General features: G+C 32.9%; 1 protein-coding gene across 1 annotated transcript; it reads left to right on the plus strand.

The window, feature by feature from the left end:
• The first annotated feature begins 23489 nt into the window (after positions 1-23489).
• On the plus strand, positions 23490-36507 carry LOC142240070 (homeobox protein E60-like). Its single transcript, XM_075311789.1, has 3 exons — positions 23490-23526; positions 30933-31117; positions 35747-36507. Exons 1-3 carry the CDS (start codon positions 23490-23492, stop codon positions 36035-36037), a joined length of 513 nt encoding a protein of 170 aa, XP_075167904.1. The 3' UTR covers positions 36038-36507.
• Positions 36508-72089: the final 35582 nt, after the last annotated feature.

Raw genomic sequence — 72089 nt, forward strand, 5'->3', positions numbered from 1 at the left:
TCATGTTAAGATACCCATTTTTAAGTCATATCACTTAATTATAAGGACAATACGACTTCATTGAAAAGTTTATCGACTTTTGGAGAAGGAAAATATCTTTATTTTAGAGAAATGCGTCTTCTATGCTAAGCAAAATTTGTATTCGTATTTTAAAGACATGAAATCTTTGACCCCACGACAATATTTTTTTCTGTGTATTTGATGTGTTTTTTTTTTTGTCTAATATATACCACGTACGGACTAACTCACAATTTAGAGGACGATGTTAAGAAGTTTTAAGATGGCGAGGTCATCGGCAAGTATTACCTCAACCCAAGTAATTCGATTGTGGATGACAGTCTTTAGTAGAACTTTCTACACAATCCATAGTGAAGGGTACATAAGATTCGGCCTTGCCGAACTTACGGCCATATATACTTGTTTTTACTAAAATTGTGTTCCACCCCAAGGCATTAGCCGACTTAAATTTGATGTCTATAGATTTTGTAGAATTCTAACAAATTTTGTCCACATCGGTTCTGATTAAAATATATGTACAGTAAAATTCGGTTATAGCGACCGCCAAGGGACCGAAATTATACGTCGTTATAACCGAACGTCGTTGTATCCAAATAAGTGTACACAATATTTTTAATTTTTTTTTTTTATCGTGTATATTCATATTTATTGAGATTGGAAATAGTTTAGAATTGTGGTTTGTTTTCTACTTACAAGAATTTCTTTTAATAATTTACTTTCAATAATTTCAACGGAACTATATAAACTCTCTGATATATCAGAACCCCCAAATCGTAATTACTGTTTTAATGTGTGCACCGCACTCAAGGGTCTGTCCTAGTTGGAATTTTGATTGGCTCATCTTCGTCATCTGGTTCATTATCGCTGTGAGTTTCATCATTTTCTTTTGTGTTCTCCAATATTTCTCTCAATGAAGGCTCTTCTGATGTCACGACGTTTTCATCGACATTTACGAACTCATCCCAGTCCTGGTTTGAATATTTCTTCTTTGTCATTTGTACCTCTGTTTGGGATAGTCGAAAACAAATTCTGTGATTCCCTGCAGTATATGTTTCTTTATTTATTATTGGCTGACGACAAAAAATGGAATGAAAAAAATAAAAATTAGTACACAGAACTTACATCGTCGTTATAACCGAATATCCATTCCAAAGCAGACGTGCAAATTGGTCGTTAGAAGCAGATGGTCGCTAAAACCGGAGTCGTTCTAAGCGAATGCTTGCGCATGTACAAACTATTAAGAACCAAACTTGCTTTGAAAATCCGTCGTTATAAACGGATGGTCGTTATAACCGAGGTCGCTATAAATGAATTCTACTGTATATGGGAACATAAACCTTTATATATAAGCCCAACACATTTGACGGATTATATAGTCGGGTATAATATGGTCGGTCCCGCTCGACTTTAGACTTTCTTTACTTGTGTTTTTTTAATTTGTTTTGAAAATTGCCTCAAAAGAAATTCTTGTGAAGTTAAAATTATGCCCATATCTAGAAGAACATTTTTTGATGTTTATTAAATGTAACGGCTTATGAATAACTGCAATCGATGGTGGGCTTACTGTTTTTTCGGTGTGTATTAAAAATACATTTAATTCGATTTTAATTATAATAAATTAAATTGAATTGAATGATACAAAAAATTATATTATACAAAATAAATGTCAATTTTTCCCTGTGTATTCCAATTCAATTAAACAACACTCAAATTGTATTCACATGCAATTTATTTCTTAATTTCCACGCCCGAATGACATCGTTTCAATTGATATCGATTACTGGCAATCCCTCACTCATTACCTTATGAGAAGTACTAACCAAGAATAATAATAATAATCATAATATAAGCACAACGTTATTGTTAATAAAATGCATAGCAATAACAACAACAGTCTGTTCACTGGTCACCATGCACCACCTCTCGTATATTCCCTTGGTCGTAAAATACCACAATCCCTACAAAAAAGCGTTTCAGACACAGATTGATGATATATTGGCTTAGATTCTATTACAAACAAGCTACTTAATAAACATGTTTGCATGTTTCTTTGGTTTTTTTTCGTAACCATCTTCAAGAGATTCAATTAAGGTGTGAAAATTTTTGAACGAAGGTAAACCAAAGCCAATATGAAAGATAATCCTCGCATCATTATCATCACCATCATTAGTAGTCGCTATGTATTGCAAATGCATTACTATGATTAAGAAGGCTTAACGTTTTTTGCAAAACTTATGGAGCTCCTCCATGGAAATAAAAAACTATGTGGTTTTTCTAAACCACACAGTAGCAAATAAGGTAAAATCTTCACAAACAGGGCTTCTTAATTAAACTAAAGAGGGAGATTGATGTGACGCAGTTGTTTGTTTAGAAGCAAATCATAAGCAATGCAATAACAAGCATTGCAATGTGATGCGGTATGAGTTACAAGATGCTTGTGTTATATGCCATTTATGATCACACCATGGATCATATTCATCCAATACTCCAATATCTTTGGTAATTAGGAGAGACAATAATAATTATAAACAAGTATATACGGCCGTAAGTTCGGCCAGGCCGAAGCTTATGTACCCTCCATCATGGATTGCGTAGAAACTTCTTCTAAACACTGCCATCCAGAATCGAATTACTTAAGTTGCGGTAACGCTTGCCGATGGCAAGGTATCTTAAAACCTCATAACACCATCTTCTAAATTGTATGTAGTCCATACGTGGTATATATTAAATCAAAAAAGATCGATCCAATACGTATATAATTCAGTTTGACAAAGTAGACATAAAATTTTGACAAAATTTTCTACAGAAATAAAATTTTAACAAAATTTTCTACAGAAATAAAATTATAACAAAATTTTCTATAGAAATAAAATTTTCACAAAATTTTCTATAGAAATAAAAATTTTGACAAAATTTTCTATAGAAAGAAAATTTTGACAAAAATTTATACAGAAATAAAATTTTTACAAAATTTTCTATAGAAATAAACTTTTGACAAAATTTTCTATAGAAATAAAATCTTGGTAGATTATTTTTGGCTCGAGTGGCAACCATGATTATGAACCGAATAAAATTTGAACAAAATTTTCTATAGAAATAAAATTTTTACAAAATTTTCTATAGAAATAAAATGTTGACAATGATGAAAATTTTATTATGAACCGAATAAAATTTTAACAAAATTTTCTCTAGAAATAAAATTTTGACAAAATTTTCTATAGAAATAAAATTTTGGGAGATTAGTTTTGGCTCTAGTGGCAACCATGATTATGAACCGATATGGACCAATTTTTGTGTGATTGGACCAATTTTGGTATGGTTGTTAGCGACCATATACTAACACCACGTTCCTACTTTGAACCGGATTGGATGAATTTTGCTCCTCCAAGAGGCTACGGAGGTCAAATCTGGAGAACGTTTTATATGGGGGCTTCTCTTGGAGACTTCGCAAGCCAAATCTGGGGATCGGTTTATATGGGGGCTATATATAATTATGAACCGATGTGGACCAATTTTTGCATGGTTGTTAGAGACCATATACCAATATCATGTACCAAATTTCAGGCGGATCGGATAAAATTTGCTTCTCTTTGAGGCTCCTCAACCCAAATCTGGGGATCGGTTTATATGGACGCTATATATAATTATGGACCGATGTGGACCAGTTTTTGAACGGTTGTTAGAGACTATATACCAACACCATGTACAAAATTTCAGCCGGATCGGATGAAATTTGCTTCTCTTTTAGGCTCCGCAAGCCAAATCTGGGGATCGGTTTATATGGGGGCTATATATAATTATGGACCGATGTGGACCAATTTTTGCATGATTGTTAGAGACCATATACCAACACCATGTAACAAATTTCAGCCGGATCGGATGAAATACGCTTCTCTTAGAGACTCCACAAGCCAAACCTGGGGATCGGTTTATATGGGGGCTATATATAATTAAGGACCGATATGGACCAATTTTTGCATAGTTGTTAGAGACCATATACCAATATCATGTACCAAATTTCAGCTGGATCGGATGAAATTTTCTTCTCTTTGAGGCTCCGCAAGCCAAATCTGGGGATCCGTTTATATGGGGGCTATATATAATTATGGACCGATGTGAACCAATTTTTGCACGGTTGTTAGAGACCATATACCAACACCATGTACTAAATTTCAGCCGGATCGGATGAAATTTGCTTCTCTTTTAGGCTCTGCAAGCCAAATCTGGGGATCGGTTTATATGGGGGCTATATATAATTATGGACCGATGTGGACCAATTTTTGCATGGTTGTTAGAGACCATATACCAACACCATATACCAAATTTCAGCCGATTCGGATGAAATATGCTTCTGTTAGAGGCTCCACAAGCCAAATCTGAGGGTCCCTTTATATGGGGGCTATACGTAAAAGTGGACCGATATGGCCCATTTTCAATACCATCCGACCTACATCGATAGCAACTACTTGTGCCAAGTTTCAAGTCGATAGCTTGTTTTGTTCGGAAGTTAGCGTGATTTCAACAGACGGACGGACGGACGGACGGACATGCTTAGATCGACTCAGAATTTCACCACGACCTAGAATATATATACTTTATGGGGTCTTGGAGCAATATTTCGATGTGTTACAAACGGAATGACAAAGTTAATATACCCCCATCCTATGATGGAGGGTATAAAAAACAAAAACCAAAAGGGTGATGTGGAAGAAGACGGACATATCCTAAGAAATAACTTAAAGGTGTTTGTTGAATGTCACACGCATTTATTTTTTTCCTTGTTCAAATACAGTGAAACCTTTCAGAAGTGGACACTCGGGGTTCCCTTTATTTTGTCCACTTGCGAAAAGAAACTTTTCAAGTGAAAATATAACAAACGTCTCAAGAAAATTGTCCACTTCGGAGGCTTTGTCCGGCTTTCAGAGTGTAAGTTTGAGAGGTTTCACTGTTCTTGATATCATGGTGATGGCGGTAGGAAATGGGAGGAAAAAATATGTCATAAAACTGTAACCATAGAATGTAACCGCATTCTAGAAAAAATGCCAACTTATTTACAAGCAATTGTCTATAAATTTATTAAAATCACTACCATAAATTTCCCATAGATCATCATTGGCAATGTTTCATAGCCATTATTGTGACAATTATCATCTTTTGGTCTTCGAACATGATGACATCTTCTTTAGACCTTGAAAGCTGGCTTGATGGATGGCAAATGATTGTCACTTTATTTTACAACACTTTCCTTTGACTATTTGTGGTCTTATTGCGGTCTTATATGTCTTTCCAGAATACCATATATTTATGATGATTAAGTTGAAATTAATTCTAGTCTAGAAGACTAGAATTAGTTTCAGTTCATACTGAGTATGTATGAGATACAGGCGGAATGGAAATTTACTGTAATCACTGAATGGGTTTTATAATTGATCCTGGCACAAAACGTCCATTTTAGTATTGGTTGAAATTCATCAGAACTTATGCTTGACATTTTTTAAGGTTATACGCCCTCAGAACGTTTTGGGGGATCGGTTTATATGGGGGCTATATATAATTATGGACCGATGTGGACCAATTTTTGCATGATTGTTAGAGACCCTATATAAACACCATGTACCAAATTTCAGCCGGATCGGATGAAATTTGCTTCTCTTAGAGGCCTCGTAAGCCAAATAGGGGGATCGGTTTATATGGGGGCTATATATAATTATGGACCGATGTGGACCAATTTTTACATGGTTGTTAGAGACCATATACTAACACCATGTATCAAACTTCAGCCGGATCGGATGAAATTTGCTTCTCTTAGAGGCCTCGCAAGCCTAATCGGGGGATCGGTTTATATGGGGGCTATATATAATTATGGACCGATGTGGACCAATTTTTGCATGGTTGTTAGAGACCATATACTAACACTATGTACCAAATTTCAGCCGGATCGAATGAAATTTGCTTCTCTTAGAGTCCTCGTAAGCCAAATAGGGGGATCGGTTTATATGGGGGCTATATATAATTATGGACCGATGTGGACCAATTTTTGCATGGTTATTAGAGAACATATACTAACACCATGTACCAAATTTCAGGCAGACCGGATGAAATTTGCTTCTCTTAGAGGCCTCGTAAGCCAAATGGGGGAATGGTTTATATGGTATCATTCCAAAGTTATTGTATATTCATAATATTGTGAGTGATTCAGGATGTAAAATCTATGACATTGTCCTTTATATTTTACAAACAATTCATAGAATGTTGCATTTTTTTCCTAATTGAAATCGCCATAAGATATTTTGCAAAATAAATAATTTTTATAATTTTTTATAATCGACAAAATTTTAATAACAAGCAAACAAAACAAGTTAAAATTGCCCATTAAAAATGTGAAAAAGGCGAGTTATAAAAAATTTAATTAACAGAACGTCTTGTGTATTTTAAATAAAGAACATCTTTGGGAGGACATTTTAGGAAGTACTTTTAAAGATGTGCCTTTTGAAGAATTTCCAAATTTTTTTTTGCTGGGGTATTATACGCTTGCAACACCCAGATGGAGACGAGATGGACATATAGTGTATTTGCAATATTTCTCTGGATCGGTCCCTGAGTCGATATAGCCATGTCCGGCTGTCTGTGAACAGGCTGTCTGTCCAAGTCGCAGGTTTTGTCCAATCAACTTCAAATTTGGCACATGTCTCTGTTTTACATCAGTTTCTCCCTGATTAACTTTTCCTTGCAAATTCGCCATTGCTAATGTAAAAATTATTCAAAATCAAGTTTTCCTCCAATACATATCTATCATTCCGATTAAAATTTGGTACGTGGTGTTAGTATATTGTCTCTAACAAACATGCAAAAATTGGTCCATATCGGTCCGTAATTATATATAGACCCCCATATAATCGATCTCCAAATTTGACCTCCGGAGCCTCTTGGAGGAGCAAAATTCATTCGATTACAAAAATGTGTTCACGGACAGACGGACATGGCTATATCGACTCAGGAGCCCACCCTGAGCATTTTTGCCAAAGACACCATCTGTCTATCTCGTCTCCTTCTGGGTGTTGCAAACATATGCACTAACTTATAATACCCTGTTCCACAGTGTGGCGCAGGGTCTATATGGTATATGGTCTCTAACTACCGTGCATATCGGCCCATAATTATATATAGCCCCCCATATAATCCCTTCCCCAGATTTGACCTCTGGAGCCCCTTGGAGGAGCAAAATTCATTCGATCCGGTTGAAATTTGGAACCTGGTGTTAGTATATCGTCTTTAACAAGCATGCAAAAATTGGTCCATATCGATCCATAATTATATATAGTCCCTCATATAATCGATCCCCAGATTAGACCTCCGGAGCCCCTTGGAGGAGCAAAATTCATTGCCACTTGAGCCAAAAATAATTACCAACATTTTATCACTATAGAAAATTATGTCAACATTTTATTTCTATAAAAAATTTGGTCAAAATTTTATTTCTATAAAAATTTTGTCAAAATTTTATTTCTATAAAAAATTTATCAAAATTTTATTTTTATAAAAAATTTTGTCAAAATTTTATTTCTATAGAAAATTTTGTCAAAACTTTATTTCTATGGAAAATTTTGTCAAAATTTTATTTCTATAGAAAATTTTGTCAAAATTTTATTTCTATAGAAAATTTTGTCAAAATTTTATTTCTATAGAAAATTTTGTCAAAATTTTATTTCTATAGAAAATTTTGTCAAAAGTTTATTTCTATAGTAAATTTTGGCAAAATTTTATTTCTATAGAAAATTTTGTAAAAATTTTATTTCTATAGAAAATTTTGTCAAAATTTTATTTCTATAGAAAATTTTGTCAAAATTTTATTTCTACACCGAAAAAAAGTGAATTGTTTTATAGGAAGAATGAACTACCTCGCACGAAAATTGAACTAAATTTTACTCCACATTTTGAGATTTCCACAAAGCGTTGTTAAAACCAGGAAATTTTAATGACCTGTTGCACTTTTCAACTGCAGTTCACGAAATTACATCATCTCATAGAAGAAAAAATTAACTAAAAGTAAAGAAGAAAATCATTGGCGCCAAATCATGACCATTTTAACCATACAGTAGTTCATTCTTACTATTTTTGGGAATCGTACGAAAATCTTCTTTTGCTTTAGTTCATATTGAACTTATGTGTACGGTCATTGAACTTTATACTCACGTTTAGTTCATGACCCATGTTCCGAAATTCGGAATCGCAAATCGCAAAATTTTTGTTTGGCAATAATTTCTTAACCCTGAAACTTAGAAACTTTAACATTGGTAATAAAGTTCCCTTCAGTGAGAAGTTCAAATTAAAACTGTATTGGAGTCCGAGGATATTCCTATTTTTTCGTTACAAGAAAAGTAAATTCTTGCGAATTGCTATTCCGATGATCGGAACATGGGGGCATAAAATTTTTGAGACATACTTCAAAAAAGTAAGATTTCATTAAGCTGTGGAAAATTTCGATAAAAATAATAAAATTTAACTACAAGCAAATTAATTTTTTCCAATAAAAATAAGTTAAATTTAGCATTAGTTTAACTACGGAATTTTTTTTTTCTGTGTATAGAAAATTTTGTCAAAATTGTATTTCTATAGAAAATTTGATCAAAATTTTATTTCTTTGGAATATGTTGTGAAAATTTTATTTCTATAGAAAATTTTGTTAAAATTATATTTCTATAGATAATTTTGTCAAAATTTTATTTCTATAGAAAATTTTGTCAAACTGAATTATATACGTATTTAATCGGCCTTTTTTAGTTTAATATATACTACGTATGGACTAATTTACAATTTAGAAGACGATGTTAGGAGGTTTTAAGATACCTTACCATCGGCAAGCGTTACCGCAACCCAAGTAATTCGATTGTGGATGACAGTCTTTAGAAAAGGCTTCTACGCAATCCATGGTGGAGGGTACATAAGCTTCGGCCTGGCCCCACTTACGGCCGTAGTGCATTAGCCGGTTTAAATTTTAAGCCTAGAGATTTTGTAGAAGTCTGAAAATTTTTGAGAGTATATACCTTTATATATAGAACCCAACAAACTGGAAGGATTTGATATTGTATGGAAAAATGTGGATCCACAAAGTGGTGCAGAGTATAAAATAGTCGGGCTCGTCCGACTGTAGACTTTCCTTAATTATTTTCAATGTTAAAAGTTTCTATATAAAAAACTTATTTCGCTGACATAAGAGTTTAGCTTAAGATTTGTCTTGTTGCGAAAAGCAATTTTTCGCATTGGACATATATTGCGGATACACATAATCTTCGTAAAACATGCTGATATTTGTATTTAGAACTGAACTGTATCGGTATCTCATTACTTGATTGCTTGAACTGCAGGCCGACATCTCCGTTGGTTAACTGAGAAACTAAATCTCTAATTTTGAGAGGTAGACTGCAATCACAGTATGTTATATGAACTGTCGAGCGAAATCTTTCTACATCTCAGGACATAATGAAGTCTCAGAGTTTGAACTTCAGATCAAAATCCCAGTAAACACAAAAAGAAAATCCAATTTTGAATTCTTGGTTGAGGGATGCTGCAAGATTATACCAATGCACTGTGGAAAACAATAGTATAAAAAACGCAAGTATAAGGTCTGTCACTTTTGAACGGAAAAAATAACATATTGAAAATTTGGCTAGCTACAAATCACTATACAAAACTAGCCTCTACCGAAGTTACATTTGGACCCCCAGGGCAATAAAAATAATCTCTTTAGAACCTCATATATAACAACATAATATTTTAAGGGCTAACTTGTCACTAGTTGTTCACATTTTCATCACCACAGGCGATTTATTGTTGGAGGGCAAATTAAAAGTTTGGAATTTTTTGATCAATCGGCGAAGTGAGGTTATGACATGAATATAGTTTCTGTATTATCTGATGCGTATATCCCGAGCTATGTCACCTGTTGTCAATCTCGTTTTACTAATTTGTGCACCCAATAATAAGGGAACTTTTGGAGCACATATATGTAATAGTTTGAACTCTTTCATTTGGTATTATCTACTTACCCGCACTAAACTTTGCATCAACACGTACCAGGATTGGATACATTTCTGAAGTAATCTAACATTTTGAAAAATATTACGACATCCTTGGAAGTTCATAAGCCCTTCTATTATCTTTAATACAATTCAACTTTAAATCATAATGCCCTTACTCTCACCATACTTAAATTGCTCCCCTTTAAACAATTTAATATCATTTTCCAATTCCCCCATAAATCTTGGCCCAGTGGTCACGTGGCAACCCTTCATCGATGCTATTACAGGCTCTAAACACTTTACTTGTAACATTTCACACCCCAACACCGACAAACATTTCTCCCTTTTCCAAAAAGGGAAACATACGTTTTGGTATGTCATTTTATTGCTGGCGAGTAAGTTTATCCGCAGATAACATTATTTGATGTTTACATTGATATTGTACTGGTGTTCATGGTCGAGTTTTCCTTCTGATTCTCTTCGAATGAAAAAAATCACTGATGAGGAGAAACTTTAACTGGACTTGAAAATATGCGTTGAAATAAATTTAAAGTTCCAGCAAATCAAGCATATCCAGTCTGCAGTATGTGACACCCAGGACAATAATGGTAAATCCAAAACATTTGGATTACAAAGCAGGTCGAAGGACCAACTGTTATGGTGGCTGCTTTTATTCTGCTGCTGGTGTTTTGAACAATGACAGGTTCAAGGTTTACATCTTTAACACTTGAATGCACATTCAATGCCATGAATGATATCCGTATCCAAGGATAGTGAGTGGGGGGTGTTATAAAGCGATATCAGTTTATATTACAAATTGCCTTTAATGTATTGGTGTGTGTGTTAATACACGAGTGTGAAATTGAATTCCCTGATAACATTTTGATATTTACTGGCTGCCAACTTAATTTTATTTGAGGCCAAGGATTTTCTTTGCATAGAGGGGTGGATTTTTGTTTTTATTTTCATGCCCAGGATGGATCATTGCTCTCTCTACAGTTGGAGGACACGTGTTCATTGCTATAAAATGATTGCTTTCACAGTTTTTTTTTTTTGAACTCTTATCAATTTGTGTTTCCTAGCTACATGGGTATATCACAATGGACTGAATAGTCTAAGTGAGCCTGAATCTTAATCGGGCTGCCACTTTAACCATGGGTATAGTGCAGGATTTGTCTTATTATGGAAACAAAATACATCTTAATGTATCTTAATTTTATTTAATTTTTTTTGCGCATTAGGGTAGGAAAATGCTTTATGCACCTGCGTCCGGACTCCATCACAATCGACGATATTGGCTAAAAACCCATCTCTCTTCTCTCGAGGTATGATTACCACGGTTCACGTGGTCCGTGGCCGTCTCCTTTTAGACCGCATCCAAACAAAAGAAATGAACGTTTCTGGAAAAATAAATTTTGACCAAATTTTTTATAGAAATAAAATTAAAAAACAAAATTATAGAAAAAATTTTCTATATATAGACAAAATTTTCTATAGAAATAAAATAATGACAAAATTTTCCATAGCAATAAAATTTTGACAAAATTTTCAATAGAATTAAAATTTAGTTAAAATTTTCTATAGAATTAAAATTTTGAGAAAATTGTCTACGGAAATTAAATTTTGACAAAATTTTCTATAGAAAAAAATGTTATCAAAATTTTCTATAGAATTGAAATTTTGACAATATTTTCTATAGAAATAAAATTTTGAAAAAATTTTCTATGGTACTAAAATTTTGACAAAATTTTCTATAGACATAAAATTTTGAAAAAATTTTCTATAGAAATAAAATGTTGACAAATTTTCTGTAGAAATAAAATTTTGTCAAAATTTTCTATAGAATTGAAATTTTGACAAAATTTTCTATAGAAATAAAATTTTGACAAAATTTTCTATAGAAATAAAATTTTGACAAAATTTTCTATAGAAATAAAATTGTGACAAAATTTTCTATAGCAATAACATTTTGAAAAAAAATTCTATAGCAATAACATTTTGACAAAATTTTCTTAGCAATAATTCTTAGCAAAATATACTTTTGGACAAAGATTTTAGAAATAAAATTTTGACAAAATTTTCTATAGAAATAAAATAATGACAAAATTTTCCATAGCAATAAAATTTTGACAAAATTTTCAATAGAATTAAAATTTAGTTAAAATTTTCTATAGAATTAAAATTTTTCAGAAAATTTTCTACGGAAATTAAATTTTGACAAAATTTTCTATAGAAAAAAATGTTATCAAAATTTTCTATAGAATTGAAATTTTGACAATATTTTCTATAGAAATAAAATTTTGAAAAAATTTTCTATGGTACTAAAATTTTGACAAAATTTTGAAAAAAATTTCTATAGAAATAAAATGTTGACAAATTTTCTGTAGAAATAAAATTTTGTCAAAATTTTCTATAGAAACAAAATTTTCTGTAGAAATAAATTTTTGACAACATTTTCTATAGAAATAACATATTAACAAAATTTTCTATAGCAGTAAAATGTTGACAACATTTTCTATAAAAATAAAACTTTGACAAAATTTTGTATAGAAATAACATTTTGACAAAATTTTCTACTGAAATAAAATTTTGACAAAATTTTCTATAGAAATAAAATTTTGACAAAAATTTTTTTAGAAATAAAATGTTGAAAAAATTTGCTTTAGAAATAAAATTTTGAAATTTTATATAGAAATAAAACTTTGGCAAAATTTTGTATAGAAGTAAAATTTTGACAAAATTTTCTACTGAATTGAAATTTTGACAAAAATTTCTGTAGGATTAAAATTTCGACAAAATTCTCTATAGAATTAAAATTTTGACAAAATTTTCTATAGAAATCAAATAAAGAATTAAAATTTTGTCAAAATTTTCTATAGAATTGAAATTTTGTCAAAATTTTCTACATAATTGAAATTTTGTCAAAATTGTCTATAAAATTAAAATTTTGTCAAAATTTCTATAGAAATAAAACTTTGACAAAATTTTCTGTAGAAATAAAATTTTGTCAAATTGTTTTACAGAATTAAAATTTTGACAACATTTTCTGTAGAATTAAAATTTTACCAAAATTTTCTATAGAAATAAAATTTTGACAAAATTTTCTATAGAAATAAAATTTTGACAAAATTTTCTATAGAAATAAAATTTTGACAAAATTTTCTATAGAAATAAAATGTTGACAAAATTTTCTGTAGAAATAAAATGTTGACAAAATTTTCTATAGAAATAAAATTTTGACAAAATTTTGTATAGAAATAATATTTTGACAAAATTTTCTATAGAAATAAAATTTTGACAAAATTTTCTATACACGCAAAGAAAAAAAAACGTTTGGAAAACGTGTACCGAAAACGTTTTTCTTTTGTTAGAGTTTTTTGAATTGCTTCGAAAATTTTAAACTTTTATCACAAAAAAAATCGTTTGTTACAAAATTTTTATTTTTTCAATAAAAAAAGTTATTTTTGAAACAACAACACAGTCCATTTCGTTTATATCAAACACTGTTCTTTTCTGACTTTAGGTCTTTAATAAGACACAGTTTACAGTTCAAAATTTAATATACTACAATGTAATGTTGAACATTTTGTCGGAATATTCCGAACATATCTGGAATATATGTAAAAAAAACTTTGGTCGGAGCAGGGATCGAACCCACGACCCTTGGCATGCAAGTCGGACGTAGCAACCACTGCTCCACGGTGCCAAACTATATGTTTTTTTCTGTTAAATAAACTTTGTTTATTTGTTTCGTGGGCGCCGCAAGCTATGCTATATAAATATAACTTATATGGATATTTATCTATTGATGACCATAACAGGTACATAGCTCAGTGGTTAGTGTGTTGGCTTACAAAGTGCATGGTCCGCGGTTCGATTCTCCGTCCAGGCGAAATGTAAAAAAAAATTTAAAAATTTATACAATCGTATAATTTCTTCTACATTGTTGGTATTACGGGAAAAGGTGTTAAGAACTAAAAAACCTCGTGGATGTGAGAAAGATGTAAGGGAAAATGCAATTAGCAAGAAAACAATTTTTTTTTGAGTTTGTCTTTATGAAATCCTGGAAAAGAATGAACGTTTATCACAAAAAGTATATATTTTTCTTCCAAATACACTTCCTTACAGCGAAAAGCAAATGAGAAACGAACTTTGTTTGTCTAAAATTTCGTTTGGGAGGAAATAATTATTTTTTTGCGTGTAGAAATAAAATTTTGACAACATTTTCTATAGAAATAAAATTTTGACAACATTTTCTATAGGAATAAAATTTTGACAAAATTTTCTATGTAAATAAATTTTTGACAAAATTTTCTATAGAAATAAGATGTTGAAAAAATTTTCTATAGAAATAAAATTTTGACAAAATTTTCTATAGCAATAAAATTTTGAAAAAAATTTCTATAGAAATAAAATGTTGACAAAATTTTCTATAGAAATAAAATGTTGACAAAATTTTCTGTAGAAATAAAATGTTGACAAAATTTTCTGTAGAATTAAAATTTTGAGAAAATTTTCTGTAGAAATAAAATGTTGACAAAATTTTCTGTAGAATTAAAATTTTGAGAAAATTTTCTATAGAAATAAAATGTTGACAAAATTTTATGTAGAAATAAAATGTTGACAAAATTTTCTGTAGAAATAAAATTTTGTCAAAATTTGCTACAGAATTGAAATTGTGACAAAATTTTCTATAGAATTAAAATTTTACCAAAATTTTCTATAGAATTAAAATTTTGACAAAATTTTCTATAGAAATAAAATTTTGTCAAACTTTTCTGTATCATAATCTTGTTAAAACTTTCTTAGAAATAAAATTTTGTCAACATTTTCTATAGAATTGAAATTTTCTATAGAATTAATATTTTGTCAAAATTTTCTATAAAATTAAAATTTTGTTAAAATTTCTATAGAAATAAAGCTTTGACAAAATTTTCTGTAGAAATAAAATTTTGTCAAATTGTTTTACAGAATTACAATTTTGACAAAATTTTCTGTAGAATTAAAATTTTGAGAAAATTTTCTGTAGAAATAAAATGTTGACAAAATATTCTGTAGAATTAAAATTTTGAGAAAATTTTCTATAGAAATAAAATGTTGAAAAAATTTTCTGTAGAAATAAAATGTTGACAAATTTTTTTGTAGAAATAAAATTTTGTCAAAATTTGCTACAGAATTGAAATTGTGACAAAATTTTCTATAGAATTAAAATTTTACCAAAATTTTCTATAGAAATAAAATTTTGTCAAACTTTTCTGTAGCATAATCTTGTTAAAACTTTCTTAGAAATAAAATTTTGTCAAAATTTTCTATAGAATTGAAATGTTGTCAAAATTTTCTGTAGAATTAATATTTTGTCAAAATTTTCTATAAAATTAAAATTTTGTCAAAATTTCTATAGAAATAACGCTTTGACAAAAGTTTCTGTAGAAATAAAATTTTGTCAAATTGTTTTACAGAATTAAAATTTTGACAATATTTTCTGTAGAAATAAATTTTTGACAAAATTTTCTATAGAAATAAAATTGTGACAAAATTTTCTATAGAAATAAAATGTTGACAAAATTTTCCGTAGAAATAAAATGTTGACAAAATTTTCTGTAGAAATAAAATGTTAACAAAATTTTCTGTAGAAATAAAATTTTGACAAAATTTGCTATGGAATTGAAATTTTGACAAAATTTTCTATTGAATTAAATGTTGACAAATTTTTCTATAGAAATAAAATTTTGACAAAATTTTCTATAGCAATAAAATTTTGACAAAATTTTTTATAAAAATAAAATTTTGAGAAATTTTTCTAGTACTTAATTGCCTGTACTTGGGACTCATCACCAATATGGTTAAGGTCTTACCATCGTCTAAGCACGCCCTACATGCATCATACTCTCCTGTTCGTAGTCGGCGTAGATGTGTCCGAAATAGGAGCACCAGCAAACTGATGTCTACAAGGATTGTATCGTCTGGCATGTTTTGCTTCAGTATCTCGTCGTATGTTGCATTTGGTCCGACGATTGAGCCTTGTTCGGCACCCGAGGATACTACTAGTTTTCTTGGGCCCTGTATAAAGTTATTCATCAAAACTCGGTCCTTATGATAATCTTTCAATACCCTTGCTAAGCATTTCGATATGTGAAATATTGTCTCTAATAATTTATATCTGACTTCGCCAGCAGAATTATAGACCTCGTAGCGCGGCTGCCTTGTTGGGTCGACTGGACGGTATCTAATATTTCCTTAAGGATTTTTCAGGTCCTAATCCGTATTGTGTCTCGGAGAGACCCCCAACAGTCCTGATAGCTTCTTAAAGTTTTCCTTTATTTTATTTTATTTTATTTTGTTTTTTTGTTTTTTTTTTTTAATATGTTTCTCCTTTTTTTCGACTGATGTTATCTTCATGGTTTTCTCTTCCGTTTAATTGCACAGATGTTTGTTTGTCGGTAAAGGTATCGTAAAATTGATTTGTTCAAATTTATCCAACGATTAAATTTAAAATCATCACGTCTCGACAGCTATTATGACTCCCTTTACAGCAAGTCTCATGACATTGTCTGCACGTAATCTACGCAGCCACTGAGTCCTTTCTCTGTGTTCGTTTTGTGATAGCCTCAATTTACACTTGCAAGGAATCAATTTTTTTGGAAATTTTATTATTGTTGTTTGGTAACTGCAAACCTGTAAACTATAACACCACCCATCCACCCAATAAGTGGAGTTGGTAATACACATTTTTGCACGTTTTATTATTTTTTCGTTTTGTTTTTGGCACGTCAATGGAAAATGTTTGTTTTATTTTTCCAGAGATTTTTCCGAAAGACATTTTCTTTCGTTTTCATTCTCTGCCCCATTGTAGGTGGATGTTGTGGGATGATTGCCAAGGAATTTAATCAATTTGTTGTCTGATGGCATGAAAGTTGACTCCATGGCCATGACTGTTGCTGGGGAAATTTCTCAATGTTGTTGCTTGGTTGTCTGTTATTGATTGCCAGCTAAAGTAATTTTTTAATTTAAATCGATTTTGTTCCCACTGATTGATCTAATTTTAAATATATTTTTTTTTCTGCCGTTGAGTTTACTGAAACTAATTTTTCGATTTTTTCTCTATCTCTTTGCAGGAAGAAGTAAGTATACGTTTTCAATTTGAAATCTTATTTTGTTTCACATGAAATGTATCAATTTGGAAGTTATCGCTGAAGGTAAGTCGAATCAGAATTGGAATAAATTGAAAATAATTAATTTATTTTAATTAATTTGCTGTCATGATTTTGTCGTAATGGCAATGGGGAAAATGTGTATACGAATATCAATTGAGAGACAGGCTAGCATTGAGAGAAATGTTTTTTTTAAGCAATTAATTCTCCAATCTCGATATTGGGTGTGTGTGTGAACGGTTCAGGATGTACAAGTAGTGTAAGAGGAATTTTACATTTTGTACATTCGTACGAAAATTTTACAATGGTACCAAATGGAACTGAAGTAATAAAAAGTTGCATTATATGGACTAAATGATTAAAAATCAAACTGCCGGAAATAGCATCACATTTTAAAATATGTTTAGATTTATTCGAATTGGCTACCTTTGGCATGAATTATGGCCTTCAAACGGCCTACAAAGCCATCACTCGCTCCACGAATATGGTCCTGCGGTATATCCACCTTTTCTCGACGAAGCACCGTATTAAGATGACCGCAACTTTGGTATTTTTAGGGCCAACCTTACTCGTCAAAATACTCTAAGCGCAAAAGTTCAATTGACTGAGATCGGTAGAATGTGGTGGCCATTGTCCAGTAGAAATAAATCGACGAACCTCGTTTTTACGCCATTCTTGTTTGACGCATGCTGAATCCAATGGTGCTGAGTTCTGTTGGAATGTCCATGTTCTGCGACCGTTACGACGGCGCTTAGTTCTGGTGGCCAATCGAAGTGTAAATTTCAGCTGACCTCTGTGACAAGTAAATTCGATCATGATGTCTGCTCAATTTGTAATGACTTCTCATCGGTGCAAGTGAAACATCTCCTTGGCTCCTTTCAGTGTATATCGGTGAGCTCTTAGGTACACCTTCTGGAATATTTTTTCAATATATATTGCATTAATTATCGCGATGCGTTCAAGATTCAAACAAGTTATCCACCACTGCGCCGTGGATTTGAATCAAATATGGCCTTCGCTTTTCGGATAATTCTCGTGTAGCAATGAGAAACGAGAAACAAAAAATGTATTCACATTTAAATGTTGGAGGGCTCTAACTATAGCCAATGGGAGCCACCGTGGTGCAATGGTTAGCATGCCCGCCTTGAATACACAAGGTCGTGGGTTCGATTCCTGCTTCAACCGAACACCAAAAAGTTTTTCAGCGGTGGATTATCCCACCTCAGTAATGCTGGTGACATTTCTGAGGGTTTCAAAGCTTCTCTAAGTGGTTTCACTGCAATGTGGAACGCCGTTCGGACTCGTCTATAAAAAGGAGGTCCCTTGTCATTGGGCTTAACATGGAATCGGGCAGCACTCAGTGATAAGAGAGAAGTTCACCAATGTGGTATCACAATGGACTGAATAGTCTAAGTGTGCCTGATACATCGGGCTGCCACCTAACCTAACCTATCTATAGCCAAATATAAAGCAATCACACTATCACGCTTGAATTCCCTCACGAATAATTTAATTTCTGAATAAAATAGATTAAAATACTTTTTGTTGATTGAATAAAATAAAATGAACTGTCACTGAAATAAATATGTCAGCTGTGAGACGAGCGTTTGCAATACATATCAGCCATACTGTAAAAGCTCAGTATTTGAACCAACTGAATTCGAACTGCAAGACGAAGCCTTAGTCTTTGACCAGATTGAAGCCTCTGGAATTGAATTGTAGCGCGCATTCTACGCGATTCATTGAAAACCATTTATAAGAACAGCATCAGTTCTGAGGCAACCATGATCTCACCGAGAGGCTCGTATGTAGTAGATTTATAGCGATACTGAATAGTATACTAGTGGACAGAATGTCCCTTTTATACCCACCACCATTGGATGGGGGTATAAAAGGGGCATAAGTAAACCGACCCCAAGATTTGGCTTGCGGAGGCTATAGGTTAGTTTAATGTGGCAGCCCGATTAAGTTTCAGACTCACTTAAACTATTCAGTCCATTGTGATTGCGGAGACTCTAGGAGGAACAATTTTCATCCGATCCGGTTAAAATTTGGTACGTGGTGTTAGTATATGGTCTCTAACATTCATGAAATAATTGGTCCATATCGGTCCATAATTATATATAGCCTCCATCTAAACCGATCCCCAGATTTGGCTTGCGGATTCTCTTGAAGGAGCAAATTTCGTCCGATTCGGCTGAAATTTGATGCGTTGTGTTAGTATATGGTCGCTACACACAAAAAATTTTTTTTCTGATTCAATCACGAAATTAATTGATCCAATTAATTTTTTAATTGAAATGTCTTCAATCACGAAAATGATAGTATCAATCACAGTTTTAATTGGGCATAGAAAAAATTCTTGATTAAAAAATTAATTGATTTCATTGCCAAATTTCAATTAATTTTTTAATTGATTCAATTAAAAATTTAATTGATGTTGATTGCAAAACTCAATAATTTATTAATTAAAAAAAGGTAACTATTTTCAATTACATTCTGAATTGGCTTAGAATTTTTATTTGGATTAACAATTGATTGATTGAAAAAAATTTTAATTAAAAATTAAAAAAAATGTTCATCATCATCATAAACTGACTTAGTCTTCCGAATTTGATTAAAAGTTAATTGTATCAATTAACTTTTTAATTAAAAATTTTAAAATGTTCAATCATTGACTTAATTAAATTAATGTTTCTATCTTGATTAAAAAGTTAATTGTACCAATTAATTTATTAATTGAAAAAAATTTCAACTTCAATTAACATTTTAATTGGAAATATTTTGGTGATATTTTTTTCTGTGTAACAATCATGCCAAAAGTCGGTCGATAGTTATATATAGCCCCCAGATAAACCGATCCCCAGATTTTACTTCTTCCAGGATAAGTAAATTTCTTTTGATCTTGCCAAAATTTGGCACTAATCACACTAAAATTGGACCCTATAGGTTCACAATTGTATATAGCCCCCATATAAAACGACTCCCATATTTCACTTCTGTCCCTCTTTTGCCGCGCAAAAATTCAAACCAATCAAGTATTGGATTATATAGGTTTTTAATCTGCCTTTTTTGCCTAATATATATACCCCGGAGTTTTAATATAATTTGCCATCGACTTGGGTTGTGGTAAACCAAAGTCAAAACACCAAAAAGTTTTTCAGAGGTGGATTATACCACCTCAGTAATGCTGGTGCAGACATGGTCTGTATCAAACTTTTTTAGGTTTGCGACTGTCGCAAAGTGGTAAACGTCGTAAACGTCACATACGTGTTGTAAATTTAGAAAAAGTAACAAAAGTCGCAAACACAAAATAGTGTAGTTGCGTCAGCTAGGCAGCAAATTCGATGATATCCAAGACGATGGTATGTGCGAAGAGAAGGTTTTAGTCCCCACATTTTCCCTATTGCCTTTTGCACGAGTACAGGGTAACCGTGGATTTTCTCGTCCTTTCTTAGCTTTAAGTTCAGTCTCCTGTCCAATATAACCCCAAGGTATTTTGCACATCCACCAACGGGAATTTCGATACCACCTAAGAAAATAGGCTTGACCGTGGGAAAACTTTTACAAATTTCTGCAGAAAATCACAGCGAATGCTGTCAAGCTAAATTAAAAGGTTTTCTACAGTAGGTTTACGACTTTTGCGACATACGTATTATACCGTCGCAAATATATGTCGCAAAAGTCACAGTTTGTGACAGGCCAACCCTGTGCTGGTGACATTTCTGAGTGTTTCAAAGCTTCTCTAAGTGGTTTTACTGCACTGAAAAAAGCATGTCCGGTTCCGAAAATATTGTCTTTACTTTAAAAATTTTGGTATTGATTCCGAGCCAAAGAAGCGGAGAATACAAGTAAGGATACTTTTAATATACAATTCTCTTTTAAATTTGGGTTTTATGTACTTGCTTCTAGGAAGCAACCTTTAATTTTTCGCATTTTCAGCTTTTTTTTCTTCATATGCTATCAAAGTCCTTTAAAAACGTGTTAACGTCAATTTTGTTTTCCAAATTCAGACTCGACTTCCAGTGGAAATTATGCTATGTTTCAAGTAAAAAACGTCTTTAAAATAAAGTGTTTAAAAAAAAGTTCTAGTTTTGAAAGATTTTTTGCTTTGTAGTCAAGATGCAAAAAGGCAACAAATTTAAAGACAATTTCATTAATTTGAAAAATTTTTTCTGAATTATTAAAGTCAAGTTGACCTTAGCCCAAAAAAAAATTTCTTTCATGTTATGATACCCATTTTTAAGCCAAATCACCTAATTATAAGGACAATACGACTTCATTGAAAAGTTTATCATCTTTTGGACAAGGAAAAAATCTTTATATTAGAGAAATGCGTCTTCTATTCTAAGCAAAATTTACATTCGTATTTAAAAGACATGAAATCTTTGACCTCACGACAATATTTTTGTTAGTGTGCTATGTGGAAGGAGGTCCCTTGTCATTGAGCTTAACATGGAATCGGGCAGCACTCAGTGATAAGAGAGAAGTTCACTACTGTGGTATCACAATGGACTGAATAGTCTACGTAAGCGCGAAATATCGGGCTGCCACTATATCTAACCTAACCTAACCTACGGCCGTATATACTTGTACAGCTGGCTACATCACTGTTCTGTGAAATTTCTAAGAAAATCTCTTCAATTATGGAAATTACGAAATAGGATCATTCAATGAGGTAAATGGGGCTCCTCTCTGATATAAGAAAATAAGTCACCATATTTTACTACTTACATCGTACATTCATAGTATCGCTGAAATATGCCTTATTCAAGATCTCAAAATGCCCACTACAAAATTGAAATTTTCTAATGACTTTAAATGGAAATGCAATGTGGAGTATGAGTTTTCTTGAAAACCACGACAAAACATATGATCCAATTTTCGACAAACGAAAATGTGACATCATAAATCATGGCTTAATTTTCACACATGGACCAAAACCACATGTGACTAAGTGTTATAGGGAACACGCATTAGTATTTGCATAGTTACGTCCATTTCCACAATATGTTAATAAAGTAAAGAGTATAAACTTATAAACGGAAAGCCGTTTTGAATTCTTTTCCATCTACCATTGTCGATGATTTAGTGGAAGACGGCTAAAAGCAATTATATGGACTTGTGGTTACACCAAAGATGAAATAAGGCCCTATGAAAAGAAAATTACAAACAGGGTCATCTTAGTATTAATGATGGTTCGCTTCTAAGAAAGTTTAAAAATGTTCTTTTACTTTGTATAGATGAAAATTTTAACATTGGTACGGTTTGACAATAGTGGTAGTGCAATAACCAAAAGAATTCTCATTAGTAAAACCAAAAATTGCTTTATTTTCATCCACTTGGAAATATTTTCAACCACCCCAAAAAGATGGTCACACTATCTCATAAAACACGAACCATGGTGAAGATGCTTTGGAAATTAATTTTAACTATTTTTGAAAACCATAATAAAATAACAAACTTGTATCGACTGGAACAGATGATTTGGGGAAACTCCACTTAATCGTCCTTTAAAGAAACATCTTTGGCACGAAATTAATACCAAAATCCTTAAGAGAAGATCAAAATCTTTGGATACAAATAAACTACGATTTTTATTGCTACATATTTTCTCAGATTTTAGAAGATAATTAAATGTTGAAACATCTTCTTCGATATTGTCTCTAGAAACAAATTAAATAGAAATCTTCATCATCATGCCTAATAGAATCTGTTTTCTTTTAATTTTCTTTCTTCGAACAAACTTCACATTTTCTGTCTGTTAATCTTCATTGATTGACAGAGATGGTAATAAAAAAAATTAGCTTTAGTCATTCAATGTTATAAACTTTAGACACTTGTCATGTTCGTACGACTCTCTGACATTTTGCCAAAATTTGAAATTGTCCCCTGTCTCTGTATAATTGTTCGAGTAAACTCATCTTCATTATCATCATCCAATGGTTTGATTTCGAGTCGATGCCTTAATTTTAATATCATGGTAATGATTGTTTCGCGCAGATAATCCTGAAACTCTCCAAATGATGACGATGGCAATGACATGGCAAATTGCTTAAATTTTAATTATTTTCACAAATAAATAATTTCGTAATAGCTACTATGGTGGAAGCTAGTGAAATGGCATCATGCCACTTTGGGGGTGTGATGATGAAGAGACGAGAAAGGAAGTTCTAAAGACCGTAACGGAAGTTAACTTTTTAACATTTGAATTAATTGCTACCGACCGACATCAACACCAATAATACAGCCGTGGCATCACCAAACTGTTGGAGAGTCGACATTAATGCTGTATCATTAAATGTTAGCTGGTTTGGGCATTGGACGTAATGGAAATGGTTATTGCAAACATTTCAATAACATCATTGTTACACTCAAACAAAAAAATTGTTTAAATTAAATAACCAAATTATAATTCTTACAACCTATTTTTAAAGCTACATAGCGCCGTAAAAATGTCTTTAGTTTAAAGAAACCCTATCTTTGGCTGACAATCAATACCAAATTTCTTTAGGGATGGCTCGTAATCAATGCCAAAATCTTCAAGAGAAGGTAAAAGCCTTTAGATTCAAATGCAATTTCAAATCTATACCAGGTCAACAAATCTTGACCTAATATGGAACCTACATATTAGGACACAAAATTTCCGAAATTTATTTAAAACAAAGAAGGTTTAATAAAAAAGAAATTTTATTACATTAAATTTGCGTACCTCCATTAAAGTCGTAGGACTTTGAAGTAAGCAAATTTTCTCCAACACAAAAAAAATATATTTTTGATACAAAGAAATAATTTCGAATTTTTGGGAAATCAAATATTTCACTTTTTTGCGGGTAGGTAGCGGTAGGAAAATGCTTTATGCGCCTAACAGTGTGCCCATCCGTATGCCGAACTCCATCACAATCGACGATACAGACTAGAACCCTATCTCTATTCCTCAGAGTATAATTACCATCTGGATACCGTCTTCACATTAGTTTGGGGTGGACCCCACGTGGCAAGGTATCATAAAACTTCTTCTAAATTGCAAGGCAGTCCATACGTGGTATATATTAAACTAAACAAGTATATACAGCAGTAAGTTCGGCCGGGCCGAATTTTAAATACCCACCAAACTTGGTTCAAATATAAATGAAAGATATTCTCCCAAGCAAATCAGTTCAACCAGTACGCTTTCCCAAGATAAATTTAAAGATTCTACCTATGAAGACTAGATCAGATTCTGGATTTATAAGAACCATTTTTTTTGAGTTTTAGAGAAATTATTTAAATGATTACGAGGAGTAAAATCGTAAAATGTTACTTTCAGTTTCAAGCAATATTCATGATCAGTGCGCCAAGACAAGCAAAGTTTTCTCTTGACACAAATTTTAGTGACAATCGTTGAATCGCTTATCAAAAATTCGGATTAATTTGCTATAAACGAAAATACTTTATACGAAAGGGGAATTTCCTTTGTTTAAAATTTCATTCCGGAGCAAAATATTTTTTCTTTGAGTGTGCCCTTAAGTAGTCAAATCGATCTCTATCGGTACCTTACCAAATGGACCGGTAAAAATAAATGCGATACAGATTTTTGCGGGTCTAAAATATCAGTATATTTACATTATCGGGCAAATCGGATAGAAACTACGGTGTCTAGAAGCCCAAGGAGTTAAATCGGGTGATATGGGCCTATACCAAAACATGGATCGACACACACCATATTCGGCTGACCTATTTGTGGTCAGCCGGGTTCTAGAAGTCCTAGAAATAAATTCGGGAGGTAGGTCTATATGGGGGCAATACCAAAACATGGACTAATACTCACCATTTTCGGCACACATCTTAAAGGTGCTCAAATGCCTGTAGAATTCCACTTTCAGACGAATTGGGTGAAAACTACTAGAAGCCCAAGAGGTAAAATCGAGAGATCAGTCTATACAGGGGCTATACCAAAACATGGACCGATACGGACCATTTTCAGCACACCTCTTTATGGTCCTAAAATACCTCTAGATTTTCAATTTTAGGCAAATTGGTTAGAAAATACAGTTTCTAGACGCCCAAGAAGCAAACTCGAGAGATTGGTCTATATCGGGGCTATACCAAAACATGGACCGTTGGGCAGCATTTGCGGCACACCTTTTTTATGGTCCTCAAGTACCTCTACATTTCCAATTTTAGGCAAATTGGATAAAAAGTACGGTTTCCATAAGCCCAAGAAGTAAAATCGGGAGATCGGTCTATATGGGGGCTATACCAAAATATGGACCGATACCCACCATTTTTGGCACACCTCTTTATGGTCCTAAAATACCTCTTGATTTTCAATTTCAGAAAATTGGATAAAAACTACGGTTTCTATAAGCACCAAGAAGTAAAATCGGGAGATCGGTCTATATGGGGGCTATACCAAAACATGGACCGATACTCACCATTTTTGGCACACCTCTTGATGGTCCTAAAATACCTCTAGATTTTCAATTACAGGCAAATTGGATAAAAACTACGGTTTCTGTAAGCCACAGAAGTAAAATCGGGAGATTGGTCTATATGGGGCTATACCAAAACATGGACCAATACTCACCATTTTCGGCACACATCTTAAAGGTGCTCAAATACCTCTAGAATTCCACTTTCAGACGAATTGGGTGAAAACTACGAATTCTAGAAGCCCAAGAGGTAAAATCGAGAGATCAGTCTATATAGGGGCTATACCAAAACATGGACCGATACGGACCATTTTCGACACACCTCTTTATGGTCCTAAAATACCTCTAGATTTTCAATTTCAGGCAAATCGGTTAGCAAATAAGCAAAATCGGGAGATCGGTCTATATGGGGGCTATACCAAAACATGGACCGATGGGCACCATTTTTGGCACACCTCTTTATGGTCCTAAAATACCTCTAGATTTCAAATTTGAGCAAATTGGATTAAAACTACGGTTTCTATAAGCCCAAGAAGTAAAATCGGTAGATCGGTCTATATGGGGGCTATACCAAAACATGGACCGATACTCACCATTTTTGGCACACCTCTTTATGGTAATAAAATACCTCTAGATTTAAAATTTCATGCAAATTGGATAAAAATTACGATTTCTATAAGCCCAAGACCCCAAATCGTGAGGTCGGTTTATATGGGGACTATATCACAACCTGGACTGATATAGCCCATCTTCGAACTTGACCTGCCTGCAGACAAAAGACGCGTTTGTGCAAATTTTCAGCACGATTGCTTCATTATTGAAGACTGTAGCGTGATTACAAAAGACAGACGGACAGACGGAAATGGTCATATCGTCTTAGAATTTCTCCCTGATCAAGAATATATATACTTTATATAGTCGGAAATCGATATTTCGATGTGTTACAAACGGAATGACGAACCCCCGTTACCATTCTATGGTGGTGGGTATAAAAAGGCCGATTAAATACGTATATAATTAAGTTTAACAAAATTTTATATAGAAACAAGTATATACGGCCGTAAGTTCGGCCAGGCCGAAGCTTATGTACCCTCCACCATGGATTGCGTAGAAACTTCTACTGAAGACTGTCATCCACAATCGATTTACTTGGGTTGCGTAATATATACCACGTAGTCCATACGTGGTATATATTAAACTTAAAATGGCCGATTAAATACGTATATAATTAAGTTTGACAAAATTTTCTATAGAAATAAAATTTTTACTAAATTTTCAAAAGATTTAAAATTTTGACAACATTTTCTACAGAAATAAAATTTTGCCAAAATTTTCTATAGAAATAAAATTTGACAAAATTTTCTATAGGAATAAAATTTCGACAATTTTTGCTAGATTATTTTTGCTCGAGTGGCAAGTATGATTATGAACCGATATGGACCAATTTTTGTGTGATTGGGGATCGGCTACATATAACTATAGACCGATATGGACCAAGTTTGGCATGGTTATTAGCGGCCATATATTAACACCACGTTGCAAATTTAAACCGGATCGGATGAATTTTGCTCGTCCAAGTGGCTCCGGAGTACAAATCTGGGAATCGGTTTATATAGGGGCTATATATAATTATAGACTGATATGGACCAATTTATGAATGGCTCTTACAGACTATATACTAATATCATGTACCAAATTTCAGTCGGATCGGATGAAATTTGCTTCACTTAGAGGATCCGCAAACCAAATCTGGGAATCGGTTTATATGGGGGCTATATATGTAATTATGGACCGATATGGACCAATTTTTGCATGGTTGTTAGATACCATATACTAACACCACGTACCAAATTTCAACCGGATCAGATGAATTTTGCTCCTCTAAGAGGCTCCGGAGTTCAAATCTGGGGATCGGTTTATTTGGGGGCTATATATAATTATGAACCGATATGGACCAATTTTTGCATGTTTGTTAGAGACCATATACCAAATTTCAGCCGGATCGGATGAAATTTGCTTCTCTTAGAGCAATCACAAGCCAAATTTGGGGGTCCGTTTATATGGGGGCTATACGTAAAAGTGGACCGATATGGCCCATTTGCAATACCATCCGACCTACATCAATAATAACTACTTGTGCCAAGTTTCAAGTCGATAGCTTGTTTCGTTCGGAAGTTTGCGTGATTTCAACAGACGGACGGACGGACGGACGGACATGCTCAGATCGACTCATAATTTCACCACGACCCAGAATATATATACTTTATGGGGTCTTAGAGCAATATTTCGATGTGTTACAAACGGAATGACAAAGTTAATATACCCCCCATCCTATGGTGGAGGGTATAACAAATTTCTATGGAAATAAAATTTTGACAAAATTTTCTATAGGAATAAAATGTTGACAAAATTTTCTATAGAAATAAAATTTTGTTGTTGTTTTTTATTGCAGCTTAAAACCATACATTGACTAAACTACAAGTGTGGCTTAACCAACAGAGGAAAAGAATGTTTGTCAAATTTATTTGGGCAAAGCCCTATAGACTGTAAGATGGTTGGATGGACGCACGTTTCGGAATTACCACATTCCTCATCAGCATCCTCTACTTGCAGCAAAACTATCAACCAATTATCAGAATAAATTCAGGCAGTTTATTAAACCCAACAAAAACCACACTTGAACCCTCCGAAAAAAGGTTTTACATTGATAGCCGGCTTATGCCGAAATAAATTCGAAACAAACATATCTCTTTTCCTATCCAACCATCTTGCAGTCTATAGGGCTTTGCCCAAATAAATTTGACAAACATTCTTTTCCTCTGTTGGTTAAGCCACACTTGTAGTTTAGTCAATGTATGGTTTTAAGCTGCAATAAAAAACAACAACAATGCTTAAAGAACAAAACAAATGAAATAAAATTTTGACAAAATTATGGTTGATTATTTTTGGCTCAAGTGGCAACCATGATTATGATATGGACCAATTTTTGTGTGATTGGGGATCGGCTATATACTATAGACTATAGATATATAGACAGATAGACTATAGATATATAGACAGATAGAACTATAGACAGATATGGACCAATTTTGGCATAGTTATTAGCGGCCATATACTAACACCACGTTCCAAATTTCAACAGGATCGGATGAATTTTGCTCCTCCAAGGGGCTCCGGAGGTCAAATCTGGTGATCGGTTTATATGGCAGCTATATATAATTATGGACCGATGTTGACCAATTTTTGCATGGGCATTAGAGACCCTAGACTTACACCATGTACCAAATTTCAGCCGGATCGGATGAAATTTGCTTCTCTTAGAGGCTCCGCAAGCCAAATCTAGGGATCGGTTTATATGGGGGCTATATATAATTATGGACCGATGTGGACCAATTTTTGCATGGTTGTTATAGACCATATACTAACACCATGTACCAAAGTTCAGCCGGATCGAATGAAATTTGCTTTTCTTAGAGGATTCGCAAGCCAAGGTCCGTTTATATGGGAGCTATACATAAAAGTGGACCGATATGGCCCATTTGCAATACCATCCGACCTACATCAATAACAACTACTTGTGCCAAGTTTCAAGTCGATAGTTTGTTTTGTTCGGAAGTTAGTGTGATTTCAACAGACGGACAGACGGACATGCTCAGATCGACTCTGAATTTCACCACGACCCAAAATATATATACTTTATGGGGTCTTAGAGCAATATTTCGATGCGTTTTTTGTTTGATAGCTGAGAACCAATGCTCCAACAAATGTTTACATAAATATACACTCAGACACTCTGTGTTCCTAAACACAAAAACGGACATAGACTGCCTCAAATCTCTCAACGACATAGCTGAGCAATAGAATACTCGTATTCAGCTAATATGCGAATCTGATGAGTTAGCAAGGCTAGAAACTATCCTACATATTCAAAGGGAACTAGAAACTGTTGGTATGTTGGTGGCCGAAGCAACTGTAAGCTCATACTGCGTGATAAGGCTTCTTTGATGGCGATGAGTCAGATGGGAGAATTACAAGGGTTGCAATGACTCCAAAAAATTATGGTGGGTGGTACCCAAGCCACCGTGGTGCAATGGTTAGCATGACCGCCTTGCATACACAAGGTCGTGGGTTCGATTCCTGCTTCGACCGAACACCAAAAAGTTTTTCAGCGGTGGATTATCCCACCTCAGTAATGCTAGTGTTATTTCTGAGGGTTTCAAAGCTTCTTTAAGTGGTTTCACTGCAATATGGAACGCCATTCGGACTCGGCTATAAAAAGGACGTCCCTTGTCATTGAGCTTAACATGGAATCGGGCAGCACTCAGTGATAAGAGAGAAGTTAACCAATGTGGTATCACAATGGACTGAATAGTCTAAGTGAGCCTGATACATCTGGCTGCCACTTAACCTACACAAACTAAAATTGGCTCCTCGTTAGGCGACTTTGCAAAATCTAATGACGTGACGTATAATGACTACAAGCATTAGAAATCACGAGGAGACGGAATCAATTAGACACCCTGTAAGAGTGTTGCACATTTAGTGTGAGGCGAAAGGGAATGTTAGGGGCTGATATGTTACCTATAGGTTACTGGCGGACCTGGAATATGGTAATGGACTGAATGAACTACCACGTAAACCTATCCTATTTAAGTCCTCACGTTACCTTCATTCTTTGATAATGTCATCTCGACTATTTTCTTCAGGACACATTACAAAGAACTCAATTTCATACATTTACTCTAGTGACGAAAGTGTTAAAAAGGGTTGGATGATATGAAAGCGATGACTTACATCCATTTGGGCCCAAACAAAAATTTTATACGATTTTTTTTTGCGTGTAATTCACAATTTCACATAAATCTTTTGTGTGCGTATGGTGGCCCAAGTTTTCAGTTCAGAGAAATAGCCAGCATTTATCGGGCACAGCAAATGCTCCAAAAGCCATGACTACAGTGAACAAGCGAATGGACAAAACGTGTAATGGTCTCAAAGACAAAATTTATGGGTGTGGTGGGCAATGTTGGTAATTCTTCTTCTGACTTTTCCATTATGCCGATTGTTCTCTGCATTTGGCGGTGATGCAGTATAAAATGAAAATGAATTAAGTCCAAACAATTTCTTCCAAAACCCCTATAAAAAAAAAACACCAACACCCAAATACCAAAGTAGTCGTCCAGTCATTGTGGCGCAATTATGTTTGTTTTATTTGCTTTAAGGAATTTTTATGCGTTTTGCCTCCGTTTTTACGTAACGTAACAAATTCTAATTGTTTTGCTCTTTGTTCTCTCTGCTTTTCTCTTACCATTCCTTCTAAATGGTATTTTTAGGTCCACGAGTTCGAAAACCGAAAAAATCCTCAACACCATCGGAAAAGTCTAACTCACCAAATGGCGCATCATCATCTGCAGCAGTTTCAACCACAGGACCAGTATCAGCGACATCCTCGTCATCATCGTCTGAAGATAAACGACCAAGGACAGCATTTAGTGGGTCACAATTAGCAAGACTGAAGGTAGGTGGGAAAAACAAATACATTGATTGATAGAAATATACATTAAGGAAATTTGTATCATCTTTTTTTTTTTGTGTACAAAATTTCAAACACTTTGAAAAACTGGTCAAACAGGGTGCATGATATGTCATGCAACAAAGTAAAGTGCTACATTTTTGGATGGGTAGTATACTAACGTTGTAAAACATTGACATATTAGTCTTAGACCCCATAGAGTATATATTCTGGGTCGTGGCGAAATTTGAGAATTATTGGGAATTATTTACTACTAGCGTAACCCGGCCCGCTTCGCTACGCCTTCCGAACATTTTGCGTTAACACTCAGTCAGCCATATTCTTCGAGATGACAACAAATTCGAAGAGATTTGAATTCTTTCAAACAAATCGGACAACTTGCTTTTTCGTTCATATACAGAAATACGGTGAATATGCAGATGCAAAACGGTCAGTCTTAACAAATATGCTTTGGAAGGTGCAGCGAAGCAGGTCGGGTTACGCTGGTAACTTAAAAAGTCTGCCTGTGCAAAAATCATAAATTTATGTACCGAGTCCCAATTAACGGATAACCCTCTACCTTAAATTTAAAAAAAAATCGGACAAACGGAACCCTTTTCTTGTCTTCGCTCCACGCCGACCAGATATCAGAAAATTCCGTATCCTATATTAATTTCACAAACTACCCAATGATCCCTATAAATTCCAAGTAAATCGACAAAGTTTATTTCGCTTTTCCCCTTCCCTAATCAGATATCGAAAAATCATGTACCCTGTATTAATTTAATCACCTCCTGCCACGTTCCCTGTAAATTTCAAGTAGATCGGAGAAGGTTAAATTTTGCTCTATTTTTTAAAGGGACGTCATTTCCCCGATAAAATATCGACAAACACAGATGTGGATAGCATGCTTAACCTTTCCTGAAAATTCCAAGAAAATTTAGGAACTTTCCTTCAATTGTGGGGAAAGGAGAAGGTTCCATCCCCGCCCAAATACCCAAACAAAAGGTACACCATATTTCATAACCTTCCCCCACGGTCTTTGTAAATTTGAAGAAAACTTTTAGTTTTTTTGAAGTTTTAGAGGAGGTTCCCTTCCCCCGACCAAATAACGAAAAGTGAAGTAGCGTATCTTGTGTAAACGTTCCATAAAATGTCAAGCAAATTATAAGCCCACATTTCAAAAAGCAGGGCAAGGTGAGGCCCTTATTTCCCTCCAAATATTACAAAATCAGGTAACCAATATTAATTTCATAACCTCTTTCCACGTCGGACAAACGGGAGTATCCCTCGGCGACCAAATATCGAAAAATAAAGTAGCGGATCTTGGTATAGATGCTAACCCCAAACTTCACTAACAATTTCAAGCAAATCAGTAAATTTTGGTTCAATTTTCAAAAAGTCGAACAAAGGGGAGGTTCCTCTTCGCGACCACCCAACAAAAAAAGAGCTTCCAAAAAAGTAGGTTGGATCCCCAATCTGTGATCCGGAAGTAGTGCAAACTTGGATCATCTCCAATGAATTTTACACGGGCTTGTCATAGGACGGAAGTACTCCTTTTTTGGATCCTTTGCATTGCTTTAGAAGTTGTGCCCTGGAAGTTAATTTTAATGAAGAAATTTAAGAAGCAAAAAAAAAAATTTTTTCAGACCATATCGGTCCACTTTTACGTATAGCCCCCATATAAACGGACCCCCAAATTTGGCTTGCCGACCCTCTAAGAGAAGCAAATTTCATCCGATCCGGCTGAATTTTGGTACATGGTGTTAGTATATGGTTTCTAACAACCACGCAAAAATTGGTCCACATCGGTCCATAATTATATATAGCCCACATATAAACCGATACCCCCGATTTGGTTTTCGGAGCCTCTAAGAGAAGCAAATTTCATCCGATCCGGCTGAAATTTGGTACATGGTGTAAGTATATGGTCTTTAACAACCATGCAAAAATTGGTCTATATCGGTCCATAATTATATATAGCCCCCATATAAACCGATCCCCAGATTTGGCTTGAGGAGCCTCTAAGAGAAGAAAATTCCATCCGATCCGGCTGAAATTTGGTACATGGTGTTAGTATATGGTCTCCAACAACCATGCAAAAATTACTCCACATCGGTCAATAATTATATATAGCTCCCCATATAAACCGATCCGCAGATTTGGGTGCCGTTTGGAGAAGCAAAATTCATCCGATCTGGTTGAAATTTGGTACGTGGTGGTAGTATGTGATATTTAACAACCATGCCAAAAGTGGTCCATATCAGTCCATAATCATATATAGCCCCCATATAAACCGATCCCGAGATTTGGTTTTGGTGTCTCTTGGTACGTTTAGAAGAAGTTTCTACGCAATCCATGGTGGAGGGTACATAAGCTTTGGCCTGGCCGAACTTAGGGCCGTATATACTTGTTATTTTTTATTTTCGGCATATATTTTCGTATAAATATATATTTTTCCATTAAAAATCAACAAAAACTTAAAAATTCTCGTAATTTGCAAAATCTTCTCAAAAGAACTTGCATGGAAGCGAAAAAGTCAAACGGCACGGGTTCAAATTCCAGGGGAGATGAAATTTATTTATTTTTATACCCTCCACCATAGGATCGGGGTATATTAACTTTGTCATTCCGTTTGTAACACATCGAAATATTGCTCTAAGACCCCATAAAGTATATATATTCTGGGTCGTGGTGAAATTCTGAGTCGATCTGAGCATGTCCGTACGTCTGTCCGTCCGTCCGTCTGTTGAAATCACGCTAACTTCCGAACGAAACAAGCTATCGACTTGAAACTTGGCACAAGTAGTTGCTATTGATGTAGGTCGGATGGTATTGCAAATGGGCCATATCGGTCCACTTTTACGTATAGCCCCCATATAAACGGACCCCCAAATTTGGCTTGCGAGGCCTCCAAGAGAAGCAAATTTCATCCCATCCGGCTGAATGGTCTCTAATAATTATGCAAAAATTGGTCCGCATCGGTCCATAATTATATATAGCCCCCATACAAACCGATCCCCCGATTTGGCTTGCAGAGCCTCTAAGAGAAACAATTTTCATCCGATCCGGCTGAAATTAGGTACATGGTGTTAGCATATGGTCTCTAACAACCATGCAAAAATTGGTCCATATCGGTCCATAATTATATATAGCCCCCATATAAACCGATCCCCCGATTTGGCTTGCGGAGCCTCTAAGAGAAGAAAATTTCATCCGATCCGGCTGAAATTTGGCACATGGTATTAGTATATGGTCTCTAACAACCATGCAAAAATTGGTTCACATCGGTCCATAATTATATATAGCCCCCATATAAACCGATCCTCCGATTTGGCTTGCGTAGCCTCTAAGAGAAGCAAATTTCATCCGATCCGGATGAAATTTGGTACATGGTGTTAGTATATGGTCTCTAACAATCATGCAAAAATTGGTCCACATCGGTCCATAATTATAAATAGCCCCCATATAAACCGACCACCAGATTTGACCTCCGGAGCCTCTTGGCAAAATTCATCTGATTCAGTTGAAATTTGGAACGTGGTGTTAATATATGGCCTCAAATACCCATGCAAAAATTGGTCGAAATCGGTCCATAATTATATATTGCCCCCATATAAACCGATCCCCAGATTTGACCTCCGGAGCCCCTTGGAAGAGCAAAATTCATCCGATTCGGTTGAAATTTGGTACGTGATGTTGGTATATGGTATCCAACAACCATGCAGGAATTGGTTCATTTCAGTCCATAATTATATATAACCCCCATATAAACCGATCCCCAAATTTGGGTGCCGTTTGGAGAAGCAAAATTCATCCGATCTGGTTGAAATTTGGTACGTGGTGGTAGTATACGATATTTAACAACCATGCCAAAAGTGCCCCATATCAGTCCATAATCATATATAGCCCCCATTTAAACCGATCCCGAGATTTGGTTTTGGAGCCTCTTGGTACGTTTAGAAGAAGTTTCTACGCAATCCATGGTGGAGGGTACATAAGCGAACTTACGGCCATATATACTTGTTATTTTTTATTTTCGGCATATATTTTCGTATAAATATATATTTTTCCATTAAAAATCAACAAAAAATTTAAAACTCTCGTAATTTGCAAAATCTTCTCAAAAGAACTACCATGGAAGCGAAAAAGTCAAACGGCACCGGTCCAATTCCAGCGGAGATGAAATTTAATTATTTTTTATTATTATTTTTTTACTTTTTCATTAATTTTCTTTTTTTTATTAGATTTCTATTTTTTTTTTTGTAAAATTTAATTGTCCAAAATTTGCACTTAAAATAGCCTGATTGCGTTCTTTCTAATACTTGTCCAAAAGGACTGCATCGGAAGTGGAAAAAAATCATTGGGGGATCCCACGATGCGCTTTAGAAGAAATGTTTGTGGAACAACTTCCAATTTTTTTTGCTGGGCAGGTATCAAAAAATGAGGTATCATATTTTCACCACATGAGCGCACCCTGCGATCTCTAAAAGTTTCAAGTAAATCGGTTCAGCCGTTCCAGAGCTTACCCGGAACATACAAATAAACAAACATATGTATTTTGAATTTTATAGATAGATAATTCATTTTCAATATCTTTACATTTTATTTAACTTTCATTTTTTTTATTTTCAGCATGAATTCAATGAGAATCGCTATCTTACTGAAAAACGTAGACAACAGCTTAGTTCCGAATTGGGTCTCAACGAGGCTCAAATAAAAATTTGGTTCCAAAATAAACGTGCCAAATTGAAAAAATCCAGTGGAGTGAAAAATCCCTTAGCTTTGCAACTAATGGCTCAAGGACTTTACAATCATTCAACAATACCCTTGACACGAGAGGAGGAAGAACTACAAGAATTACAGGAACGTGAGAAGGCCAATAGCATAGCACAATCACCGGCAGCTAGCACAGTATCATCGTAAATCCTGAGTTTGGCAAACTTTAACAATTTGTACAAATTAACAAAAAAAAGAACTGTTTGTATTTATATAGAAATGGAAATGTAAAAAAAAATATAACAAATACAAAATGTTGTTAAATTTCTGTATATAATTATATTATTATCAATACTCTTGGGCTCACAGAGACTCTTATTCAATGCAGTGCGTATACAAGCAATATTAGTTGCCTAAAACAAAGTGTTTCATAAAAAAATTAAAACAAAAATATAAACATTTCACAATACAACTTATTGCAGTGAAACAAATTAAATTTATTTAAAAAAAATTTGAAAATTTAAAATTTTTTCTTTCTACTTTTGAAATTTTATGTTTTATTTGTTTGATTTTTGTTTTCCATCAACCCCTGTTAGTTTTATTTTTTCTAGTCTTAGTTAGTAAGTTTAATGTATACTACTTTAACTAGGTTTATTTATGCGCGAATAGTTTATTTGAAGAATATTTTACTACAACTTTTATTTAAAAATCTGAAAAAAATATTATTATAATAAATAGAGTTATTAAAATTGAATTTTTGTGTTTCTATTTTTGAAATCAACTTGAATAAAGGTAATGACAAATAAATCTATAAATTAACAATATCTTACATCATACACTGAAGCAAATATTGTCATACCGACCAGATTAAGATTTAGCATAGAAGACTTATCTCTCAGGTACAAATTTTTTTTATATGTGATCAAAAAACAATAAAATTTTCAATGAAGTCGTTTTGCCATAAAGTTAGGGGACTTTCAAATAAAATTCTTTTGAATTCTTTGTTTTCAAAAATCTGAAATAAATCATCCATATTATATGACCTTATACCTCATTCACATTATACTTCCAAAATCCATTTTACCCAGATTTCAAATGTCATTTGCCTTAGAAAAAAAGGGATTTCAAATCTACTTTCAGTAGATTTTGAGCCTAATGTGTATGGGCAATTAAATTCATTGATTCTATTCAATGGTACCCCAAAAATGCTCATCTTTACTAATTCTGTAAGGGTGGTTTATGGTATGATATAGTAACAAGTATATACGGCAGTAAGTTCGACCAGGTCGAATCTTATGTACCCTCCACCATGGATTGCGTAGAAACTTCTACTACAGGCTGTCATCCACAATCGAATTACTTGGGTTGCGATAACACTTACCGATGACAAGGTACCTTAAAACTTATTAACACCGTCTTCTAAATTGTAAGTTAGTCCATACGCGCTATATATTAAACAAACAAAAATCCGATTAAATACCTATATAATTTTTTGACAAAATAAAATTTGAGAAATAAAATTTTGACAACAATTTTGGCAAAATTTTCTATAGAAATAAAATTTTGACAACAATTTCTATAGAAATAACATTTTGGCAAAATTTTATATAGAAATTAAATTTTGACAAAATTTTCTATTAGTATAAAATTTTGACAAAATTTTCTATAGAAACAAAATTTTGACAAAAATTTCTATATAAATAAAATTTTGACAAAATTGTCTATAGAAATACAATTTTGACAAAATTTCCTTTAGAAATAAAATTTTGACAAAATTTTCTATAGATATAAAATTTTGTACAATTTTCTATAGAAATAAAATTTTTACAAAATTTTCTATAGAAATAAAATTTTAACAAAATTTTCTATGGAAATAAAATTTTAACAAAATTTTCTATAGAAATAAAATGTTGAAAAAATTTCCTATAGAAACAATTTTTGACAAAATGTTCTATAGAAATAAAATTTTGACAAAATTTTCTATAGAAACAAAATTTTGAAAAAAATTTCTGTAGAAATAAAATTTTGCAAAAATTTCTATAGAAATAAAATGTTGGAAAAACTTTCCATAGAAATAAAATGCTGACAAAACTTTCCATAGAAATAAAATTTTGACAAAATTTTCTAAAGAAAAACAAGTATATACGGCCGTAAGTTCGGCCAGGCCGAAGCTTATGTACCCTCCACCATGGATTGCGTAGAAACTTCTACTAAAGGTTGTCATCCACAATCGAATTACTTGGGTTGCGGTAACACTTGCCGATGGCAAGTTATCTTAAAACTTCCTAACACCGTCTTCTAAATTACAAGGAAACATACGTAGTATATATTAAACTAAAAAGGCCGATTAAATACGTATATAATTAAGTTTAAAGTTTCTATAGAAATAAAATTTTGACAATATTTTCTATAGAAGTAAAATTTGGAAAAAATTTTCTATAGAAATAAAATTTGGAAAAAAATTTCTATAGAAATAAAATTTTGGCAAAATTTTCTATAGAAAAATAATTTTTACAAAAATTTCTATAGAAATAAAATTTTGACAAAATTTTCTATAGAAATAACATTTTGACAATGTTTTCCATAAAACTAAAATTTTGGTAGATTATTTTTGGCTCGAGTGGCAACCATGAATAGGAACCGATATGAACCAATTTTTGTGTGATTGGGGATCGGCTATATATAACTATAGACCGATATGGACCAATGTTGGCATGGATACTAGCGGCCTTATACTAACACCACGTTGCAAATTTAAACCGGATCGGATGAATTTGCTCCTCCAAGAGGCTCCGGAGATCAAATCTGGGGAACGGTTTATATGGGGGCTAGATATAATTATGGACCGATATGGACCAATTCTTGCGTGTTTGTTAGAGACCACATTCTAGCACCATGTTCCAAATTTTAACCGATTGGATGAATTTTGCTCCTCCAAGAGGCTCCGGAGGACAAATGTGGGAATCGATTTATATGGAGCTATATATAATTATGAACCGATATGGACCAATTTTTGCATGGTCATTAGAGAACATATACCAACACCATGTACCACATTTCAGAAAATCGGATGAAATTTGCTTCTCTTAGAGGCTCCACAACCCAAATCGGGGGATCGGCTTATATGGGGGCTATATATAATTATGGACCGATGTGGACCAATTTTTGCATGGTTGTTAGAGACCATATACTAACACCATATACCAAATTTGAGGTGGATCGGATGAAATTTGCTTCTCTTAGAGCGATCGTAAGCCAAATTTGGGGGTCCGTTTATATGGGGGCTATACGTAAAAGTCGACCGATATGGCCCATTTGCAATACCATCTGACCTACATCAATAACAACTACTTGTGCCAAGTTTCAAGTCGATAGCTTGTTTCGTTCGGAAGTTAGCGTGTTTTCAACAGACGGTCGGACGGACGGACATGCTCAGATCGACTCATAATTTCACCACGACCCAGAATATATATATACTTTATGGGGTCTTAGAGCAATATTTCGATGTGTTACAAACAGAATGACAAAGTTAATATACCCCAATCCTATGGTGGAGGGTATAAAAATTTGACAAATATTTATAGGTATAAAATTTTGATAAAATTTTCTATAGAAACAAAATTTTGACAAAATGTTTTATAGAAATAAAATTTTGACAAAATTTTCTATAGAAATAAAATTTTGACAAAATTTTCTAAAGAAATAAAATTTTGACAAAATTTTCTATAGAAATAATATTTTGACAAATTTTCAAAAAAAAAAAATTGACAACATTTTTTATAGACATACAATTTTCTATAGATATAAATTTTGACAAAATTTTCTAAAGAAATATAGTCTGTACAAAATTTTTCTATAGAAATAAAAATTTTTAAAAATTTTCTAATAAAATTTTGACAAAATTTTCTATAGAAATAAAATGTTGTTAGATTATTTTTAGCGATATGGACCAGTTTTTGTGTGATTGGGGATCGGTTATATAAAACTATAGACCGATATGGACACATTTTGGCATGGTTGTTAGCGGCCATATACTAGCGTAATGTACCAAATTTCAAACGAATCGGATGAATTGCGTTCCTCCAAGAGGTTCTGGAGATCAAATTTGGGGATAGATTTTTATAGGGGGGTTATATATAATTATGGACCGATATGGACCAATTTATGCATGGTTGTTAGAGACCATATACTTACACCACGTACTGATTTTCAACCGGATTGGATGAATTTTGCTTCTCCAAGAGGCTCCACAAGCCAAATCTTGGGTCGGTTTATATGGGGGCTATATATAATTATGGGCCGATATGGACCAATTTTTGTATGGTTGTTAGAGACCGTATGCTTACACTACGTACAGATTTTCAACCGGATTGGATGAATTCTGCATCTACAAGAGGCTCCGCAAGCCAAATCTGGGGGTCGGTTTATATAAGGGCTATACGTAAAAGTGGCCCGATATGGCCCATTTGCAATACAATCACATCTACATCAATAACAACTTTCAAGTCGATAGCTTGTTTCGTTCGGAAGTTAGCGTGGTTGCAACAGACGGATGGACAGAAGGACGGACATGCTTAGATCGACTCAGAATTTAACCACAACCCAGAATATATATACTTTATGGGAGCAATATTTTGATGTGTTACAAACGGAATCACAAAGTTAATATACCCCAAAATCCTATGGTGGAGGATATAAAAATCTCTCGACTGTTTCGTAAAATGTTCAATAGTTCAAGAGTTGTAGTCGAAAAGTGGAAAAAATCTGTGATAAAATTGGTGATTTTTTTCGAAATTTTTGCGATTTTGAGCATTAGGCATTTTTGTTGGCCGAGTCATGAGCTACAACTTTGCCGAATACTTCAAAAATAAATTTACAGCATTTTTCGAGATATGGTCATAAGAAAATTGCAAAAAAGGTGCCCAAAATCGAATTTGGCGACAAAACTTTAGAGGCTCATAAAAGAAGAACGGCAACCAATCTACCGATATGAACCAATTTTTGCATGGTAGGTCAAATTCAACGCGTCCGAATAAAATTTGTCTCTGCATGAGGAACCCATCGTGGATCCACTGTGGTATCACAATGGACATCAACTACGACGAAAACAAACACCAACTACGACTTCACTGAGATTAGTTGTAATTAAGCTGTGGTCTGTGCATTAAAAAAATTAGTCGAAATAAACTTTCTTTAGACAAAAATCAATATTTGACTATTGTAAAAACAGTATAATCCGTTCGGAAACTTCTATAAAGTAAACAAGGAAAACAAAGAGCTAGAACGACAGACACCAAGAAATGAGAGATTTCATCAAATCTTTGGGACAATGTATTCAATGGCCGGACACATCGAGTAGATATAGTGGCAAACCGATATTTCGGACTGAATAGTTTAAACAATCCATTCAGTCCATTGTAATGCCACTGTTACTTAACTTGTCTCTTCCTGGAATCAAATGTGGTACAATTGCAAGAAGAAGTTAGGACGCACGGCAAGACGAATATTTCTATAACATAAAAAATGTTTTCAAAATTTTATTTCTATAGGAAGTTTTGTCAAAAATTTTATTTCTATAGAAAATTTTGTTAAAATTTTATTTCCGAAGAATATTTTGTCAAAATTTTATTTCTGAAGAAAATTTTGTTAAAATGGTTTTTTTAACAAAATTGTGTCAAAATTTTATTTCTATAGAAAATATGGTCAAAATTTCATTTATATAGAAAATTTTGTCATAATTTTATTTCTATAGAAAATATGGTCAAAATTTCATTTATATAGAAAATTTTGTCAAAATTCTATTTCTATAAAATTTTTTGTCAAAATTTTATTTCTATAAAAAATTTTGTCAAAATTTTATTTCTATAAAAATTTTTGTCAAAATTTTATTTCTATAAAAAATTTTGTCAAAATTTTATTTCTATAGAAAATTTTGTGAAAACTTTATTTGTATAGAAAATTTTGTCAAAATTTTTGTGTATAGAAAATTTAGTGAAAACTTTATTTATATAGAAAATTTTGTCAAAATTTTATTTGCATAGAAAATTGGTTGGAGAGGAGTTTTAGTTTTTTTTGCAAATAAGGAAATAGTTTTTACTTTGAAATATATGTTACAAATTGAAATGTATTTTACAATTCTGAACTATTATTAGTGAAATACGAGTTTAGTAAATCTTTATGTTTTATTTCTGTATAGTTTTTTAGTGATTTGAACTAACGTACGCAAAAAATTATTAAAGTCAAGGAAAATTTCTCAAAACATAATAATTTCATGAACTAAAAAAGAGTTAAATTTGTTTTAGTGCCCTAGAGGGTTCACCTTTTTTGAGTGGTGGTGGTGAAAAGTATACTTGCTTAAAAATTATATATTATATACTTTTCTACCATATAAACATTCTTACCGCAAAAAGAAAATTCAATACGAGGTCCGCTGGACTAAAATTTCGTTTGGGAGGAAAGAATTATTTTTTTTTCGTGTACACAATAATTGGTCAATATCGGTCTATAATTATAAATCGATCCATGACTAAAGTGATTTTTTATGCCGATAGCCTGCGTTATTTATTTACTTATTTTGACTAAGAAACCCCAATCACAGAAACGACAATTACATAGTTTTTATTTTTAAGTTTTAACATTTGTAACAGCACAGCACACATAATGTCTTAATCCCCTTCAATATGTATAAAAGAAATTGTGATTTGCTTAAAAACAGAACTTGGTAAATTCATACTCCTGCCTACGAGCTTTGAAGGCACAATTACCAGGTGACAGTGGAGTGTGATATTTCTGCCCCCAAGCAGCGCACTGTTATATATCCCCCCAAAAAAAGTCATTTCGCCATAGGCGATGTGATTTACGGTGTGATCTCAGGTTTCTTGGGTGATCACTTATTTTTGTGAATTTTAAAATATTTTTGCCCAATATTGGACGGATTTTTTTTTTTGCTTCAGATTTCTTAGCCATTTCCATTACAAATGCTTTGCAAATGTTTCGTTAATGGTAAGTGCCAATATTGGAGTAAAAAAAATGTAAATTTCAGTTTTGTTTTTGCATTTTGTCACAGCAATATTTTTTTTTTTTTTAGTTTTGCTTTACAACAATCTGACTTAAACAACTTTGTGTTACCACGGCGCAAGTTTTTTGTTTCTTCTTATTGACTTTAGTGGGCATGCATCGTATTGATATTGCAGTTGGATCTTTTAGTGTGAAAATAAAATCTCCATATGCGTGAGTGTTGTGACAACTTCATTATAAAACCAACAACTTAATGGCTAATTTTAAGTAAAAAATTTACGATTTGTTTTGCTTTGCGTATATTGGACAATAAGGGCAGCAATATTCTTGGCGAGTGGTCATCCTAATCATTAGCCATGAGTATTGGGTCCACTAAATGTAGTCATAAAAATAAAAATTTCAAGTCATTATTTATAATTTTAAATGACCCCCTTTTTTAGGTATTACTTGTGACAGCACATGGTGGAAATATGCGATGTCTTATACATTTAAGGGCAATCATGATTGGAGGGATACTATATGCAAAGTGGTGCAATTATTTCATCCATCTGTATGTCAATGAGGTATAATGCTTTTCAAAATCCAAGTAATTTTTTAATTCATTAAAATGAAGAGAATATATGTTATACATAAAAAATAATAATTCATAAAAAATAATGATGACCTAATATGGATTAAGATTATGCAACCGAAGGATAAGTATACGCAATTTACGCAATATTAAGGACTAATTTCTTTTAAATAAATATATTTATATTAAAAGAAAATTCATAAACTTTGCTTTAAAAATTGTTTTCCTTAAATTTAGAACACGAATCTTTGAAGTGTGCGCACGGTTGCCACTCGTGCCAAAAATAATCTATCAAAATTTGAAGAACATTTTATCAAAAATCTACCAAATTAAAAAAAAAAACTTATTTCGAAATTTTTGATAACATTTTTGTGTTTAGTATGAAAAAATTGTTTTTCTTCGAAAAATGTTTTATTATTTTCATATTTTGATCTCTCCTACTAGCGACAATTTTGAATTGTAAATCTGTCGAATTTTAAATGTTATAAAGATTTTAGCTAGGAAAGTTACTACCTCTACAAAAAAGTAGAACTTACAATGAACTTTGATAGATAGTAGACCACGAAAATTAAATATTTTAAAGATATTAAATTAATAAAAAAAATAATTTCTTTAGAAATTCTTGTCAACATTTTATTTCTATAAAGATTTTCGACAAAATTTTATTTCCGAAGAAAATTTTGCAAAAATTTTATTTCTATACAAAGATTTTCCAAAATTTTATTGCTATAAGAAATTTTGTTAAAAAATTTATTTCTATAGAAAATTTTGTCAAAATTCTATTTCTGAAGAAAATTTTATTTCTATAAACAATTTTTTCAAAATTTTATTTCTGAAGAAAAATTTACAGGAGAAAATTTTGTCAAAATGTTATTGCTGAAGAAAATATTGTCAAAGTTTTATTTTTATATAAAATGTGGCAAAATTTTATTTCTATAGAAAAATTTTGCAAAATTTTATTTCTATAAAAAATTGTATTTCTATTGAAAATGTTGTCAAAATTTTATTTCTATAGAAAATTTTGAAAAAATTTTATTTGCTGAAGAAAATTTTGTCAAAAGTTTGTAAAAATTTTATTTCTATAGAAAATTTTTTCAAAATTTTATTTGTATGGAAAATTTTGTCAAAATTTTATTTCTATAAAAAATTTTATTGCTGAAGATAATTTTTTCTGAAGAAAATTTTGTCAAAATTTTATTTCTATATAAAAAATTTGCAAAATTTTATTTCTACAGAAATTTTTTGCAAAATTTTATTTCTATAGAAAAATTTTGCAAAATTTTATTTCTATAACAATTTTTTTATTTTTATATTTATTTTTGCCAAAATTTTATTTCAATAGAAAATTTTGTCAAAATTTTATTATTATAGAAAATTCTTTTTTATTTCTATAGAAAATGTTGTCAAAAATTTATTTCTATAGAAAATTTTATTTGCTGAAGAAAATTTTGTCAAAATTTTATTTCTATAGGAAACTTTTTCAAAATTTTATTTGTATGGAAAATTTTGTCAAAATTTTAGTTCAATAGAAAATTTTGTCAAAATTTTATTCATTAAGAAAAATTTGTCAAAATTTTATTTCAGTAAATAATTTTGTCAAAATTTTATTTCAGTAAATAATTTTGTCAACATTTTTTCTATAGAAAATTTTGACAACATTTTATTTCTATAGAAACTTTTGTCAAAATTTTATTTCAGTAGAAAATTTTGTCAAAATTTTATTTCAGTAGAAAATGTTGGCAAAATGTTATTTCTATAGAAAATTTTGTCAAAATTTTATCAAAATTTTATTTCTGAAGAAAATTTTTTTTCTATAAAAATTTTTTTTCGAAATTTTATTTCTGAAAAAAATTTTTCTGGAGAAAATTTTGTCAAAATTTTATTTCTGAAGAAAATATTGTCAAAATTTTATTTCTATATAAAAATTTTGCAAAGTGAATAAAAATGGGGGGATGGAGCAGGGTCTAATGAGCACCGATGGTGGACAGTATAGAGAGCTGGACACAACGCTCCAAGATTGTAGTTGTGTTTGTGGACTGTATTTGGAATCCCAGAGAAAGATAGCTCCCACAAGCGAGATGTTAAATACTTGGTGGATGAAACTGTCAAGCAGAAGAGTTTAGTTATATTGTTAGGAAATGATATCTCGAGCAATGAGGTATCGTAACCCAACACAATACACAGAAAAAAATTTCACGAAAATTTTTCCAATTAAAATCTTAATTGAGATTTAAAAAATATTCAATTAAAAATTTAATTGATTCAACAAATTTTTTAATTGAAATAAAAATCAATCACACAAATTAATAGTATCAATTAAATACTTAATTGGATCAATTAATTTTTTAATTGACTGTCAATTAATTTTTTAATTGATACTATCATTTCTGTGATTGAAGACATTTCAATTAAAAAATTAATTGGATCAATTAATTTCGTGATTGAATCAGAAAAAAATTTTTTTGTGTGTAAGTAAACCCAAGTAGAGGTAAACACAAGTGGCTCAGATTTCAATTTACAATTTATTTTAAAATGATCAACTCTCACCTAGTGGCCTGGGTCACGGCTTACAAAAAACAGAAAGATTGTATCTTTCCCACTAACTAAGAAACCTATCAACTTCATTTATTTTTATTTTTAGAACATTCTGAAGTTTTAACGATTTTTTTGACATTCCTGTCGATACTTGTTTTGGTATATGTATATCGTTTTCAAATTCAATGACTTTCAAATCGTATTTACGTTACATTTTAAGCTAACATAATTCATTCAAATTCATTAAAATCCAATCAAATTTCTATATATAATAACTAAGGCTAAACAGCCATGTTTGGACACAAAGTTTTATTTCTGTAGAAAATTTTTGCAAAATTTTATTTCTTTAAAATAAATTTTCTAAATTTTATTTCTATAAATTTTTTTTATTGAAAATTTTGTCAAGACTTTATTTCTATAGAGAATTTTGTCAAAATTTTATTTCCATAGAAAATTTTGTCAAAATTTTATTTCTATAGAAAATTTTGTCAAAATTTTATATTTACACAAAATTTTTGCAAAATGTTACTACTATATAAAATTGTTTCAAAATTTTATTTCTATAGAAAATTTTGTCAAATATTTTACTTCTGTAGACAAATTGTGTCAAAATTTTATTTCCATAGAAAATTTTGTCAAAATTTTATTTCTATAGAAAATTTGGTCAAAATTTTATTTCTATAGAAATTTTTTTTTGCTGAAGAAAATTTTGTCACAAGTTTGTCAAAATTTTATTTTTATAGAAATTTTTTTCAAAATTTTATTTGTTTGGAAAATTTTGTCAAAATTTTATTTCAATGGATAATTTTGTCAAAATTTTATTTCTATAGAAAATTTTGTCAAAATTTTATTTCTATAGAAAATTTTGTCAAAAATTTATTTCTATGGAAAATGTTGTCAAAATTTTATTTCTATAGAAAATATAGGCGGACATGCTAATCATTGCCACCGTGGTGCAATGGTTAGCATGCCCGCCTTGAATACACAAGGTCGTGGGTTCGATTCCTGCTACGACCGAACACCAAAAAAGTTTTTCAGTTGTGGATTATCCCACCTCAGTAATGCTGGTGACATTTCTGAGGGTTTCAAAGCTTCTCTAAGTGGTTTCACTGCAATGTGGAACGCCGTTCGGAATCGGCTATAAAAAGGAGGTCCCTTGTCATTGAGCTTAACATGGAATCAGGCAGCACTCAGTGATAAGAGAGAAGTTCACCAGTGTGGTATCACAATGGACTGAATAGTCTAAGTGAGCCTCAAATATCAGGCTGCTACTATACCTAACCTAACCTAACCTATTTATATAGAATCTTTTGTCACAATTTTATTTCTGTAGAAAAATTTGTCAAAATTTTATTTCTATAGAAAATTTTGTCTAAAGGTTATTTCCGTAGAAAATGTTGTCAAACATTTATTTCTATAGAAAATTTCGTCGAAATTTTATTTCTATAGAAAATTTTGCCAAATTTTATTTCTATAAAAATTTTTGTTAACGTTTTATTTCTAAAAAAAATTTTGTGAAAGTTGTATTTGTATAGAAAATTGTGTCAAAATTTTATTTCTACAGAAAATTTTGACAAAATTTTATTTTTATAGAAAATTGGTTGGAGAGTAATATTTTGCAAAATCTACCAAAACTTCAAGAATTCCATCAATCTGCCAAAACAGTAAAAAATTTACAATTTATGGTAGAATTCTACCAACTGTGACAACCGTGAATGTGTGTCCTCTGTTAAAGTCGTATGTCATTCAAGTGAGGCAAAATTTTCTTAAAGTAAAAAAAAACTATTTTTGGTTTAAAGAGATAAAATTTAAATTAATTGGGATATAGAATCTTTGGATTAAAAATAAAGAAGCCAAAAATATAGTTAGCTTAAGTCTTTTAGAAATTTGCATTTATGGTTTAAGTTTTTTTTTTTTTTGATAATAGAGTCTTTATTTCACAAGTACATCATCCTTAGCAATGAATACCAAAATTGTTAAGGGAAGGTCAAAATCTTTGGATTCAAGTGACATTTTTTCAAGTGTACTCGACCATACACAAAAAGTAAATATTTTGTTGGAAAAATTAACTAATTCCTGCGAAAATTGAACTAAACTTAATTCCATTTTTTAAGGAATTTTTTTTTGTACGGTCATCGTCATTATAAAATTTTTGAGATATTTCATTGAGCGGGGGATTTTTTTAATGAAATTAAACAAAATACATATACATTAATTTTGGCATGATGGAATTTAATGACGATTTTAATTTTAATAAGGAATATTTCTTTTTCGCCAGTGTAAAAATACCAATAGGGTATCCCCAAGCCGTCTAACACGCACTGACTGCTCTTACTTTCATACATCAGTTCATTGGCTTTGGTTGACCATTTTTGTCACCTGATAAAAGAATCCTCTTTGCCAAAAGGGAAGAACAATAAAACTGACGCCTACACTTTTGGTCACAAATAAAGATCACTTTCAGAGATTGCAATAAAAAGTTCTGAAATATTATGAAAAAAAGAAAACAAAAACAAAATACAAATAAACCTCAAATGGAATTGATATGAAACCTAAAGCTTAATTTCTTACCTCTCATCTGCGACCCCGACCCTTATAGCTGGTGAGCCACACTGGATCTGTATCTGCAAAAGATTAATGATGATCTCTTGTTTAATTCATGGAAGATGTTTCAAAACTCACACCATAATTTCTTTAATAAAATCCATAAATCTATTGGGGGGGTCCCCGTGACACTTAACAACCCAGACAGAATTCTGATGTTGAATTTTAATCTCCTTCAGCAGTGTTGCGTCAAAAGACTTGACGCTGCTGATCTTTGGGCCATGTAAAAAGCCAGTTGTGAGTTGGTCAAGTGAATGTGTCGTTGCATTGAATTTTTCTGAGGAAATCCCCATAAAATTGAAAACAAATTGTTTTCTGCGCATTACCATTCGCGTCATTTATATTCATCGTCTTTTTTTCATTTTTACTGATGTAAAAATGTAAACTCCCAAGAATCTCAAACTGATCCATCTCAGTTGTATGAAACACAAATGCCCCACATGCCGCCAAATAAGATACCTAGACAATCCATCAGTGCAACGAATCCAAAGAATGTGGTTAATGTGAACTTATTGGAAGTAATTGGAGACAGTGATTTTTGGAAAAAATTGAATGCCAACAATTATTGCAGCCTAGAATTTGCTATAGAAATGAGCCTATAGTATTTTTCGGTTATGTAGGTCAGGTTGGCTATATATATCGTTTCCCAGCAAAAAACATAGGCAAAAAAAATAAACATGAAAAATCTCTCTTTTGGATCCGGAAATTATGTAAATTTGGCTCAGAAGCAATGAATTTTACATGGGCTTGTCATCGGACGGACGTCATTTTTTAAGCACCCACTACATTGATTTCGAATTAGTTCTTCAGATGCAATTCTACTTCAGTATTTCGACTTTCATTAAAAAAAAAACTGGGAAAACCTTGTACATACATATGCAGGGTGGGTGATATGTAATGCAACAAAGTAAAGCGCTATATATTTTTTATACCCTCCACCGTATGATGGGAGGTATATTCACTTTGTCATTCCGTCTGTAACACATCGAAATATTGCTCTAAGACCCCATAAAGTATATATATTTTGGGTCGTGGTGAAATTCTGAGTCGATCTAAGCATTTCCGTCCGTCCGTTGAAATCACGCTAACTTCCGTACGAAACAAGCTATCGACTTGAAACTTGCCACAAGTAGTTGTTATTGATGTAGGTCGAATGGTATTGCAAATGGGCCATATCGGTCCACTTTTACGTATAGCCCCCATATAAACGGACATGGTGTTGGTATATGATCTCTAACAACCACGCAAAATTTGGCCCAAATCGGTCAATAATTATATATAGCCTCCATATAAATCAATCCCCAGATTTGGCTTGCGGATCCTCAAAGAGAAGCTAATTTCATCCGATCCGGCAGAAATTTGGTACATGGTGTTGGTATAGGGTCTCTAATAACCGTGCAAAAATTGGTCCACATCGGTCCATAATTATATATATCCTCCATATAAACAGATCCCCAGATTTGGCTTGCGGATCCTCAAAGAGAAGCTAATTTCATCCGATCCGGCAGAAATTTTGGTACATGGTGTTGGTATATGGTCTCTAATAACCATACAAAAATTGGTCCACATCGGTCTATAATTATATATAGCCCCCATATAAACCGATCCCCAGATTTGACCTCCGGAGCCTCTTGAAGGAGCAAGAGGCTTCGGCTCCATGCCAAAATTTTTTATTGTTTGGTAGATTGGTCCGTATCGATCTATATTATACACAGGAAAAAATTTCACGAACAATTTTCCAATTAAAATTTTAATTGAGTTTTAAAAAATATTCAATTAAAAATTTAATTGATTCAACAAATTTTTTAATTGAAACAAAAATCAATCACAAAAATTAATAGTATCAATTAATTTTTTAATTGGATCAATTAATTTTTTAATTGACCTTCAATTAATTTTTTAATTGATACTATCATTTCTGTGATTGAAGACATTTTAGTTGAAAAATTAATTGGATCAATTAATTTCGTGATTGAACCAGAAAAAAATTTTTTTTGTGTGTATATAGCCCCCAAATAAACCGATCCCCAATCACAGAAAAATCACGATTGCCACTCGAGCCACAAATAATCTACCAAAGTTTTATTGCCAAAAATATTTTTGTAAAAATTTTATATTTCTGTAGAAAAATTTGTCAAAATATAATTTCTATCCAAATTTTGTCAAAAATGTCAAATAGAAAATTTTGTCAGAATTTTATTTCTGTAGAAAAATGTTATTTCTATATTTCTATTTATGAAGCATTTCATAGTTGGAGAGGAATATTTTGCAAAATCTTCCAAAACATCAAGAATTCTACTAATCTACCAAACAGTAAAAAATGTGGCATTTTTGGTAGACTCGTGTTCATATTTGTTCATAATTGTATAGTCTCCATATAAAGCGACCCCCATATTTCAATTCTGGCTCTATAATTACCGCACAAAAGTTCATATCGGTTCGTAATTATTTCTTCCCTATATATACCGATCGAGAACTTAATATATACGAATTTCATCGACCTTTCTTTTGTCTACTATGTATCCCGCATGGACTAACTTACAATTTAGAAGATGATGTTAAGAAGTTTTAAGATGCCTTGCCATCAGCCGCAACCCAAGTAATTTAATTGTGGATGACCATCTTTAATAGAAGTTTCTAAGCAATCCATGATGGAGGGTACATAAGATTCGGCCTGGCCGAACTTACGGCCGTATATACTTGTTAATTTTATTGTGTAAAAAAATTATCCCTATTTTGTTTCCAGTCCAAGTGGCCAAGCTGGGCCAGGTCCCCAAATAACTCTTTACCCATATGGTTAACACCAATATGATTAATTAAAATCAGTTTACCATAGATTTCTTCAAATAGCCTACCTTTGACACGAATTAAGGCTTTAAATCGGCCGACAAAGTCATTACACGCTACATAAAGTGGCTCTGACTCATGCCTAGTGACGCGTCGTCCTGAGATAACCGACGCCTTGTGTTTTTTAGTGTCAACCTTACTCTCCAAAATTCCTCAGGTGCAAAAGTCCAACGGATTGAGGTCTTGAGATTTTGGTCGCCATTGAGATTTTGGTGGCCATTTGGCGGTTCACCATCTATGGTATCACAATGGATTGGGAGAAAAATTGGCATCCCAGGTATATGTGTCGATTTGAGATGATCGCCACATTTGTTTATTTTAGTGCCAAACGTATTCTCCAAACTATCCCTGGCGTAAAAGTTCAACAGATTGTAATTGAGAGATTTTGGTGGCCATTGTGCGGTATATGTTATGTGGAGCGAGGAACCTCCTTTTTGAACCATTCTGGATTAACGAATTCTGAGTACGATGCTGCTGAGTCCTGTTGGAATGGCCAAGGTCTTCGGCCGAAATGTTTGTTCACCCAGGGCATTATCTCAATAATAATATGCTATTCTTTTGACCCCACGGTGAAATCGAGTGGAGAGCTACCATCAGCCGGCTCACACCATTACCATCGGCGACGCTTAAGTCCTGGTGCCCAATCGATCGGTTTTAATCTGACCTTCTTGGGTTTACTACCCAATCATTTTGTTCGTTCACAAACTACTCAATTTCGAATGGCTTCTCATCCGAAAAACCCACATTCGATAACTGGTCACTTTTGTGCTAGCGAAGCAACTCCTTGGATCTCCCCAGTCTAACTCTTTTTGTGTATCGGATAGCTTTTGCCCTTTGAAGGGCTCGAACGATAGCCACTTGTGGTTTTCCAGCCTAATATAAAGCAATCACGCTTGAATTCCTATATGAATAATTTTATTTCTCAATCCAAAAGTTCAACATGATTTTGTAAGTTTGTAAACAATATAATGAACTGGAATAAAACTGTTAGTTTTCAGACGACTGGTTTGGAAATGATATCAACTTGAAATAGGATGCGATATGAGCCAATTTTTGCATGATTAATAGAAAACATGTACTGACATCACATACCAAATTTCAGGTAGAATGAAATTCGTTCCTCCAGAAGACTCAAGAAGTGAAATTTGGGATTTTATGTGGGATTATACCTAAAAGTTGTCCATTTCCAATACCATCGACCTTTTATCAATAACAACTATTTGTGCCAAATTAGTTAAATTTCAAAAGACGGAATGATGGATATCTCTAGATCGACTAAGAATTTCACCACAACCAAGAACATACAGTGAGCGTCAAAATAAAGCGTACGAAGAGATTGTTTTAATTAAGAGTTTTGCAGTGTTGAGCTAATACAAATGATTTTTAATAAATTCGTTGATATAAAAGTCTTTTCAAACAACTTCGTATGTGCAGTTTATTTTAACGCTCACTTTATTGGGTCTGAGACACATATTTCGATTTGTTTTAAACTGAATGTCAATGTACACTAACTTTCTTTGACATCAAATTAAATCACATTCCCTTTCAATGCCTTTAACATAAATGTCGATTAATCGATTTTGGTCAACAACAAAAGTCGATAATACAATTTTGAGAGATTGCAAAAAAGCGATTAGTCGTTTTTAAAAAATATCAAAAGTCGTTTGGTCGAAGTTTAAGATCGCCCAATGTCGACTTCGGCTTTTCCATTTTTGTTGGCACAATGTTGAAAACCCGATTTTCGATTTGTCCTCAATAACTGCAAGTTTTTTTCACTATTCCATTAAAATCTTTATTCTGGGATGGGTTTAGACCACCATCAGATAACATTCATCGCATATGGCTGTGGGATTGTTCTCACCCTCTGAATTTTTGAAGATGGTAAAGAGTGAGTAGGAGGCCTACATCTATTATTTTAAATATTCTCTAATTTTCTTTCCTATTTCAAAAAATTTGTCATACTCATCACTGTATTAAAAAAATTTTTCCTCTGATGGATTTTCATGCAAAACAACAAAGTTCAAATCATTATCATAACAAGACCATGAGACATCATTGCCAATGACTAAAGATTAAAAAGGGTTTGAGGCGAAGGTATTCTCGATACGCTGGACTATGGGTTACAACTGTTTTCGGACAAAGAGCAAAAAGCGGTCCTCAGTACTTAAGAATGTGTCACACTGAGTGTGAGGCTGAAAAAAAAACAAAAGGTTTATTTTCGATAATAAATCTTTTGCTCAAAAAGATGGGCTATAAATTTCCAACTTAACAAAGTCGGCTTCGTTTTGAAACTTTTCTGTTTTTTTTTGCTATCACTTCAACTTTGTTTATACTGAAAAATATTAGCATGAGATTCTAGCTGGGCTACTCTGGTTCATGCTCATAACTCACGCACTTAAACAGAGTGTTACAAACTGGCTAAAACAGATTCCACAGAAGAAGATGAAGAAGAAGAACAACAACATGAAGTCTAAAAGACCAGCCATAATTAGTGTGACAATAAAAATTGGCAAATGACAAAGAAGCCTTTAAAGTTCAACCCGCATGGATAAATGACTATGAGAATCTATCTTGTTTTGGGTTTAATGGATATTAATAGAAGTACACAATATAAAATAAAATTAATTTAAATAAAATGACAGGTTTTTAAATTAAGTTAAGACTAGAGAGCTTCATTAGTCGAGGGCTATTAAAAAAGGGAAACGTTTGCGACAACCAAAACCTTGTTCTTGCGTGTTGCTTAGAGATTGTTTTTGATTCTCATAAACTCGACTATTTTTATGTTAGTCTTCATTGTGGGTTTTACAGGGTGGCTGATATGTCTTGCAATCAACTTCATGTTGCTATCATTTGTAAACTACTAGTTTGACAGTTTACCGGTTTAACCAAATGGCAGCTCATTTTATTGCTTACAAGCTTAAAAAAATATGTTGATATTTTGCATTCAGAAATAAATTTATTCGTAATGGCATTCAAGGGTGAAAGCCCGCAAATGACTGTAATTAGAGCTTTCCAACATTCAAATGCGAATGAATCTTTTCCGTACGATTGGTCGTCACCCTGATACTGACAGTGTTCCATCGTGTCCAAAAAGTGAAAGGACAGATTTGATCGAAATCCATGCCACAATGGTAGAAAATTTAACTGTAAGTTGAATATATCTCGAGACTAAATATGAGCTTGAACTAAAGCCATTAAAGTTCAAAAAAGTGCAAGAGCTCAACGATGTACAAAACCAGTTAGACTGGAAAGAGTCAAGGAAATGCTTAACTTACCTGAAAGTGGTCAGTTAACAAAGTGAGTTTATCTGATGAGAAGAAGCCATTCCATATTAAGCACTAAGCACTTGGGAGCCACCGTGGTTCAATGGTTAGCATGCCCGCCTTGCATACACAAGGTCGTGGGTTCGATTCCTGCTTCAACCGAACACCAAAAAGTTTTTCAGCAGTGGATTATCTCACCTCAGTAATGCTGGTGACATTTCTGAGGGTTTCAAAGCTTCTCTAAGTGGTTTTACTGCAATGTGGAACGCCGTTCGGACTCGGCTATAAAAAGGAGGTCCCTTGTCATTGAGCTTAATATGGAATCGGGCAGCACTCAGTGATAAGAGAGAAGTTCACCAATGTGGTATCACAATGGACTGAATAGTCTAAGTGAGCCTGACACATCGGGCTGTCACCTAACCTAACCTAACCTAACCTAACCTAACCTAACCTAACCTAACCTAACCTAACCTAACCTAACCTAACCTAACCTAACCTATATTAAGCACTTTGTGAACAAACAAAATAATCAGGTTTACTTGCCAAAGACGTCAGCTGAAAATTTGGACCTTCAATGGGTCACTTCAACTCAAGCGCTGCCGATCGTAAGGTTGTGAGCCATCGTAACGAACGCTGATTGACTCTTTGGGTTTTGCATTTACAAATATCCAGGTTATGTTAGAATTAGTGGGAGACCGATATTTCAGGCTTATTTAGAGTATTCAGTCTAGTATTCATACCCGCCTCGCATACACGGTTGCCAATCGGGCCAAAAATAAACTACCAAATTTTGAAGAAAATATTACACAAAAATCTACCAAATTTAAAAATGTTAATCTAAAGTTTTGCATCAAATTTTTGTAGAAAATGTATTTCCATAGAAATTGTTTTATTTTATTTCTATAGAAAATTATTTCAAAGTTGTATTTCTATAGAAAATTTTGTTAAAATTGTATTTCTATAGAAAATTTCGTCAAAATTTTATCTCTATAGAAAATTTTGTCAAAATTTTATTTCTATAGAAAATTTTACAAAAAATTTTATTTCTATAGAAAATTTTACCAAAAATATTATTTCTATAGAAAATTTGTCAAAATTTTATTTCCATAGAAAATTTTGTCAAAATTGTATTTCTATAGAAAATTTCGTAAAATGTTAATATTGTCAAAATTTTAATTCTATAGAAAATTTTGACAACATTTTATTTGGGTAGAAAATGTTGACAAAATTTTAATTCTATACAAAATTTGGCAACATTTTAATTCTATAGAAAATTTTGTCAACATTTTAATTCCATAGAAAATTTTGTCAAAATTTTATTTTCATAGAAAATTTTGTCAAAATTTTATTTCTATAGAAAATTTTGTCAAAATTTTATTTCTATAGAAAATTTTGTCAAAATTTTATTTCTATAGAAAATTTTGTCAAAATTTTATTTCTATAGAAAATTTTGACAAAATTTTATTTCTATTGAAAATTTTGACAAAATTTTATTCTTATAGAAAATTTTGACAAAATTTTAATTCTATAGAAAATTTTGACAAAATTTTAATTCTATAGAAACTTTTGTCAAAATTTTATTTGTGCAGAAAATGTTGATAAAATTTTAATTCTATAGAAAATTTTCTCAAAATTTTATTTCTGTAGAAATTCTTGTAAAAATTTTACTTCCATAGAAAATTTTGTCAACATTTTAATTCCATAGAAAATTTTGTCAAAATTTTATTTCCATAGAAAATTTTATTTCTATAGAAAATTTTGTCAAAATGTTATTTCTATAGAAAATTTTGTCAATATTTTATTTCTATAGAAAATTTTGTCAAAATTTTATTTCTGTAGAAACTTTTGTAAAAATTTTATTTCTATAAAAAATATTGACAAAATTTTCTTCTTATAGAAAATTTTGACAAAATTTTAATTCTTTAGAAAATTTTGACAAAATTTTAATTCTATAGAAAATTTTCTCAAAATTTTAATTCTATAGAAATTCTTGTAAAAATTTTACTTCCATAGAAAATTTTGTGAACATTTTATTTCTATAGAAAATTTTGGCAACATTTTATTTCTGTAGAAAATTTTGTCAAAATTTTATTTCTATAGAAAATGTTGACAAAATTTTAATTCTATAGAAAATTTTGACAAAATTTTAATTCGATAGACTGTCAAAATTCTATAGAAAATTTTGTTAAAATTTTATTTCTATAACAAATTTTGTCAAAATTTTATTTCTATAGAAAATTTTGTCAAAATATTATTTCTATAGAAAATTTTGTCAAAATTTTATTTCTATAGAAAATTTTGTCAAAATTTTAAATCTGTAGAAAATTTTGACAAAATTTTACTTCCGTAGAAAATATTGTCAAAATTTTAATTCTACAGAAAATTTTGACTAAAGTTTATTTCGATAGAAAATGTTGACAAAATCTTAACTCTATTGAAAATTTTAACAAAATTTTAATTCTATAAAAAAGTTGTAAAAATTTTATTTCCATAGAGAATTATGTTAACATTTTATTTCTATAGAGAATTTTGTTAAAATTTTATTTCTATAGAAAATGTTGTCAAAATTTCATTTCTATAGAAAATTTAGTCAAAATTTTATTTCTATAGAAAATTTTGTCAAGATTTTATTTTTATAGAAAATTTTGTCAAAATTTTAGTTTTATAGAAAATTTTGTCAACATTTTATTTCTATAGAAATTTTGTCAACATTTTATTTCTATTTATTTCTGCAAAAAAAAAATTATGGAAATTTTGTTTTTATTTCTATAAAAAATGGACGTACATCTTAATTGGAGAGGAATATTTTGTAAAAACTACCATAACATCAAGGACTCTACCAATCTACCAAACAGTAAAAAATCTACCATTTTTGCTACAATTCTACCAACAGTTGCAACTACACCCAGGGTCGTGGGTTTAAATCGAGTTTCACCAAACACCAAAAAAAATCAGTGGCGAATTATTCCCTCTCAGTAATGCTGGTTACGTTTCTGAGTGCTTCAGAGCTTCTCTAAGTGGTTTCACTGCAATATGGAACGCCGTTCGGACTCGGCTATAAAAATGAGGTTCCTTGTTATTGAGCTTAACATAGTATCGGGCAACATCCTGGTATCACAATGGACTAGTTTACACAAATAGGGAACGTTTCATTATACTAAAGAAATGTGTCATTAAAAGTGATAATCAACTTAATGTTTCGCACTAATAACGAATATTTTCATTGTATTAATGAAAATGCTTCGTTATATCAATGACAAATATTCATTGGATCATTTAAATGAAATTTTCAGTGTGTGTGAGTAAGCCTGAAACATCGGGCTGCCACTATACTTAATCTAACTGCCGTCTTGAGCACGTCGCCAAGAATAAGCCAAAATATCGTTCGTGGAAAAGTTGCCAAAAAATCTAAACTGATTCTAAAAATTCGATGTTATTTTCGACATTTTCGCTTTTAAACCAAATATAAAGCTCCCCTTCTTAGTGGAAATAATACACGCGAATTAAGCTTCACAATCTCATTTTTATACCCTCCACCATAGGATGGGGGTATATTAACTTTGTCATTCCGTTTGTAACACATCGAAATATTGCTCTAAGACCCCATAAAGTATATATATTCTGGGTCGTGGTGAAATTCTGAGTCGATCTAAGCATGTCCGTCCGTCCGTCCGTCTGTCCGTCTGTCCGGCTGTCCGTCCGTCTGTGGAAATCACGCTAACTTCCGAACGAAACTAGCTATCGACTTGAAACTTGGCACATGTAGTTGTTATTGATGTAGGTCGGATGGTATTGAAAATGGGCCATATCGGCCCACGTTTACGTATAGCCCCCATATAAACCGATCCCCAAATTTGGCTTGCGGAGCCTTCCGGAGCAGCAAAATTCATCCGATCCGGTTGAAATTTGGTACGTGGTCTAAGTATACGGTCTCTAACAACCATGCAAAAATTGGTCCATATCGGTCCATAATTATATATAGCCCCCATATAAACCGATCCCCAGATTTGACCTCCGGATCCTCTTGGAGGAGCAAAATTCATCCGATCCGGTTGAAATTTGGTACCTGATGTTAGTATACGGTCTCTAACAACCATGCAAAAATTGGTCCATATCGGTCCATAAATATATATAGCTCCCATATAAACCGATCCCCAGATTTGAACTCCGGAGCCTCTTGGAGGAGCAAACTTCATCCTACCCGATTGAAATTTAGTACGTGGTGTTAGTATATGGTCTCTAATAACCATGCAAAAACTGGTCCATATCGGTCCATAATTATATATAGCTCCCATATATACCGATCCCCAGATTTGACCTCCGGAGCCTCTTGGAGGGGCAAAATTCATCCGATCCGTTTGAAATTGGGTACCTGATGTTAGTATACGGTCTCTAACAAGCATGCAAAAATTGGTCCATATCGGTCCATAATTATATATAGCTCCCATATAAACCGATCCCCAGATTTGAACTCTGGAGCCTCTTGGATGAGCAAAATTCATCCGATCCAATTGAAATTTAGTACGTGGTGTTAGTATATGGTCTCTAACAACCATGCAAAAATTGGTCCATATCGGTCCATAATTATATATAGCTCCCATATAAACCGATCCCCAGATTTGACCTCCGGAGCCTCTTGGAGGAGCAAAAGTCATCCGATGCGGTTGAAATTGGGTACATTTCGTTAGTATATGGCCTCTAACAGCCATGTAAAAATTGTCAAATTTTATTACTATAGAAAGTTTTGTCAAAATTTCATTTCTATAGAAAGTTTTGTAAAAAGTTTATTTCTATAGCAATGTTTGTCAACATTTTATTTCCATAGAAAATTTTGTCAAAATTTTATTTCTATAGAAAATTTTGTAAAAAATTTATTTCTGTAGAAAATTTTGTCAACATTTTATTTCTATAGACAATTTTGTAAACATTTTATTTCTATAGAACATTTTGTCAACATTTTATTTCTATAGAAAATTTTGTCAACATTTTATTTCTATAGAAAATTTTGTCAAAATTTTATTGCTATACAAAATTTTGTCAACATTTTACTTCCATAGAAAATTTTGTCAACATTTTATTTCTATAGAAAATTTCCAAGTTTTTATTTCTAGAGAAAATTTTGTCAAAATTTTATTTCTATAGAAAATTTTGTCAAACTGAATTATATACGTATTTAATCGGCCTTTTTATACCCTCCACCATAGGATGGGGGTATATTAACTTTGTCATTCCGTTTGTAACACATCGAAATATTGCTCTAAGACCCCATAAAGTATATATATTCTGGGTCGTGGTGAAATTCTGAGTCGATCTAAGCATGTCCGTCCGTCCGTCTGTCCGGCTGTCCGTCCGTCTGTGGAAATCACGCTAACTTCCGAACGAAACTAGCTATCGACTTGAAACTTGTCACAAGTAGTTGTTATTGATGTAGGTCGGATGGTATTGAAAATGGGCCATATCGGCCCACGTTTACGTATAGCCCCCATATAAACCGATCCCCAAATTTAGCTTGCGGAGCCTTCCGGAGCAGCAAAATTCATCCGATCCGGTTGAAATTTGGTACGTGGTCTAAGTATACCGTCTCTAACAACCATGCAAAAATTGGTCCATATCGGTCCATAATTATATATAGCCCCCATATAAACCGATCCCCAGATTTGACCTCCGGAGCCTCTTGGAGGGGCAAAATTAATCCGATCCGGTTGAAATTTGGTACCTGATGTTAGTATACGATCTCTAACAACCGTGCAAAAATTGGTCCATATCGGTCCATAAATATATATAGCTCCCATATAAACCGATCCCCAGATTTGACCTCCGGAGCCTCTTGGAGGAGCAAACTTCATCCTACCCGATTGAAATTTGGTACGTGGTGTTAGTATATGGTCTCTAACAACCATGCAAAAACTGGTCCATATCGGTCCATAATTATATATAGCTCCCACATAAACCGATCCCCAGATTTGACCTCCGGAGCCTCTTGGAGGGGCAAAATTCATCCGATCCGTTTGAAATTGGGTACCTGATGTTAGTATACGGTCTCTAACAAGCATGCAAAAATTGGTCCATAGCGGTCCATAATTATATATAGCTCCCATATAAACCGATCCCCAGATTTGAACTCTGGAGCCTCTTGGATGAGCAAAATTCATCCGATCCAATTGAAATTTAGTACGTGGTGTTAGTATATGGTCTCTAACAACCATGCAAAAATTGGTCCATATCGGTCCATAATTATATATAGCTCCCATATAAACCGATCCCCAGATTTGACCTCCGGAGCCTCTTGGAGGAGCAAAAGTCATCCGATGCGGTTGAAATTGGGTACATTTCGTTAGTATATGGCCTCTAACAGCCATGTAAAAATTGTCAAATTTTATTACTATAGAAAGTTTTGTCAAAATGTCATTTCTATAGAAAGTTTTGTAAAAAGTTTATTTCTATAGCAATGTTTGTCAACATTTTATTTCCATAGAAAATTTTGTCAAAATTTTATTTCTATAGAAAAATTTGTAAAAAATTTATTTCTGTAGAAAATTTTGTCAACATTTTATTTCTATAGACAATTTTGAACATTTTATTTCTATAGAACATTTTGTCAACATTTTATTTCTATAGAAAATTTTGTCAACATTTTATTTCTATAGAAAATTTTGTCAAAATTTTATTGCTATAGAAAATTTTGTCAACATTTTACTTCCATAGAAAATTTTGTCAAACTGAATTATATACGTATTTAATCGGCCTTTTTTTGTTTAATATATACCCCTTATGGACTAATTTACAATTTAGAAGACAGTGTTAAAAAGTTTTACGATACCTTGCCATCGGCAAGTGTTATCGCAACCCAAGTAATTCGATTGTGGATGACAGCCTTTAGTAGAAGTTCCTACGCAATCCATGGTGGAGGGTACATAAGATTCGGCCTGGCCGAACTTACGGCCGTATATACTTGTTTACTTTTCGATTTTTTCAAAATTTTATTTCTATAGAAAATTTTCTCAAAATGTTATTTCTATAGAAAATTTTGTCATTTCTATAGAAATTGTTGCCACAATTTTATTCTTTTAAAAGTTTCTGCCAACATTTTTTTCATGGAAATTTGGTTCTCATTTCTATAAACAATTGTCGTAATTGGAGAGGAATATTTTGTAAAAACTAGCAAAATGTTGATGTTATTTTCGACATTTTTCGCTTTTAAACCAAATATAAGGCTCCCGTTCCTAGTGGAAATAATACACGAGAATTAAGCTTCACAATCTCATTTTTTACTTTTCGTTTTTTTTTTCAAAATTTGAAAAAGTCCTAATTTCACTTTTGAATATTCCGAATTTTTTCGAATCTATAACAAGAGATTTATTTCAATTTTTTTAGATTTTCATTTTTTGATTATCGAAAAAAGACTCTTTGATGAATCGTCAGTGTAAAAAAGCTACGCATCACATCCCTTTTCAATTAAAATTTGGCTTTTCGAGTTTTTATATTCACTATCCAAACTCGACTAGTCGATTTACATTAACATTAAAAATCGATTCGACTTGATTTAAGAAAAATCAAAACTCTAATCGATCATTTTGAAAATTACGAAAGTCGACTTCGAATTTTCTTTCTCTTGTTTAACAAAAAAAAAATCTAAAGTCAATTTTGAATATGCATTCCAAATCTAGACATAAAAATTTGTCTCCTAGTGTAATAATATCAGAGTGTAATGTATGCGAAAGTTTGATTTTGAAATTGAATTTTTGAAATCTTAAAGACTTTATTCACTCTACTTCTTCTCCATGAGTTGTAATTAATTCGATTGTTTTGTCCGAGCCGTATCAGTTATTATACGCTTATTTTGGATACATGCTGACGTCTATTTAATTTGCTCGTAAATATTTTTATTTTCTTGAAATTTGATTGTCTTTTTATATCGGCTTTTGTAGAAAATTCGTTTGCAGTGTTTTTCTTGGATATTCTGTCCATCAGAGTTCTTGTAACTCGTAGCAAACGCATGTAAATTTTCAGTTAATGGCTTTTGGGGTAAAAAAAGGACCACCCACGTTGCAATGTTGAATTTGTGTTTAGTCCACAAACAAATGGAAATCTCTTGATTTGCCGTTTTGTGCTCCTTTCGCTTACAGCTGACGTTTTTCTCCTATTGGAGCTTGTTCTTTTTGTTGGGTCATTGTTAGTCATTTTTTCCTGTTTTTATTTTCTTGTTCCGATTTGTATTCACTCATGTTTGACACAAATCCGGCATTGAAAATTTGAAAGTTCAAACTTTAACAGGGATATATCACACAAATATGGAACTTGTATTAGAATAAAAACTATGTCGTTAAGTAAAATAAGTAAAAAGTCTTGGTAAAATAAGATAATCTATCGTCCAAATATATGGACTAGGGATTGTAATGTATGTTAGCCCAGATCAATTTAATTTTGTTTTTCTTAATTCCTTCAATAAATTATTATCAAGAGCGTAGCCTCCTTACACTTCATTCTTCATCATAGTTTGACTAATTACTATGTAATCCAAGTACTTAAATTGCTGTGACATATCTATTATCTTACTACTCTACCATGTAGTTTTAATATTTGGGTGAAGTACTTCCAAATAGTTTGAAATGAAATACATCCGTATTCAGCTATTTTAACTAACGTAGTAGTTTTTTTTTTTTTTGTCAAGTTATGTTAATGGACTAAAATTGCAAGAAGTTCCATTTTTACAGGGGCGGACGTCGGGAAAATTCCGCAATAATCAAAATTTAATCAAGCCATTTACTTTATGAGAAATTTATTTTTGCCAAAGATATTTTATTGACAAGTAAACACGCATCAGTCAGTAGAGTGTCTTAACTACGCATTCATCGATGAGTCCTCGTACTAAAGAGCTTCGACAATCTGGGAGCAATATAACGTATGGACGAACAAAATTAAATATCACCATATCCGAAACTTCGTGAAATCTGGCAGAATAGGGCTCCAATATTGTCCAACCGAAGAAGTGGTGGCTGAGGCACTAGACTTATTAAAACTTCGTGTTGGACATAACCTGAAAAACATTGTGGACATGGAAGTACTGCAGGCGCGCTGTTGCGGCATTCAATCTCTCCGGACAACAAAAGTTCAGTGACACACAAGTGAAATCTGATGTAGGAGTTGTAATGAGAATCAAAAACTCGATTTTATTTTAAAAATTGGAAAAGTAGAATTTTTCGACATTTTTTAAATTTTAATTTTAAACTTTTTAAAAATTGATTTTTCGACTTTAGCGATTATTGGAAAGTCGTCTTTTGGATAGATTAAGCAGCTCGATATTTCAGTCTAACTTGGAATATTCAGTTCATTGTGATATCACAGTGATAAACTTCTCTCTTATCACTGAGTGCTGTCCGACGTTTAGCTCGATGATAAGGAATCTCCTTTATATAGCAGAGTCCGAACGTCGTTTCACATTGCAGGAAAACTTTTTATAGAAACTTTGAAATACTCAAAAATGTCACCAGCATTACTGAGAGGGGATAATCCACCGCTGAACAATTTTTTGGTTTTCGGTCGAAGCAGGGATTGAACCCACGACCCTTTGTATGCAAGGTGAACATGTCAACCATTGCACCACGGTTGACATGCTACCTTTTTGACTTTTGGTTGAGTAGTCAACTTAAAAGGATCTGCATCGCATTCCCTTTTCAATTCGAAAAAAGGCCGATTATATACGTATATAATTCAGTTTGACAAAATTTTCTATGGAAACAAAATTTTGACAAAATTTTCTATAGCAATAAAATTTTGACAAAATTTTCTATAGAAATAAAATTTTGACAAAATTTTCTATAGTAATAAAATTTTGACAAAATTTTTATATAGAAATAAAATTTTGACAAAATTTTCTATAGAAATAAAATTTTGACAAAATTTTCCGTAGAAATAAAATTTTGACAAAATTTTCTATAGAAATAAAATTTTGACAAAATTTTCTATAGAAATAAAATTTTGACAAAATTTTCTATAGTAATAAAATTTGGACAAAATTTGCTATAGTAATAAAATTTTGACAAAATTTTCTATAGAAATAAAATTTTGACTAAATTTTCTATAGAAATAAAATTTTGCTAAAATTTGCTATAGAAATACAATTTTGCCAAAATTTGCTATAATAATAAAATTTTGACAAAAATTTCTATAATAATAAAATGTTGACAAAATTTTTATAGAAATAAAATTTTGGTAGATTATAAACCGATATGGACCAATTTTAGCATTGTTGTTAGCGGCCATATACTATCGCAATGTACCAAATTTCACCACGTACAAAATTTCAACCGGATGGGATGAATTTTGCTCCTCCAAGAGCTCCGGAGATCAAATCTGGGGATCGGTTTAAATGGGGGTTATATATAATTAAGACCGGTATGGACAAATTTTGCATGGTTGTTAGAGACCACATACTAACACCACGTACCAAATTTCAAACGGATCAGGTGTATTTTGCTCTGGGAATCGGTTTATATGGGGGCTACATATACTTATGGACTGATATGGACCAATTCCTGCATGGTTGTTAGATACCATATATTAACACCACGTACTAAATTTAAACTGGATCGGGTGAATTTTGCTCTTCCAAAGGGGCTCCGGAGGTCAAATCTGGGGATCGGTTTATATGGGGGCTACATATAATTATGAACCGATATGGACCAATTCCTGCATGGTTGTTAGAGACCATATAGTAACACCACGTACCAAATTTCAACGGAATCGCATGAATTTTGCTCATCCATGAGGCTCCTAAGGTCAAATCTGGGGATTGGTTTATATGTGGGCTATATATAATTATGGACCGATGTGGACCAATTTTTGCACGGTTCTTAGAGACCATATACTAAAACCATGTACCAAATTTCAGCCGGATCGGATGAAATTTGCTTCTCTTAGAGGCTCCGCAAGCCAAATCTGGTGATTGGTTTATATGGGGGCTATATATAATTATGGACTGATATGGACCAATTTTCGTCTGGTTGAAAGAGACCATATATTAACACCATGTACCAAGTTTCAACCGGATCGGATGAATTTTGCTCCTCCAAGAGGCGCCGCAAGCGAAATCTGAGCGTCGGTTTATATGGGGGCTATACGTAAAAGTGGTCCGTTATGACCCATTTCCAATACCATCCGACCTACATCAATTACAATTACTTGTGCCAAGTTTCAAGTCGATAGCTTCTTTCATTCGGAAGTTAGCGTGATTTCAACAGATGGACGGACGGACGGACATGCTTAGATCGACTCAGAATTTCACCACATACTTTATGGGGTCTTAGAGCAATATTTCGATGTGTTACAAACGGAATGACAAAGTTAATATACCCCCCAACCTATGGTGGAGGGTATAATAACTCGATTTGCCCTCGTATGCAACCAAAACAAAACTCTAATAGACGAATTTAAAGTTGTTGTATTTTGCAAAAAGACGATTAGTCAAAAAAACAAACCATAAGGATTTTTTGCGTAATTTTTTGACAGTCGTTGAAAAAGAATTGTTGGATGCACATGATGAATGGTCTTCATAGAAGGCGAGGATTGTTGTATCGGTAATGGTCGCCGTTTTCTGAGATTCATAAGGTGTGATCCACATTAACTGCTTGGAGAAGGGCAACACGATCACAGGGATGTAAAACTCCGACTACTGCGCAGATACAACGCTAAATTGTACAAAAAACGACCTTATATCGGGAAGTAACAAATGCTTCTTTACCAGCATGATGGTCTTTTATATTTCGAGATTTCGCAACCCTAGTGTTGCAATCTGCCAATTGGCAGGTCTATCGTAAAGCTTGGCAGTTTTGCGCTATTTGTGTTGTGTACAGCAACTTGAAAGATTCATTTCGACCAAAAACTGGAATTAAATCGTGAACATTTTTATGCGATTATTTTTTAAAACTTTTGACGTGGATTAACTCTAAAACAGTGCATCGACGAACTTAATTTAATTGGCGATAATTTGGCGATAAAGCTCCATCAAGGACCTGTGTTTATCCACGGTATGGTAAATTCAACCGAGGTTGTAGATCACTCCAAGACAAATTTCGTAAAAGTCGTCCGTTTTTCCGGAAACCATTGATGCTGTGTTCCAACTGATATTGCAACATGGACCTATCATGAGATGGAGACAACCTTAGGCATTTGTGGGATCAGCATACATTCAATAGTGCACGAACTTTTGACCGTCAAAACAATATGTTCGCATTGGATTCCACACAATTTTGTCAATCGCTCAAAAAACGCTCTTGACGATTGGTCTAAAGAAATGGTAAATTTGCTTCGAAACGAGTATATGACATCTAAATCGGCTATAAATCGTAGGTTTCATGTGTCCGAAAGTCGACTGTGTGAGTGTTTCTAGATGAACCAAATCCACCAAAAGTTGCTGGCGCACGAAGTACTTCGAAGCATATGATCGCCTGTCTTTTAATAATCGTACCACTCGAACAACGCAGAACTATCTGAGTGGTAGACAACCTTTTGTTTGCCAGTTGTCCTCCAAGAAATCTGTAAAAAACCGCCGCAAATTGATCACTCTTCACCACCATAATGCGAGGACTCACACTTCGGCTCAAATAACTGCATTTTTGAACAGTGAAAACGTCGATTTGATGGTTCATCCGGAATTCGTTTTATTTCCAAATTAAAAAAGACTTCTTCTCGCTGAGTACAGATATCAGTCGAATGAGGAGGTCAATCGATGCCAATTTTAGAGTCTAGAGAAATCGTTTTATTTTCGTACTTGCATTTGGACCATCGCTAGGTCAAGTGTATTGAAGTAGAAGAACACTAGAGCCCTGTGGTTCAATGGTTAGCATACCCTCCTTGCATACAAAGTAGAGGTGTACACGTGAAACGAAATTGTCGTGATTCATTCGTAAATCATGGCAACGGCGTGAGTCAGAAAAGATTACCTAATCACTTTAGTGTTTTTCAGGCTGAAATATTAGGAATAAGAGAGTTGGCGAATTGGCTGAGAAGTAATGTTCCAACAAATGTTAGCATTAATATATACTCAGATATTCAACCTGCAATAAAATCCTTGGATTCTGTGTTCCTTAACTCAAAAACGGCCATCGACTGCCGCAAATCTCTCAACGAGATGGCTGAGCAGTACAACATCCACCTAATATGGGTGCCTGGCCATAGGAATATACCGGGGAACTGCGAAGCGGTTTTTCATTATTTTTTGGATTATTCCCTCTCAACAAGCTTGTGACATTTCTGAGTGCTACAAAGATTCTCTAGCCACCGTAGTGCAATGGTCAACATGCCCGCCTTGCATACACAAGGTCGTGGGTTCAATTCCTGCTTCGACCGAACACCAAAAAGCTTTTCAGCGGTGGATTATCCCACCTCAGTAATGCTGGTGACATTTCAGAGGGTTTCAAAGCTTCTCTAAGTGGTTTCACTGCAATGTGAAACGCCGTTCGGACTCGGCTATAAAAAGGAGGTCCCTTGTCATTGAGCTTAACATGGAATCGGGCAGGGCTCAGTTATAAGAGAGAAGTTCACCAATGTGGTATCACAATGGACTGAATAGTCTAAGTGAGCCTTATACATTGGGCTGCCACCTAACCTAACCTAACCTAACCTAAGATTCTCTAAATCGTTCAAACTAGGCTATAAAAAGGAGGTCCCTTGTCATTGAGCTTAACATGGAATCGGGTAGCACTCAGGATAAGAAAGGAGTTCAACACTTGTGGTATCATACTGGACTGAATAGTCTAACTGAGCCTGGAATAAAACCAAAGGTTTAAATTTTTGTTTTAATTTTCAAATTTTAATTAATTTAGTTTATCTATTTGAATTAATTTAGTAAACAATATTCCTATAAATATAGAAAACTAAGGCAATTTACTACCTCAAAACGTCCCTGTTTGAATACACACCCCATTGGTTTGGGGCAAAGGAAATATATTAACATGCCAATGAAAAGAAAATAATACAACCTGGTTTTTATTGCTCTTTGTGGCGAAATCTAAACTCCTTCCTCCATAAATAAAAAAAGAAAAAAAAACTAAACCTCTAACAACTAAGTACAATGGAGAATACTACCGAGAACGTATTATTTAGTTGAGTTAATAAAATTGTTAGTTATTTTTGTGTTTACTAGTGCGGCGTAATTTGATGTAAGTTTCTCCATTGCTGATACACATATACGGTTAGCTATGTGGCCAATTCCTATTTAGAATATTTTATGGCTATAAAACAAGTTGGTTAGTGGTCGTATTAGATGCCTGGTGCCCGGCATGGTGTTTGGTGTTGAATTTGATGTTGGCCAAAGTTGTGGGTTGGAATGCCAGAACGCCCGCCCGTTCACCCGCCTTTCGCGCAGCGGTGTGTGTACGCAGAGCAGAACTCATCGATAGATGTTGAGTTGTTAAGTCAGCCGCCGCCCCCCAACCTCACACGATTAGGTTTACTTAGCGCTGGGCAAATGGATTCGACCGCTTAGTTTAGTTTTTAGCTGGTTAGTTAGTGCTGCTGGTGCTGCCAAGTATCATGTTAAACATGCAAAAAACAACATTTCAATTTTTTCCACTTTGAGTTCCTCTTGGTGTGTCCATGATGTTGTACATTTATAGACATTTAATTGCTTAAATGTGCATATTTCAGAATTGGCTGTAACAATAAAACCGCCCAAAATGCCAGCCAATGTCCCATAAAATTATAGACATTTTTGGATGATGACAAACAAAAGCTATGCAATGGATTATGGCTTTAGTTTAGGTGATTAAGCCCTTCCTTTATTTTATTGCTTGGGATCATTGTTTTTTTTTGTGTTTTGCTATGAAAATAATTTTTGTCATTCCTTGACTGGTCGTTTTGTCCATGTGTAGTAATCACATAAATTTAACGCCAGTTTTTCATGAACTTTTCAAATAAATGTCAAATTGTCCTATTCCATTTGACGCTAATAAAAATCGCCCTTGTCCATGTCCTCTAAAACTGTGAATGTTACAAAGCGATGTATCTCATTTTGCCCACACTCCTATTTAATGGATAAATATTTTATTTTATTACATTTGGATGATGGGCTTAACCCATTGGTGACTGGTGACAATGACAGCTGCAGTACCATTGATATTTTGGTTCAAAAGTGGCACAAGAAGGTAGCTTTTTTTCAACCGGAAAAATTGGTTCACATGGTTGGGCCGTATATATTTGTTGGTTTCACGCAGAGAAGGGATAAGATCACCCCAACCATTTTCCAAGAGCAAAATGTTACTTTTTCACGGAAAACAGAAATTATGTATCTGATTTCGGAAAGCATGTTATGTTTGACGAGAAAAAGTAACATGGTGAAAAAAGTAACATGGTGAAAAAAGTAACATGGTGCTCTTGAAACATGTTTGAGGTGATCATATTCCTTCTCTGCACGCACAGAAAAAACATGTTTGGACATGGTTGCCGCATCCATTTAATGCTTATTTAGAGTATGTAATTGTCGCGAAAACCATGTATTTTGTCTTTGTAAAAATAATTTTCGAGCGGAGAAAAATATATGTTGGCAATAAGCATTTAAATGGTTCTCAAATGCCGCAAACATGTTCTATTATTTAAATGATAGAATTTGAGACCATTATATGGTCAGGAAAATCATGTATCTGACCATTCAATTTTTTTACTTTTTTGGAGAGAAAAAAATATTTTTATAGTTTACGTATAGACATGTCTACAACCATTACATGGCCATAAAGACCATGTACATTGTTTTCGTGACCATTTAATTTTTTAATTTTTTTGCAGCGACAAGAATTTTATAAAAACATTGAGCAGGTACACACGATTTTCATTTTGCGCGTCAGTCGTGTGTTGATTGTTTCTTGGAATGGACGGAGAATACGGAATTATTGTGTTTTGTGTTAATTTATTTATTCAGAAATGGCACGTGGTTTTATGTGAATACAAACAAGGAAAGTGTAATTGAAAAAAATATACCTGGTTTTTGTTCTGCATTTTGATATATGGTATAATTTATTTTTATTTGCAGTTACATGATGTCTGCGTTTGTACATTTGATGGTCACGAAGTAAATATGGAATGATTACTTATTGTTGAAATTGAACCAAACTAGAGTGTGTAAAAATATGTGAAGTTTGCTTGCACGACATTATAAATACAAATAAACAATGAATTAGTTTATAAATAAATAAAAACAAATAAATAAAGTTGATTTTGTGTTTTCTTTTCTCAAGTGGCGTCCTTTTTTCGACGACGAAAAAAGTTTTTTCATAAAAATCAAAACATTTTAGGTTGTGACCATGTTCTTTTAACTAGAAGAAAAACATTTTTGACAAATAACATAACATTTTAGATCGTGACCATTGTCTTTTAATGGAAACAAAATTCTTTTTATCAATATAATAACATTTTAGATGAGGACAATTGTATTTTTCTTAGAACCATGTTCACTGAGCCAACATGGTTGCAGGTTAAAATGTTACATGGTCGCCGCAAAAATAGCTGCTATCATATTATTTTGCTCTTCGAATATGATTGTGGCAATCATGTTTCTTCTCTGCGTGGGAGCCACCGTGGTGCAGTGGTTAGCATGCCCGCCTTGCATACACAAGGTCGTGGGTTCGATTCCTGCTACGACCGAACACCAAAAAAATTTTTCAGCGGTGGATTATCCCACCTCAGTAATGCTGGTGACATTTCTGAGGGTTTCAAAACTTCTCTAAGTGGTTTCACTGCAATGTGGAACGCCGTTCGGACTCGGCTATAAAAAGGAGGTCCCTTGTCATTGAGCTTAACATGGAATCGGGCAGCACTCAGTGATAAGAGAGAAGTTCACCACTGTGGTATCACAATGGACTGAATAGTCTAAGTGAGCCTGATACATCGGGCTGCCACATAACCTAACCTAACCTTCTCTGCGTGTGGGTGTTCATTAAAGCGCTATGTTTTTAGTCCTAGGTGAGATATAGTGGCAGCCGGATATTTTAGGCTTATTTAAACAATTCGGTATATTACGATATAAACATTGGTGGACGTCTCTCTTGTCAAAATCAGAGAAGGAATATGATTATCTTAAGAATGTTGAGTAAAATTTTATATTTGTAAGGGAAACATGTAACATTTTCGGAAGGGAAATATGTAACATTTTTGTCGCAACTATGTTAACTTGTGTATCTGATTTCGGCAAGAATTTCCTTCTGAAGTCATTTTATGTCTGGAGGCACAAATGTTCCATGGTCCCCTCCAAAAATATAATTTTGTTCTAGAAACATGTTTGAGGTTATCATATTCCTTCGTGCTGGCCTATTCTATGTTTTGCTTAATGATAGCCCCGTCCGAACGATGTTTCACATTGCTGTGAAACCACTCTTAAATACTCAGAAATATCACCTGCATTACTCCGAAAGTATAATCCATCGCTGACAAA

The sequence above is a fragment of the Haematobia irritans genome, chromosome 5 (assembly GCF_050003625.1).
Source record: "Haematobia irritans isolate KBUSLIRL chromosome 5, ASM5000362v1, whole genome shotgun sequence".
Taxonomy (NCBI): Eukaryota; Metazoa; Arthropoda; class Insecta; order Diptera; family Muscidae; genus Haematobia; species Haematobia irritans.

Excerpts from the sequence above, each read along its gene's own strand:
- LOC142240070 (XM_075311789.1), top strand. The coding sequence starts at position 23,490 with ATGTTAGCTGGTTTGGGCATTGGACGTAATGGAAATG. Across the intron at positions 23,527-30,932 it reads CATTGGACGTAATGGAAATG|GTCCACGAGTTCGAAAACCG; the intron begins GTTATTGCAAAC and ends TGGTATTTTTAG. Across the intron at positions 31,118-35,746 it reads CACAATTAGCAAGACTGAAG|CATGAATTCAATGAGAATCG; the intron begins GTAGGTGGGAAA and ends TTTTATTTTCAG.